The sequence below is a fragment of the Alosa alosa genome, chromosome 14 (genome assembly GCF_017589495.1).
Source record: "Alosa alosa isolate M-15738 ecotype Scorff River chromosome 14, AALO_Geno_1.1, whole genome shotgun sequence".
In the NCBI taxonomy this organism is placed as follows: domain Eukaryota; kingdom Metazoa; phylum Chordata; class Actinopteri; order Clupeiformes; family Clupeidae; genus Alosa; species Alosa alosa.
Genome location: NC_063202.1, coordinates 21,741,869 through 21,812,015, shown reverse-complemented (window position 1 = coordinate 21,812,015; position 70,147 = coordinate 21,741,869). Strand labels below are relative to the sequence as shown.

The 70,147-nt window shown below is 40.8% G+C and overlaps 2 protein-coding genes across 2 annotated transcripts; both read right to left on the bottom strand.

Moving 5' to 3' along the window:
- Positions 1-31,584: 31,584 nt before the first annotated feature.
- Positions 31,585-32,875, bottom strand: LOC125306947. Its single transcript, XM_048262602.1, has 2 exons — positions 32,699-32,875; positions 31,585-32,656 (listed from the first exon to the last, which is right to left on the bottom strand). The coding sequence occupies exons 1-2, from the start codon at positions 32,873-32,875 to the stop codon at positions 31,667-31,669; spliced, it is 1,167 nt and encodes a 388-aa protein (XP_048118559.1). The 3' UTR covers positions 31,585-31,666.
- A 2,918-nt stretch (positions 32,876-35,793) lies between these two features.
- On the bottom strand, positions 35,794-38,522 carry LOC125306946. The gene is made up of 4 exons (XM_048262601.1): positions 38,513-38,522; positions 38,033-38,145; positions 36,231-36,457; positions 35,794-36,124 (listed from the first exon to the last, which is right to left on the bottom strand). The coding sequence occupies exons 1-4, from the start codon at positions 38,520-38,522 to the stop codon at positions 35,794-35,796; spliced, it is 681 nt and encodes a 226-aa protein (XP_048118558.1).
- Between the last annotated feature and the right edge of the window lie 31,625 nt (positions 38,523-70,147).

Sequence of the window (70,147 nt, the reverse complement as noted above, 5' to 3'; positions counted from 1 at the left end):
TCGCACTCAGAGTGGAAACATCAAGAAGAATACAGCAGGTACATGACTGTGGTTTAACACACACATGCAAACAAACCCTCATGCAAACAAAACCTCAACTGAAAGTCTTGTACTGTAGATGTGTGAAAGGAAGTTGCAGACCTTAAATAAAGGCATTCAAAACTCAACATGAAGACATGTTTTAATCATTCATGCTAATACCAGAATTAATTATTATTATTATTATTATTATAATTATTATTATAATTATTATTATTATAATTATTATTATTATTAAGGATTGTAGCAAACGATTGTAAAGGAGATCAACTTATTTTAAGACTTGATCAAGGAATCCAATACATTTTTCAGACATGGTATATTACCTAAGTGTGGCCCTGAATCAAATCTTAATGATCTTAGCTTTTCGCTGTATCCTCCAGAAGGTGTGTGTGTGTGCATGTGTGTGTCTCTGTGTGTGTGTGTGTGTGTGGTTACAGAAAGTTCCACACCCTCTTTCCATTGAAATAACAACTGGAAGGCAATATTCATTCACAATTTATTTTAGCATTTATGATAACCATTAATTTACCACACCTCTTTTTCACCACATTTTTTTCACACACCTGAAAAAAAGTAAGACTGATATGACAAAAGTATAAATCCACAAGAGTGGTAACAGAATAAAAACAGAAGTATCAGAAAAAATGAGAAAATGAATACATAAATGCCAAGCAAGGGATGCAATCATACTCAAGGTGTAGCAAGTAATTTCAAACTCTGTGCTTGACTTCGTGCTTATTCAGTAGAGCATTTAGTGCTCTCCCCAATCCCAGACGTTCACATTGCATGTTTGTTTGTAATGGATGCAACCGCGAGATAGGCTATGCGTTTGACGGCAATGAGTTGTTAACAGACATGAACCAAGACATATAGCCCAGCAGCAATCTAGGGACTGTTCGTTATTTATTGAAGGGGGCACCGGAGGAATTTTGAGTGCTTCAGTTGCAAGTTGCATGACCCTCTCTTGCCTGCTAGAAATTGTTCAATGACCCTCCGACAGAATTGTTAAAAAAGACATGACCCTCCCCTGCCAATTGTCGCTGTCTTCCGCCCGCGCCACAGCCACACACTGTGATAACGTTCTTAAATCAATCTTTCCCGTGAGCTTGCATGCTACCAGTCCTTCCTTTTCAAATGTGTTGCGCCTGTTTGCACAATTTCACAAATAATCATATGTGATTAATAATATGACAAATAATCCCTGTGCACGGGGACCGAAACAATGCATGCCAACTTTTTCTGTGTTTATCACGTATTTTAACTCTCCCCGCTGTCTTGTCATTTTAATGTTTTCCCGTAGAATATCCCATATTTTAATACTCTCATAACAGCCCTGCCATCGGGCCTGTCTCTGTGTTGCCCTGTTGCTACCCCTTGCCCTTCCGACGAAACAGATGTCTTCAAATCATCGTTTTCCTTGCTTGAAGGCGAACTTAGAGTGATGTTAACCTATTTAAAAGAGAATTCCGGTGTGATATTGACCTAAAGTGTATTGAAACATGATACCGAGTGTGAACGTATGTCTCATAGCCCATCTCGGCTTGTCCCCTGCACTCCAAAATCTGGCACTAGTTAGCCGATGCTACCAACAGCTTTTTCAATAGTGGTGCTTCGGCATCGGGCTAGCCATGCAAATAAATCACTGTTTTACACCCATTTATGAGGCTCAATGTATCTCCACACTTCATTGGTGGACTTCCGAGGGCCCTGACATTTAAAACGAGACATTGAAAAGCTCTAAAATAGTAGCGACTGTCGCTTTAAGACAGTCGCTTTAATTCACGTTTATTTCTCAATGATCTTCTGCCTGCTCCGCTATGGCTAGTACCTACGGCTGGGCCCTCTCACAGTTTTTAAATGGTCAGTAGTGGGAACTACTGTTGCCTTCATGATTTCCTTTTAAAACTTTCTTATAAGAAGGAGATATCAATTATCAACAATCACAAGCCAGCTGGAACCTGCGGCTCTCTCTCCCTCTCGTGAGTGCAGACGCGTTCCCAATTAAATGGATTGCATAATGTTCACGTTAGATCTGCTGCAAAGGAGATAACTAAGAGTTAACTTAGTTTAACATGATGTGTTATGTTAGCAAGCAGCCTGATAACTAAATGAAATGCTCGGCGGGCCGGATGAAAGTGCTTGGCGGGCCGGATCCGGCCCGCAGGCCGCAGTTTGCCCACCCCTGAGCTAGACACATCAAATTTGGTAGGTGTGTGTATCTCCCCAAGATGAACAACTTTCGTATGTACAATGCATTAGCCACGCCCAACAGGAAGTGAGGTATTTGGGATTTTGTGCGGACTAAAATGTGATGAATTGTGATGCCAAAAGAGGTGCTTCCCATCGGTGACAACGCATGAAATTTGGCACACACGTCAAGAGGTACCGTGAATACACAGGGGAAAAGCCTTGGCACTGGGCTTGGCCCAGGAACTCCATAGCGTCCCCTTATGTCACTGTGACTTGTGGTTGGCATATAGTTTTAGGTACACACACCAAATTTGGTGGGTGAATGTAACTCCCAAAAACAATCAACTTTTGTATTAACATGCCATTAGCCACGCCCATAGGAAGTGAGGTAATTGTGATTTTGTGCATTGTGGACATGATCAATTTTAACATACTCCTCCTAGACGATTGCTCCGATTTATGTGAAAGTTGGTATACATGATGTCAGTTTGCTTCTGATTCTAAATTGTGAAGCTTTTTTTGATATGTTGTAATTTGACGAAGCGGCGCGACTATGAATTTTAATACCCTTCCACATAAACAATAAATGTGTCTTAATTCACCATGCATGGCTTGAAATGTTTTCAATTTCACAGGTCTTTGAATATCATGGTAGTGATGATATTCACATGCCCATAATGCATATTTGGCATAGCGCCACCACCTGGCAACAGAAAGAATGGCAATTACACTGATGTCATTCCCATCTCAACATCAAAAAGTCTCGTAATTCAAAGAATGTACCAAGGAGATCATTTAAACTCATTTATCTTGTAAAGATTGTTAGCCTTCAACAATAAGTATAAAAAACAAAATGTTTCCATTCAGCGAATTACATATATTTTCTTGTTCTTACCATCAAAATGTGTTTTTCTGTGTTCATCAAAGCACACTTTTGTTTAATTCTGGAAAATTAATTTTAGATTTTTTTTCTTTGAATAGGTGGATGAGTATTTCATTAGGCTTTTCATGTAGCATCTCAACATTGAACATAAAACAGTTTTAAACGTATTTTTGCTGTAAATTAAGCAACGTGGCGGTAATGACATATTGTTCTGGTAATGACAGTGTTTTGGTAATGACATAAATGAAAAGTGCACTGATACATAAAGCAAATTTAAAGGTTTAAATTATGACTTCTGGTGAGTGTTATTGAAAGTAATGGTCAGATGTGAGGAGATATATATAGATATGTTTATTTCAATCATGAAGAAACCCATACAATATTTTCTAAAGAATCAATTGTCACAATGGGATAAAACAGCATTAAAATATCCTTCATAAACTTTTCATAACTATTACCATTAGGTGAAAGATTATATGTTTAGGTTAAAAACTAACAACTCCATAACAGTGGTATTGGTTTAACAATGCATAATGAAATGTGTTTGCTTTCAAAACATGTATTTGAACATTCAAAATGTGAATTTGAGATGATAAAGGGAGATGGATGGGATGTGGAGAGAAAAAGATACTGGGCCCTAGTTTAAATGACAGGCATAGTGTAGTCACTCAAGTGTCCTGAAGATTAACTCCAGCCATGCCATTGTGTGTCATGTGGGAGTATTGTGGTGACCCAATGTTTTTGCTTAGGATCTTGCTCATGGTGTTAAAATAAGCTAATTTAATTTAATAAAGAATTTAGACTTTGCACTTTTCCTGCAATTTAAATTAGAGCCCACTGACAGAAAAAGAGGTAGCAAAAAAGTTGAGGGAGAAAGCACACAGATCTAACATGGATATCCAGAACTAAATATCTCTGAGGACCGCCTTCTTGACAGATCTCTTATTAATGGGAGAACAATTTCTCCCAGACATCTACTGGCAGCATCATGTGCCTTTTCGTCACCGGCTGAGGTGGTGGGATAAGACCCAGAAAATCATGCGGCTGATACCACAGAATATCATCCCTCATAGGCCAAAAGAAGCGGTTCTGGCCTACACGACTCAACGTTTTAACAAGAATGCAATTCTCTGCATCCACATCTTGAACTATTCCTGGATATACCTCCCTGTCATATTTCACAGCACACCAACAACCTTTCAGTTAGTCTGTGATTTCAGTGACCCTAGAAAAACCTGTTTGTGCATCCATCAGAGGCACATCTATGTTTGAAGCTCCGTGGATGTAGTGGGCCCTTTGCACATTGTCACCAACTGTGCGTGGACCATAGCATTTGCATTCATCTGGAGCTGAGCAGAAACAGCTAAGTATTTGCCACTTGAATTGTGCTGGAGTGTTGGTGAAAATCTGTTTCAGAGGGGGAAGACAGTTAGTGTTAAATTTCTGATTATCCACATTATATTTAAATAATTTTACCTGAAATTTACCTGATGAATCTTCATGGTCCCACGGACAGTGTCCAGTTGTTGGGGAATTAAGTCATCATTGGCTGCAATATCATCTTCTTTGATATAGAAGAGTTTGTTTTTATCCTTGCTAGTACAAGCTAGCAATGCCAGATCACGTTAGCTAATTTAGCTAACGTTAACGGCATAAACGTCGACCAAGATCCCTATCAAGAAGAAAACTACATTAGCCTGCTTTGTGTTTGTGGGATTATTGACAAGCGTTGGCTAGCACTAACGTTAGACAAACTATGATGGAAGAAAGTGTGTTCTTTATTAAGCAACATTTGCCTAAAGTTCACCGATGTTCTTTAATATTATGTGTGGTGTAGGCTACCTCACAGAAAGGAGGATGGTGCTAGGCTAGTCACACTTCACATTCATTAGGCATGCTAATGACATTGTAGCTGTTTTTTTCTTTAATCGTGGAGACATCTTTTAAAATGAGTCTACAGGACAAATTACATGCATTTTATGAAGTAGAACGTTTTTTTTCCACCATTGATATTAGAGGGGGAATTAAACCTGGTGTTCTACTAAGTTAGTGCTATGAAGCTTAGGCTACATGATTAATATTATTACTTGGCTTATGCGATAGATTTAGATTTTTTTAATTATTCGTGTTTCACAGAGCATTCAAGTTCATTTCATGGTAGTGTTTGTAATTTACCTAGTTTTAATCTGTAGCCTAACTATGTTTTTACAGGTGTTCCTGGAGAGTTTTGAAACCGAGATGTCTGAACACCTCAAATAATCAGCAGTAAAGGTAAATATTCTTCATCCAGGACCTTGCCCCATTACTCTTAAAGCATAACTCAAGCCAAAATGCAACTTAGGGTCTTTTTGTGAATGTACCTGAGTCAAACTTTCGTTTGAAAGCATAATTAAGTCAGAAGCACCACCATTAAGCTTGACTGTATTGTCGTTTCTGGGTACATAACTGCAAACTTTCAAGGCACTTATTGTAGTCAGGAAGTACATTTGAAGTTAATTTAAAATATTACAGAAGCATGCCAAATGAATAGAAATGAGGATGATAAGAGTGTATTCAAAATACACTACTACACTATTATTAGTTATACTGTAATGCCTTTTAAGTACATTTCCAATACACTTGGGATGTTACAAAATTGTACTGCGACTGTGTTCCGAATGCTCATAAAATCTCTTTTTGTATAATGTACTTAAGAACACTTAAAGTTTGAAAAAAGTTGTTCCATTTTAGCACACTAATTACACTCAAAGTATAGTCAAGTTGGTATGAAGTTGAACTTAATACATAATTCAATACACTTATTTACACTTGGATTTGACGAAAAAAGTACAAACTGTACTTAGTACACTTTCAAAAAGTATACTTTTAATAGTTTTTTTTTTACCTGGGGCATTATACTTGCAACATGCAGCTATGGTATTTGATGGTTAATGAAGGCAACATGCAGCTATGGTACTAAATGGATAATGAAGTCTTACTTACGGGTTTACGACCAGCCATTTGTTTATACCAGTATAGGATGTCGTTTTTGTGTTTCTCTGGGTAGAAACACTCCAAGGTAATAGTTCTCCGGCGATTGCAGTGGTAACTTCAGTGATCTTATGTGAATCTGCAATTACTCCCATACCTAAGGAATTTCGGATTTTCGGAACAATTGAAACGAGTTACCCAAAGTCAAATACTTATAACTTGTCATTTATACCATGTCTAATCTATGCAACATATAGTAAATATTTTGAATTGTGAAACAGCCTCAGATAGACATATCTGCAGTTGTAGCCAAGTATTCCAGTTGCTCGAATTCTTTTTTTAGCTCAGCATTCATGTTAGCATATTCGGTATCAATGTAATTCGAAAACATCTTTCTACAGGGCGGACCGATGCCTCCTTTTCTTGGGATTTTGTCTATCAACGCCCTGAAGGAGTCTGACTCCACTGTTGATATCGGAAGCATGTTTTCCACAACGTATCTCCCTATCAAGCCATAGAGCTCTGTCTGAGATAGTTTCTGGGGAGCAGAGGCACTAGAGTCAAGTTTTTGATGCTTGCATGGGGAGGGTCCTTCCTTGTTAGCGGATCCTTTGTCAACACTAGCCCCCCTACTAGCTGTGTATTCTTGGGCCACTAATTTGGTTGAAGCGTGAGCCGTCGACAGGTGCTTCATTAAGTTGGAGTTGCTAACACAAGACGTGGACAAATGTTTCGTTCTGAAACATAATGTGCACTCGACGTGCACATTTTTACCTTTAACCTCAGTGAGTTTGAAATAGTGCCGATATTTCCATCTGGAAAAGGCTGTTTTGCTGCTGGAGTCCTCCTCACTCTCCATCTCTCTCTGTGTGCTGTAAGCACTAAACACCCGCCACTGTGAATGCGGAAACACCCACCTACCCAATTTCTCTGATTGGCTGAGCCAATAATTGCTGAGAGGTTATCTCATCCTCCCTTCTCTCATGACAACACGCGCACGAGTCCTATCATGAAGTTAAAAAAAAAAGTTCATTGTGCGACTTGAGTAACGTGCAGTAATGGGGTGTCGGCAATGATAACGGCGTGATAGTGACAGTCAAAGTAATTAGTTAGATTACTCGTTACTGAAAAAAATAACGCTGTTTATTTCAACGCCGTTATTCCCATCACTGGACGTGACACATGAAACCTAACCCTAATCCTAATCTCTAACCCTAATCCTAACCCCAACCCTAACCCTAACCATAACTCTCTAATTGGATGACCATCTCTTCTGATTGTGAAGAGTTGTTGATCCTCAGTTTGTTTGTAAGCCAATTCAAGTCATCGAGCAGTTTAGGTTGTATGTTACTGTAGCTAATGTTAGGCCTACTGGCTTTGACAGCTAGTATGTTAATTAGTCAAATGCAGTGATTGCAAACGATGACTGCCTAACCATGACAAATGTCTGATTGTGAATGTTCCATGGGACAAGTTCCGAAGATACAATGTTACCGTTGTTTTCACGGCAATGCATATGATGGCACAGCATAAGTCACCGTGGTAACAATCAGTGAGTGGCAAAAACATGTATTGTGTAGCACAAATTTAGGGCCAGTGTTCAATTACAATCTTGTGCAACCAAACAAAAATCGAAATGGGAAAGAACTGTTGTTCAATACACTGTATAGATTCAACATGATTACGGGACTTTCTAGAGCAGGGGTCTCAAACTCAAATGAGCTGGGGGCCACTTCTGCCAACGTCATCTGATTGGAGGGCCGGTTATTTCTGAAAAAGCAATGTTCTTTTTTTCAAATACCACACAAAACTGCAAACAGAAAGTGCAAGTGTTTTTATCTAGTTTTAGACACATGTGCTAGCAACCTTAGCTTATAAATAAAATAATGATAAAATAAATATTAATACAAATTATAAAACAAACAAAAAGCATAAAAACGGGTATGTGTGTGTTTCACACCAAATAAAAATATTTTCCTCTCATAACTTTTTTAAACCTGGCAAACTAGGCGTCAGGGTTAAGAAAGCAACACCACTGGATATATATCAAAATTTCAAAAGGCCATGGCTTGAAAGTGGTCAGAGATAAAGTCCTACTGTAAATATAAAAATCTTTGAGTATAAACAAAAGTTTATGAAGGGGGTAAATGTACCCATCACTGGATGGCAAGCACCTCAAATTATGCACCTTTCAGTAAATACTGGATGAACATATTTGAGCAGGTTTACTTTCCTTTTTTTCATATTACCCACATAACAAATGAACAGGAAAACACCTAAGATGTATATGGTTTAGTGATGTATTACTAAACCACAAGGCCTACAATAAAGTATTCTGGTCAAATCAGTTCCTATCGCGGGTAATCTGAGCAGAAGTTCGCATCATATTGCGGGTGACTTTGTAGTTCTTTAGAGCCCTGTTTTTACTAGCCCTGCTGTCTGTACCACGTCCATTACGGACACGATTACCACTGCAACCTCCAAGCTATGTTGGGCAGAGGCATGGTATGCTTAGTGGACACTGTCGTATACACGCAAAGACGCACCTCCATTCACAGACGCACTGTGACTGTCAATAGACGATCGATTATAATCTACAAAAGGATATTCTCCTTCAGAATCAGAATAGGTGAATAACATAGCCTACCTAAGACTTCATCACACGTGAACGTTTTTCAACATTAGGTGTAGGCCTATTTCTGCTTCAATTTGTGCAAAACTATGGCCTGCATTGCTTCCGCGTCATTATAAATGCACGTCTTTGTGTTTCTCGCGTGTAATACAAGTATTTCTGGAAACTTTGCGCAGCGATTTTGGGTTTTAATCAAGCTCTGGATGTCTAGCACATAGTGGAGTAAGATAGGCTACAATTGAGATGTCACCATACTTGGATCTATCGTCTACTTTAATCAGTATCGTTGTTTGTCGCAATTAAAAATAGCCTCAAGGGCCGGATTACATTATTATTTTGACATATGTCGCGGGCCGGAATTGGGCAGGACGCGGGCCGGATTTGGCCTGCGGGCCGGGTGTTTGAGACCCCTGCTCTAGAGACTGCCACCAATGCATTCGCTCTATATCAAGTTATTTTTATAGTAAGTACGTATATATTTGGCCAGGTTGTTTCATATGATTGTTACAGAGACCTGGGTTCTATCTAACTTTCTCTCTCAATTTATTTTTTACATGGCATATTCTGCTGAGAGGTTGGTTATTAGAAACATACTGAATTAGTGTTTTTATTCCAGCTATCAAAAGTGGCAAGTAACATAGACGCCCAGCAAAGGACTCAACCTTCACAGCCACAACCAATGTACATGTATCAGTAGTCAGGCAATAAGGATAATGTATAAATGCAGATTATTTACCTGTAAAGAAGATGATGCCGAAGATTAAGCACAAACATCGCTTTAGGAAAACAAGATGTGAATTGTTAGAAGATTTCAAATGTCAACGAGTTACAGTATAGCCGAACACATGCAGCTCTTTTAAATTTGCATTGTAGGCTAATGTTATCATTGCCTGTCCATTCCACGGACACCAACCTAGTCAGATACTGACTCAAATAGCTCAATTGGGTTTTAGTCAGTGGAGGTTCAGGTACTGGTAACAATGCGGCCAATCTACTCAACCACATGTCTATATAAAATTAATCTTCGCTCATACGTGCTGGAACTACACCATGTTTCACAGCAGTGCGCTGCAGTTAAAAACAAAGGATCAGCCGCTTGGAGGTATTGGACACTTGCTATGCAAACAAGTTCTATGGCAATTTACCTTTATTATCAGAATATGTATTAAAAGACTATCTTAGATCTGTTACAGAGAGAACAAACTGAAATCAGAGTTCCAACATAAACAACAACAAGAAATATAGCTGCAAGCTGCGACCATGCTAATTGTGCAATAACCTATATTTGAATGCCTTGTCAGTAGACATGGCTCGATCGAAGATGATCTTTGCCGGTTTGTAGACAAATCCACTTGTACCATATCGAGGGGGAAGGATGCAAGCCATGAGTGGTATTTACAGAAGTTGTGTAAAATACAACATTACTCCGCAACTGTAGGGGGAGCTCCTAAAAAAGCTGAACCTGCATTGGATTGCTTGAAAATGTTGCATGAATACTGATTTTGGGCCTCACTTAATTTGTCTGTCTTGTATGTCTTGGTGTCACAGGTACACTGGCAGCCACGCCACTCCGCCTCGCATCATTTGTATTGTGTGTCAATGTACAGTAGCCTATGTGTGTTGCACTCTGTGGATGAAAAATGCGCTATATAAATAAATACTTACTTAATGATATTGCGATATGACCTAAAAGTGCTAAATTGAATACTGTATAACAAGGCCACCTATACAGCCAATACCAGTAGGTTTTGGGGCCTGAGGAGTGTGGTTACATTACTGGTATGTGATGTTATTGGTGATTAACAGGGTAAAAAGCAGTATTGCAGCAGTTTATATACACTGCCGTGTATTTACTTATTCAATTTGTTTGGCTGTTTGTGGCTATTTTGAACATTTTAGGACATGTTTTCAAATGAAGCTAAGAATATGTGGCATGTGGCAGTTTTAATGCCGACCATGGATGGAACTTCACAAAACTTGGTGTCTATCAAAAGAATGTTGTGGTGATTGTTCAAAGATTGGATTGAATTACATCAGAGGATATTTTTGAAATCAGAAGATATATTTGAAAGGGGGGAATTTGTCTGCATGGTCTGTAGAGAAATTTTCGTGAGAATCGGATAAATGACCTCAGACAAATTCATTTAATTTTAATGTTTTAGACCACAATATGTCTGTTGGGAAACATGCAAAAGACTTCAGAGATTAGGAAGATTTTGGAGTTTTGGAGATACCTGCGGAAATGTAAACTTAAGTTTTACAGCGCCAACTTTGAGGCCAGTGTGTGTCATTTCATGAGCCTGAGTAACTGGTGAAGTTTCCAACACTCTTGCCAATTTCGGTGGTTTGTTGGCCTGATTGTGTTCTGCCTAATCACTTGTAGCCCTTTCTAGCAATTGACAAGAACAAAAACAATATAGTCCCAGCAACTTCTCTGCTTGGACCCTTAAAAAAGGCAATGGAAATCTAAAATGAGTCAAAGTAGTGTTGATGAAGTGGGTCAGAATCAGGTGACAGTGTTGTTCAAACAGGCTACTCATAGTTCAGTGTTATATCTCAATATGATGCTTATTAACAGGGACACATAATCAATGGTATCAATTCATAAGATTATGCAAAAACTCATATGTTCAAATGTGTCTTTTTATTTGCACAGAAAGACATCACAAAAAATACCCTGGACTCCTAATGATATTAACCATGCAGATTCACTTGATTCACATTGATATTTCAATGTAATTTGATATTGATATTTCTTCCTACCATTTCATACATGTACAATAACATAAGTACAATAGTCATTGAAACCATGTCAATCTTGATAACATCTTTAACATCTGGTTAGCACGCAGAGCTTCTCAATTAGAATTGTGAGTGGGTGTGGAAAAGGTTAATTGACTTACGACTTCCAGCATGGGTGTAACTAGCAGTGAAATTAAACTCTTGCCAAATCATTTCAGAAGTGCAGGAATCTTGTAAACAAAGGTTTTAAATGCAGTTGTTTACTCAATTTTAAAGAAATACACATCCATACTGGATTAGCGATTGTATTTGCATGCCTGGATTTTAGAGAAATTAGAAATGGGCTTCAACGGCCTCTTGGCCAGACGGACCTTTAGAGCAAATCCCAAATTTGCCAAAGGTTCGTATAGGTATTCCCAGGCTATACTGAATCATACGTGTACAAGGAAAACACATATTATCAAATGTGCTGCCCAAGGTCATCACCTGACAGAATAGTTAACTACAGTGTACACAGTGTCCTGTTGCAGCTCTCTCTTCTTCCTCCCTCTTGTCCTTGTGTCAGAGAAAGTCAACGCTGCATAGTTCATCACGTCCACATTTATATTCTGGTCTCCACAAGGGTCAGAAGGAGCTCCTGTTGATTAACAAAGAGGGAAATTGAACAAATTTAGAAATTGATAAATTAATGAAAAACAGTAAATAATTAAACTAAGAACAAGATGTTTTTTGTCTATTGTTATTTGATTGATTGGTTAATTGGTTGATTTTAGGAGGATAAAATGAAGATCCATTGAATAACATTCAGAAGAGCATTTGTTTCTAACATGATCCCTAATGGCAGCTAAAAAGAACCAACAGTAACAAAGACAAAGAATCCTCTACAACTAATGGCAGAAAAATGCAGAAGCAACCTTACCATAGCAAACAAGCATGAAACTGTAATCCACATCTTACTATCTCCCTGTATTCCAGCTATGATTGTGTTTGTGTGTGTGTGTGTGTCTCTCTCTCTCTCTGTTTGTGTGTGTGTGTGTGTTTGATATACAAAGACAGGACACCTCTCTGTTTTTTAACTAGTTATTTGTTAACTAGTCATCTTACCTCATAGCCCCAACCTGATACGAAGTGAATGGCTGTTCCATAATAGGTCTATTGATGCCATTTTAGTATCTATTCTTTTTTTGCCAGATGTATAGCAACTTACCTTTAGAGTGATGACATATAGTTTTCTTGCAATTGATGTAGATTAGTATACCGATTACAATTACACACAGCCCCACTGCAACACTCAGACCATACACAAGGGGATCCACTGGCTCCCCTACAACACAAGAGGAAGAACCTCTTCACTTAGATATTTAAGATATATATATAAAAAAAGAATAACTGATTGACAGTTCAGTGCAGTTGAGTTCTTGATCTTCCCAGCTTAAGTACAGTAAAGTGACTATGAAACCTTTAGTTTATACTGAGGAATTAAGATATTTAGAAAACATAATGGACCTTTAAGGCTGGTTATGATAGGAGCAAAATATAACATATTAGCAACTTAAAATCAATATATAATAATATGCATTTGGTTTTGATGTGCACTCAGACTTTACTGAGAGAATGTCAGAATGAATGTATGTCATCAATTGATAATGAAGTCTGATTTTTAAGACTCTTACATTTCCAAACAGTATCTAGTATATAATGACAAATTAAGATCTAGGTCTAGATCACATAATATACTGTTTAAACTGGTCATGTTTGAGGCCATATACAGCAGCATACTTGCAACATGCAGCTATGGTATTTGATGGATAATGAAGGCAACATGCAGCTATGGTATTTGATGGATAATGAAGTCCGCATCATTCACTCCACATAGGTACAAGGCTTCATCAGATGTTGTTGTGTTGGATATGATCAAATGAAGTCCAAAATTCTCCATTGTTACATTGAAACGGGAATCTTTAAACTCATCGTAAAATTTGGGCTTTGCATGGTTTTGCCACATTGCCACAGGAGAGGGTTTACGACCAGCCATTTGTTTATACCAGTATAAGATATCGTTTTTATGTTTCTCTGGGAAGAAGCACTTCAAGGTAATATGTTTTCCGGCAATTGCAACTTGAGTGATCTTATGTAAATCTGCAATTTCTCCCATACCTGAGGAATTTGAGATTAAAGTTCAAATGTCAAATACTCATTATACAGTATAACATGCCATAATAAGTCATGCATAGTAAAACACAAAAGGTTTACTTACATGCTTTCTCACAAAGGTTAACAATCACAAATAAAGTGATAATCCTTATACACAGGACCGCCATGCTCAGCTGAATGTGTTGAAGTGAACAAATGAGAGCTACAATTAAAGCACAAAGTATACTAGACAGGAAAAGCTCTTCTAACGATGGGTGTGTTTTAAATTGCATGGGCCAATGCAGTGCATCAGGGCACTCAGAAACCCAACCCTTTCTTTAGAATTTTCCACTCTCTAGCTAACAGTGAACTCTTTAAAATGTGTGTGAGAAGTATATGTATAGCGGCCAACCAGAAACTTAAAGACAATCCAAATACATTATCCTATTTAGGAGCACGCTAGACCTCCTGTTTATTGAGATCATGTTTAGTAAACATTGTTTACAGCAATGAACAGCACAGTAAAGGAAACTAGATGTACCGCATAGCGGTACAAAATATGACCGCCGCTCAGTCCTGTACATCCGTTCCGCGAAAATAAATCACACTTCAATACTACATAACTACATAAGATTTTATTCATCTTTAGTTCATGTAATACTTTATTGTCAATGCACAAATTAAGTAACAGTAGTCTGAAACGTTATTGTTAATGCACAAATTAAGTAACAGTAGCCTAGTCTGAAACGAAATGCTGTTTTACATCTAACCAGTGGTGCAAATAACTGACATGTCCAAATGCGCCTTGATGAAATGCGTCGCTAGACTGTTCATACACATTTTAACGGGCCAAAGTTGAAGAGCTTTTGTCCGTTATTGTTAGTGCAAATATAGGCTGATTCATGTTCCCTTGCATTGTTTAACTGAGGTCCATGGCTAGTCTGGCTTTCATCAGACCAAGCTCAATCTTTTAAGAAATCAAACAATAAATAGCGGGCAGATCAGGCTGGGTTCACCCAGCCTAGTCCATAGGCACCCGATATTGTTTAATTTTCGATTGAGATATACACGCTCTGGCTATTCTAAATGCAAAAAAATGCATCAGGGAGTTATGACAAAAGCGGTAACTAACAAACTAGATACTAATAGAAAGTTGTTAGCTTCCCTAAGCTACAGGTAGGATTATAAGGTAGGCCTATTGACAACATAAATTGTCAATAGGCTATGCTGGCGACACAAATAAAATCTCCTTTGGAAACCAATGGCTTACGCCTTACAGTATCAAGCGGACTTAAACTGTCATATCGTGGCGAAAAGTTGTAATAACATTCACGCAGCTCCATGAGTCAAGGAAAGCGCGAATGAAGTAGCCACTTCTAAATGGGACCCACTACACAGTAGCTTAAGGTGTTTTGCTAAAGCAGCCATAATGAAATGAAGGTGTCATTGTTTGGATACTTCACACACGTGCTTTTTAATTTCACAGACTACAACTACCAAGCTGTAATCAAAGCACATCGATTCCCCTCTCACACCCTGCACGCGCCTTAAAACAAAATAAACAGGCGTCTCAGTCTCACGCATGTATAGGCAAAACTGTATCAGACCGGTGTAACGTTGGTAAATCTTCCATTGCACAGAATGATTTTGTAGCACGTGCAATAAATGACAGTCGAAAGATACAAACAGTGCTGCTATACATTTGCTTGGTATAACCGCATTTATAGTTTTCTACAAATGCAATAAATCAAATGCCTCCATCACTCAACCAACGCTAACAGTAACATTACCTAGGTCCTTATTGATATTACAAGATTAACGTACCTGCAGTAAAAAACAAGCATGTCCGATAAACATCCTCAGATTTATTTTCGGCTTCAAGAAGAAATGGGAAATATAGCTGCAAGCAGCAATGAGGGGGCCAAGCAGTATAGGCCGGAGTAGCCACGGCGACAAGATAGAACTCAGCAGACACTCGCGATCAACACTTTCAACAAGTGTCACATCAAACATAACTGATTTTGTAGGGCTGAAACAGGGCTGAGTACTGCCACCGCCTCCGCCAGCCAGCCCCCCCCACCTAATCACCCCTGCCCGTCCCACCCCGTCCCGCCCCGCCCTACCACGCACGCATTAGAATGACTGGATGGAATATGTTGTCATCTGTTTCACATCCAAAAATAAAAGATCGATAAAACACATCGCAACTACAGATCAAAATGCAACATTGCTAATTGCAGCACCCCCTACAGGTCAAAGGTCACCAAATTTCTTGAGCGTCCTCCTAATGGGGTCATGAACATATGTAGTAAGTTTGGTGATGATACATGGCAGGGTTGCTGAGATATGAGCTCACTTCCTGTTTGGCCGCTTCGCCGATGAAGTTTCGATTGGCTGTTACAGCCGAATGCTACTGTCAATCGTTCCAAAAAGCGATGCACTGATAAGGCATGGTCTGAAGATGTTCTCTGCCAATTTTGGTGAGGATCCGCTGAAATTTGTGACCTGCGAAAATTAGATGCGTGTTTTGATTAAATCCAATATGGCGGCCGAATCAATTACGATGACATCACAAAGTTGGCCTGGGTCGGCCCTAAGGACCTCCAACAGTATTACCAGACACCACTAGTGCGTTTTAATTCTAAGCACAACAGCAGCTACAGGCCAAAAGGCATGTTTCTTAATTACAGCGCCCCCTAGAGGTCAAAGGTCACCAGATTTCTTGAGCGTCCCCCTGATTGGGTCCTGAGTCCATGCACCAAGTTTGGGTTGCTGAGATATGAGCTCACTTCCTGTTTGGCGGCTTTGCCACATATTTCGATTGGCTGTTACGAGCGAACGGTTTGAGTTCCGAAGACGAAAACGAATAACTTTTGTGAGGCTTGGTCTGAAGATCAAGTGTGTCAGATTTGGTGTCGATCGGACAAAATTTGTGACCTTTGAAGACTTTTTAGTGTTTTTGATGAAATCCAAAATGGCGGAAAATCCATCATGGCGGAAATTGACGTCATAGGGTGCGTTGAACTCGGCTTGGTCCAAGGATTCTAACAATACCTAATTTTTGAAAATCGGATCAACGGATCAAAAGTTACGTGCGTGAACGCACATCCAACTTTGGCCTGTTGGTGGCGCTAGAGCGCTCAAGGTGCCGGTATGAAACTTGGTGAAATTAATCATGAGACTGTCCCCAATCAGTGTGCCAAATTTCAGAACTTTTCACCAGACGGTTCTATGGGCTGCCATTGACTTCAATGACGGAAGCGTAATAATAATAATAATAATAATAAATATAGCTGCAAGCAGCAATGAGGGGGCCAAGCAGTGAGATCAGCAGGCCAGATTTGCCATGTAAGTCAATGCCGTTGCATCAGACATATAGCCTTAAGCAGTCACAGCAAGTTCCATGCCATACAACCCAAGATTGGCTGAGTTACAAGGTCAAGTTTCACATCAAAACATAACTGATTTTGTGGGGCTGAACCAGGGCTGAGTGTCGCCGCCCCCTCCCCCAGCCAGCCCACCGCCGCAACTGCCCCTGCCCATCCCACCCCGCCCCACCCTTGCACGCACGCATTAGAATTAACTGGATGGAACTCGCTGTCATCAGTTTCACATCAAAAATAAAAGATTGACTGAGATATGATCACACTTGCTGTGATTTAAACATAGAGGTCAACAATTGACGTCATAGGGTGTGTTGAACTCGGCTTGGCCCAAGGATTCCAATGATACCTCATTTTGCCATTCGGGTCAACAGGTCAAAAGTTACGTCCGTAAACACAAGTTCAACTTTGGCCTGTTGGTGGCGCTAGAGCGCTTGAGGTGCCGGCATGAAACTTGGTGAAATGAATTATTGGACTGTCCCCAATTAGTGTGCAAAATTGTATAACTTTTTACCAGATGGTTCTATGGGCTGCCATTGACTTCCATTGCAAAATAATGAGCATCAGCAATTACTGGCCAAAATGCATTTTTGTCAATTACGGTGCCCCCTAGAGGTCAAATGTCACCAAATTTCTTGAGCGTCCTCCCGATGGGGTCTGAGGTACATGTACTAAATTTGGTTTTGATACATGAAAGAGTTGCTGAGATATGAAATCACTTCCTGTTTGGCGGCTTCACCGCAAATTTCGATTGCCTGGTACAGGTCAATGCTTCTGTCAATTGTTCCAGAAAGCAATGCACTCATCAGGCATGGTCTGAAGATGTTCTCTACCAATTTTGGTGAAGAACAGATGAAATTTGTGACCTGCGAAAACCTTTACGTGTTTTTGATTAAATCCAATATGGCGGCCGAATCAATTACGATGACATCACAAGTTGGCTTGGGTCGGCCTAAGGACCTCCAACAGTATTAACAGACACCACTAGTGCATTTTAATTCTAAACACAACTGCAGCTACAGGCCAAAAGGCATGTTTCTTAATTACAGCGCCCCCTAGAGGTCAAAGGTCACCAGATTTTTTGAGCGTCCCCCTGATTGGGTCCGGAGTACATGTACTAAGTTTGGTTATGACAGATGAATGGGTTGCTGAGATATGAGCTCACTTCCTGTTTGGCGGCTTTGCCGCAAACTTCGATTGGCTGTTACGCGCGAACGGTTTTAGTTCCGAAGACAAAAAACAATGCATTAATGAGGAATGGTCTGAAGATCATGTGTGTCAAGTTTGGTGACGATCGGACAAAATTTGTGACCTGTGAAAAATTAGTTTCACTTTCACTAAAATCCAATATGGCGGAAAATCCATCATGGCGGAAAATGACGTCATTGAGTGCGTTGAACTCGACTTGGTCCAAGGATTTCAACGATACCACATTTTTGACAATCGGCCATACGGGTCAAAAGTTACGTGCGTGAACGCACATCCAACTTTGGCCTGTTGGTGGCGCTAGAGTGCTTGAGTTGCCATCATGAAACTTGGTGACATTAATGAAGGTACTGTCCCTAATAAGTGTGCCAAATTTCACAACTTTTTACCAGACGGTTCTATGGGCTGCCATTGACTTCCATGGCGGAAGAAAGTATAATAATAAGAAATCATAGAATCACAATGGGTGCCTTCGCAGCTTCGCTGCTTGGCCCCCAATTACACTTCATGTGAACATCGTCCTATCCTTATTAGATGTTCGCTGCGGTAAATTACAGTCCTTGTATGAAGCGTCCATTGTTTTTTCCAACCCACTTTTAACTTCCAACAAAATTACGTCTCACTGCAACGATGCTCATCTAGTGGACAAACGACTACTTCTCGGGGGTCTAGTCCAATACTGAAATGCAGCCATGATGATGATGATGAATATTTATTTTGGCTTTCTTTTAATCCTACTGATTTTCATTTTTTACCTAGGGGGGCAAATCACATATGAGTGATTATGAGCCAGGTTGATGTGGGCCCTATGTTGAGACCAACATACCATAAAAGATTCACTTGAGAGAACTGTGTCTGCCCTACCCTCCTTTGGGGTCTAGTCCAGCGGGGGCTGCAGATGAAAACTAAAAATGACGGTTCCATGCTATCCATGTGGGGGTACATGCTCACCAAGTTTTGAATGAAATCTATTTATTTTGCAGGACCTGCGGTCCACCATCTTTCAGTGTCCCTGAGTGGAATGCCCCCAGCGTTGTCTTCAAAAAAAAAAAACTTTGGTCATGTGAAGACATATTGGTGTACACTTGGAGTTTTCGAAATAACATCAACAAAATAGAGTATAAGTATATATACTCTTGATCCTGTGAGGGAAATTTGGTCTCTGCAGTTATCCCAATTAGTGATGGTGAATTCTTGATAGGGCATCTGCCCTAGTGTTACGTGATCCAGGTCTGTAGCTTATAGTGAAATCGAAGCGAGTGAAAAAGAGGGCCCATCTGGGTTGGCGGGGGTTGAGTCGTTTTGCTTCTTTAAGGTATTGGAGATTCTTGTGGTCAGTAAGGACTGAGAATGGGTGTTTCGATCCCTCAAGCCAGTGTCTCCACTCCTCCAGGGCTAGCTTGATGGCAAGTAATTCATGATTACCGAGGTCATAATTACGTTCCGCTGGGCTAAGCTTCCTAGAGAAGTAGGCACAGGGATGAAGACGAGGAGGATCACCTTGGTACTGAGAAAGGACGGTGCCAACTCCAGTGGTGGATGCATCCACCTCAACGATGAACTTCTCAGGGTCTGGGTGGCGAAGGACTGGTGCAGATGCAAAGGCCCGTTTCAACTTCTGGAAGGCCTCTGAAGCTTCAGGAGTCCAGGATAGGCCTTTGGGTTTGTTCCGGAGTAGAGAGGTGAGGGGTGCTGCGGTCAGACTGAAGCCGTGGATGAAGCGCCTGTAGAAATTTGCAAACCCTAAGAAGCGTTGGAGTCCTTTGACTGTGTGGAGCATCCCAGGAGAGGACCACCTTCACCTTCTCGTCATCCATACTGATTCCGTGGCCGCTGATGTTATAGCCCAGGAATTGCACGGAGGTTTGGTGGAAGAGGCACTTCAGACTTCGCGAAGAGCCGGAACTCCCGCAACTTCATCAGGACCAGGGAGACGTGCTTGACATGATCTGTGGGGTTGGCTGAATATATGAGTATGTCATCAATGAAAACCATGAAACAGATTGAGATATTCTCTGAACACTTCATTGATGAACCCCTGGAAAACTGAGGGTGCATTAGACAAACCGTAGGGAATTACCAGGTATTCGTAGTGACCAGTGGGGGTGACAAAAGCAGTCTTCCATTCATCGCCTGGGCAAATACAGACTAGATTGTAGGCACTTCAGATCCAGTTTGGAGAATACCTTGGCATCACGCAGTTGCTCAAGAGCTGCCGGAACAAGTGGAAGGGGATATCTGAACTTTACTGTGATCTTATTCAGTGCACGGTAATCGATGCAGGGTCTAAGTCCACCATCCTTCTTAGCCACGAAGAAGAAGGAAGAAGCCACTGGTGATTTTGACGGGCGTATGTACCCCAATTGTAGAGCTTCCTCAATGTAGTTCTTCATTGCCTCTTGCTCAGGGACGGAGAGTGGGTAGACCTTTCCTCGTGGTAGGGGCTGACCAGGTTCCAGGTCGATTGCACAATCCCAGGGTCGGTGTGGAGGAAGGTGAGCTGCACGGCGTGGACAAGTTGTTTTAATTTGAAAACATCAACCAAGGCAGGAGAATTTAAACAAGATCTTGAAGTGAAGTTAACGCTCAGAAGATCTTAGCTTGACAAACAAGGCAGTCCTACATAAAGGCTCCAATCTTACAAGAGGATATCGTCCAACAGAAAAGGTCCAATAGAAAATGTCCAACATAAAAGTTCTATAACCTGGGACGTAGCAGGAAATTCCAGAAACGAGGAGCTGGGCTTGGAAACAAGGAGCAGTCCATGAGCTGGAGTAAGTGTCTCCATTGAAGAGGCCAGACAGAGAAAGCAGAGTGACATGGGTTTATATAGGCAGTAGGAGATTGGCTACAGGTGCTTGGGAGTGGCAAACGGGAGATTGGATGATTGGGTAATCAGTAGACAGGGGAATTAGATTAGGAGATCGTTGGAGCAGAGTGACGAGGAGGAGAGACTGGTGGAGAACCTGGTGGTGTCGTGACAACAGCACACAGTGAACACACAGTGAGGTGCACACACTAACCCGGAGCAGTGAGCTGCCTGCTACAGCGGCACTCGGGGAGCAGTGAGGGGTTAGGTGCCTTGTTCAAGGGCACTTTAGTCGTGGATGTGGACAAAGGAGAGCAGTGCTCAACCACTTTCCCCACCCACATTTTTCCTACTGGTCGGGGATCGAACGGGCAAGTCTTCAGTTGCAAGCCTGAAGCCCTAACCAGTAGGCCACGGCTGCCCCCTATATTATAATTAATATATGAGGCAAAATTACATCTTTGTTGATTAAATGTTAAAAAACAAAACAATAGAATGCCATAGTTTGCTTTACGCACAGTATAATACCTTTTCCTCTCAGTTCTCTTCTCAGTTTTGTAAAGTTTCCTCTATAAGTGTGGTTAACAGTGTTGTGTGTCTTCCTCATTTTCCTCAAAGGACAATTGCCTGTGTGTAGCTAGACATGCCACAACACACACTGTGTTTTTGGTGGCAGTCTGTGAGAAGTATTAGAGGTTATGTAAAACATGGTAATGAATCAAGAATAAAAACTGAATGGCTTTCAGCCTGAATGGCTTTCAACCTGTCAAATGGAAAGCAGGGATTTGAGCTAAAATGGAGTTTGTTAGCACCCTGGATAGCTCCAGCATTTCAGCACCCTGGCCAGAGCCACATCGACGACTCCTCTCCCTGCCTATCAACAGGCACACGTTTCCTTAACTATCAGACACTTCTACATGGCCACATGATACAGGTATAGGTTCATGTTTGGGGTTGTGCTGTGTTTTGCATAATGTTGTAATGCACTAATATACATTGTTCATAGGGTCTTAAAATGGAACCTTTTTCATGGGTTGTCATACATTGTAGGGTGAGTTTGATTTACTAGACTTATTAGGCTTGTTATGAATTGTGTACATATGACCATTTTTATTTAAAGGGCACAAACACACACACACACACACACACACATATCCATAACAAAATGTGCCACACTTCTAAGATTATTATTATCTATTCTGAGTCTATTAATTACGACGCTGTGTGTTTTTAAATTACACTAGTGCAGTGCCCGTTCAAACAACTGTAGCCCAATTACATGCCTGCAGGTAGGCCTGCTTTAAAAATAGGATGATAGGGGAAAACATAATTCCAGGTAAGCGTTCAATAATGAATACAGATAATATAATAATAAAATAAATGTGAAGTGAGCAGAATTTAAGCATGGCTGCATGTGACATTTTTTACAAATCAAAATGACATAATCCTAACAGCTGTTTTGAGTCAAGGCTATATGCTTAGCCTATTGAATAACTTGATGATAGAGAAAACAAACCATTTTGTCGAATGATGCATCATCATCATATGAAATTTGCAACGGTGTGACTCAAAAACAGTGTATGTTGGCCTATAAGTGACATCACACTCTGTCTGCCAGTCGTTGCTTGTGGCTGGTTATGCTTTGCATGTGTGGCATTCTGAGAAGACCCTGAGACATTCTTTAATTCGGGACCATTATCGCTCGTTTCAATTTAGGACCCTGCAGTTGGAATTGTCGTTTGCTTATTCAAAGTCTAAAGACAGTCCAAAGTAGGCCTAGCCTGGGCTATTCGAAGTGTCGGTTTATTGCACATCATTTTTACGTAATTTTGAAGAGCCACTGCATAGGCTACCTGTGTGTGTTGGTGTGTTGTTGCAAAATCCGCGGAGTCATTTTATGCAAGCAAACCGCATACAGGGGGTCTTTATTGTTGAGGTCAGACATGTTAACACATCTTTTACCCGTGTAACCTACACTGATCCAGTTTTGCCAAAGCCCTGCTTCTATCCTCACTGGTAACTTAGTCCTACAGTGCTGTGTGGGAGGGGGAGTGGCTAGCCAATGTGTGCTTCTTTTACCGATATAGGCTATTTAACAATATCTTTTGCATTTCTTATTTAAACAACGTCAAATTTGGCACTGCACTTACTCATGCCCGTAGCAAGACACCTGTTGAAAATCAGTCTGACAAACGGTCAGCGAGATATGCGTGCCACAGACACACAAACAGACATACAGACACACAGACGCTTCTTGCTTTATAGATAGATGATATTGTGCTTATACCCACCTTTTCTCTTCTACCATACCATTTGGCTTATGACACACACACACACCACAATTCTCCTCTGCCTGTCCTTCTGCCAGGGACTCCTATCCAGGCCTGCTCAGACATTGGCTGAATATGCTTTATGTTCTCATATGTTGATCATCCTACAGATTTGGAGCCTAAACTTGTTCAATACAAATCATTTTATAATTATGTTTTTTAAACAAAGTTCAGGAGGAGCCCAAAGGGATGAATGACAGCCATCACTAAGGGATTCTAAGGGATTTAAACTCTCCTTACTTGTCTCCTGCCATTTCAGCCATGTGTGCTGTCAGTACTACAGGACCATGGCCAGCTACCAAGCCAGACATGCTTATTGTCAGTACTCTAAGTCAAGCACTGTGGACTAGTGAAAATTACTGAAAATCTGAATAGAGCTCGGGATTGTGTTGTAAAACTGCTAAGAATTGTGGGAATCACAGTATCGACGGCTGTACATAGAAATCCAATGGGGTTGGCAAGACTTCAAAATAGACCTCTTTTTTTCGTTTCTGACAGGTTCATCATGTAATCACAAATGCTGGCCAAAATGGAAAGGATCTTGTTGTGTCTGCACTTGGAACCACACCACTAGGTGTCAGTGTAATGTAGCATTATGGGGTTCTGAGATGGCCTGGAGAAATGTGTGTGAGTTCAGATGTAGAGTGTATGTGCTACCATATTGAATGCTATATAAATGAGTTATAGTGAATACGTCGGCCTCCTGTGCTTTCATTACTTCCAACATAACAAATCTCTATGGATATATAACCATGTTTGCTTTACCCAGTGGATGTAAAACAACTTAATACGAGTGTTTGCACGGGCAGTAGTAAGTTACAGCTTAGTAACATCAGTAGGCAAACTCATGTTAACTCAGTGTTACACAGTCCACAGAACAGAAGCCAATCTACAGCATTTAATGGTCTTTATTTTATTAAAGTAACACTCTGTTGCCTTCTTGTACATCTTGTTGTTGTGAAGAAGCTCACATTTGCTTATATCACGGTCCTTTTGTTTTCTTTTCTCCTCTTGACGCTAACTACTTTCTCATTATAATCGCTAAACTGCTAAAATGGCCGTTCCTACACAAACATGACATAGTCATCCGAACTCTATTCAAATTGAAATCTAATGCCCATCTCATTACAACAGGTGAAAGGTATCTTGTTGTAGTGCAGACTACTTTTTTGGTGAAGTAGATGTATGGAGGCCTTCTTATATGGCATACATTTGACTACATTATCCACCTTATTCATGAAACCCTACTTCTGTCCAGTTTTCATCTTCCGTCCATTCTGTTTACATTATAACTTAGTGCAGTCTCAGCAGGCTTACTAGAATATGCTTCAAGTTATATTTCGAAATGTTGACAATTCTGCACTCAATATGGATATTCTATATAATATATGAGTGCCAGAGAAATATAAAAGTTTGTTTTTTACATGGCTTAGGCTTATACGTCAAGCTCTGTCTACCGCCACATTAAAATCAATAAAACACAGTTACGGCCGGAAATAAAAAAAAAAAACGTAAATGGCTTCTAAACTGAGCCAGTTCAGATGAGGAGGGACTCCTGGAGGTTACGGGTCCAAGTGCCCACGGGGACCCAGGTTCGAATCCAACCTGTGGTCATTTCCGATCCAGCCCCATCTCTCTTTCTAATTACTTCCTGTCACTGTCCAAATAAAGGCAAAAAGGCTCTAGGTCTGTAGAGAATGGCAACCTTGCTCCATCCACATTTTAGCTCTCCTTATTGAAAATAGTGCAGTATCTCTTCTCCAACGACAGTGCATAGAAAATATTCAGACCCCTTTCTTTTTTCACATTTTGTTACCCTAAGATTGAACTGCTGGTCTTCCCACCCAAGCAAATCATACATCACAACATCAACATTGTCTGAGAACACATCTTCTCCTAACACTTCTAACAACCCAACACCCATAATATGCTCTTATATTCACTTCTCTTTATTCTCTCTTACTCTCATCCTGTGGTAGTAGTGTGTATTGTTGTGTGTCACCTTAGGTCTCAATGTAGCTTTAATGTCATTCCTTAATGTTGTATGTAACTTTGGATAAACGTGTCTGCTAAATGAATAAATACAAATGAAGAGGTCAGATGCAGAACCCTCTAAATCCGTCTGACCACTTTTATCATAAGTGGGCATTTTTTTAGGCTCCTATAGGTTTTTGCCTACAAATCGATATTTCAGACCTGGAAGAGAGTATTTAGCGGGTTTTGAAGCAAAATTATTTGATTAACTTATACTGGAGAGCATTCACTCACCATTGTTATCTCATTTGTGATGGAGGTGGCGTTTAGAGGCTTTTGCATCTGAACTCTTCAAATATAAATGTTGAAACATAATGCTAAAATCGTTTAAAATTCATAATCCACACTCAATCAACAATATCCTGTAATGAGATAGCTTTCAGGTTGCTTTTCCTGTTTTGGAGGTGAAGGATTTGAAGGGATTGGGGGGGAGTCTTTACACTATTACAGCTAAAAGATGTGCAAGATTATCTATCTTCACTGTCTCTTCCGTTCCGTTTGTGCTTAACTCTTAGCCCCTGAGTAAACATCCTGCATACCACAAAGGACATGCTCTCTGGGGTAATTAAGATGGCAATATCTACACTTTACAACCCTTGTAAATATATCAAATAATGTTGTACTTTTTGCAAAAACGAATGGATGTTATTAATAAAATAATAATAGAAAAAAAAACAACAACAATGAGCTTTCTTATAAAATACAACTTTATTATATTTTTGTCTGTATAAGTAAAAATATTTTCTTGATGTGTAGAGGATGTGTGTTGGAGAAGATCCTGAAGACAATGTGCTGTGTATGTAGGGGGGCAGTGTGCAGCAAGTATGTAGAGGAGGCTTACTGTAGCAAGCAGTGTGCTGTATGTATGTGAGGTGGTGACAGTGATGATGTAAGTGTGTGTTTTTTGTGTGTGTGTTGGGGATGGGGGTGGGGGCAGAAAGTCTAGGCAATCAAGGACATGAGTAGATGGAGGAGAATATAAAATAATAAATAAAAAGTTCTATGGAGCTGTGCAAAAGTTGGAGAAAGTCAGATATGTGTGTGTGTGTGTGTGTTTTGATGTGTGATGAAATAAGAAAATAAATAGGTCTGTAGCATAGGGAGAGGGATGTAAAAGAGCTAAAAGTCTTGTAGGTGTGTGTATGGAGGGGGGGGGGGTCATGAGTGCTGGGGAGTGAATGAGTGCAAAGTCAGTATAGTGTGAGTTCAGAGTTGGGAAATGTTTGAGAGTGCTGAGGAGTGAATGTGTGCAAAGTCAGTATAGTGTGAGTTCAGAGTTCGGATGGCCTGGGGATAAAAACTTCTCCTGAGTCTCTCAGTTCTGGCTTTGTGACTACATAGGCTTCATCTTCTTGATTTCTTCTTGATTTCAGCGGTAGGAATAGTCCATTGTTAGGATGAGAAGAGTCCTTCAGAATCTTTTGGGCTCTTAGGAGTACTCTTCTGGAATAGATATCTTGTAGAGCAGGGAGTTGAGTTCTTATAGTACGTTCAGCTGAGGGCACTACTCTCTGCAGAGTACTACAATCTCTAACTGTGGAGTTCCCATACCAGGTGATGATGCTACCAGTTAGAACACTCTCAACCGCTGAAGTGTATGGATGTAGAAACTTTGAATTTCCTTAGCTGACGAAGGAAGTAGAGTCGTTGTCTGGACTTCTTCAGAACATATTGAGTGTTAACAGTCCATGTTAAGTCTTCAGTAATGTGGACACCAAGGTATTTAAAACTTGTGACTCTCTCTACAGGTTGCCCGCTGATCATTAGTGGGGTGTAACTGTAGTTCTGCTGCTGCCTTCTGTAATCCACTACCATTTCCTTGGTTTTATTGATATTCAGTGTCAAGCTGTTAGATTGACATCACTGTGCCACCTCATCAACCTGATCCAAGTAGAGCTGTTCATTGTTGTTACTAATCAGGCCCAAGATCACTGTGTCATCTGCAAACTTGATGATGGAGGTATGACTACTGTTGGCTTTGCAGTCATGTGTGTAGATGTTGTACAGCAGTGGACTCAAAACACAGCCTTGGGGAGCACCAGTGCTGATGGTTAATGAGTCAGATGTCAGACCCCCCACTCTAACCACTTGTGAACGGTTGGTGAGGAAGTCAAATATCCAGTGACACAGGGTGGTGTTCAGTTCTAAGGCCTTCATCTTTGTGATTGTTGGATTCACGATCGTTTTGCGTTGTGTTTTAGTTCGGATGTCTGTACTGAAGATGGTCAATAAAGCTTGACGGCTGGATCAGGATCGGTGATTAAAAGAATTTATTGTAGATGGTACAACACTCACTAACCGAGCACAGGCTAAGTCTCAAACAGTAAAACTGCACAGAGTCTAACAGGTGTGGTAGTTAGTAGAAGCGGGCTGCTGCTGAGCGTCTTGGCATAAGATGCTCCCCGAGTCGCTTCCTCGATCCGTCTCGAAGTCCAAGCCTGAGACAAAGCCTGTTATACTAAAATCATGTCAACGTAAATCATGCCAACGTGGAAGGTACCAGCCATAGAATAGGAAAAGTACTAGCCCTGAAAACAGAATAACAAGGTGATATCTCATTCTGCCCATGCTATCACTACGGCCATGAACATGGCAGTCTGACCTGTTGATGGTAAATCCTATGTGCAGCCACACAGGCGCCTAAGGATTAGAACTAGGGAGTGAAACAATGGCATGTACTTCTCCACGTCTCTAACACAGATGAACACATCAGAATACATACAGAAATACCCCAGATTCCTACAGTCCCCCCTCTTGATCAATTAAAAAACACAGATTTTTATAGATCATACAAAACAAAGAAAAGGAGTCTGATGTGGTCTAAAGAACAGAGGACAAACCAAGACAAGATTACTTCTCTAGCACTTTGAAAAGGAAGAAGTGCCGGTGTCTTAAAAGAAAAACATAATAACTGATTTCGTTCCGAGGATTGTCTCACACATAAAAAAAAAATTAAAAAGGAAAGGAATCAAACCCACATCCTCGGTACATCCCGAGGCTGGGCAGGAGGTACTCTAACAGGGGCCAATCTTGGATTGGTAGTGGTGGCACGCTTAATGATACACAACACCACTTGGATTGCTAAGTAGATGACAAAGATGGGAATGAGCAGGGGCATAATGAACTGGACAATCTGAGCAAACAGGGGCCCACCCCAGCTACTCAACCAACCTCCCAGGGACCAGCTACCATTATCCCGCTTTAAGCTGCTGCACGGGCGTAAATATCTTTGATGTAATTGGAGACATTACCCGGTCGAAGTCAGGCACATAAGTACAGCATTCCTGTCCAATCAGAGCACAAGCACCTCCCTTACTGGCCAAAACCACGTCCAGGCAGAGTCTATTCTGAAGGGCAACCTGTCTTACTGCATACAGTTCTCGGTTAATGTCTGAAAGAGCACGTGCAGTGTCATTAGCTACTACATCAACAATGTGTACCAGATCTCTAATCTCATCAAGCGCTACAGTTAGGCCATAAATTGGAATTAAAGCGGCAAAGAATCTCTGTGTCGGGGTTGCAACAGTACTGTGACCCCCAAAAGCGTCACGCTTAGCCCTAGGGTGTATGGATGTTGACTCACCCACCAAATGTTCCCTCCCACAATCCTCACAGCTGGAACAACATAAGATAAATAACAAGAGCCTTGCCAATTAGGGGAAGATAGGAATATGCATACTGTCCACACACAAACATGGAACCACGTACAGGGGCTAGTGCATTAGTGACGACCGTGCTTCCTGGCGGCCCCACCTGGAACACGATCATCGGGGAAGGGGAATAAGGACCACTTCACCTGACTGTTCAATGGAAACCTCAGTCTGTCCAACCTGAACTTCATATGGGCAGATGCTCTGACCTACCACCGACCGTCCACTCTTGTCGGCCACCCAACAGACCACACCACGTGGGGCATAACTCAATTTAAGAGTAGGGGGCCCTCTGGCCCATGGAGGATTGGGAAAGATGTCATCAGGGGAACCATTTGTAGTACTGTTAAAGGCTGCTACATACTCTGGGATGGTAAAGGGGATGGCTATGTAAGGATACACTTCAGAGGCAGATGGCATTAACCCGCATACCCAACACGAATGCTTACGCTTGGCCTGGGCCAACCCATGAGCCGTCTTCAGAAAAGTGTTGTCCTTGTGCACATCATGATGGCTGTCATACAGAGTATCAGTAACAATAACCAGGTGACACAGGATAACAGCACAACCAAACAACATTCTCGGTGACATTTTCCAGTTGATAAAGAAGGCACACAACAACAGTTACACAACACAGAATTCAGTGAGCTGATCGCTGTTAGAGAACGATGGAGTTGAGGATTCCTTTGGGAAACAGAGTCTTTTTGGGGAGAAGTGAAGGAGACCGGCAGGCAACAGTTCAGTTCAAAGGCAAAAGTCTCTGTCCTGGATGATGTCCGTGGCTTCAAGCAACTCCATGGGTACATGTGGAGTGAAAGTAAAGAGCAGTATCAGTTGGAGGATAGTCATGGTTGCAGTGAGAACAATCATATAATGATTAAATGTAATATATAATCAAGCTATAGTATTGATTGTAACATAACAATATAACATGCAAGCAAATAATGATTAAACATTTCACAGATATATGTAATCACTCCTGAATTAGATAATGGCTAATGCCAGTAATAAAAAAACAGGTAAGACTTGTCCAAGTCTATCACCTTTCTGAGCATGAGTTTGTGTCACCAAGAGTCAACTAGCACAACACTCCAAGCAGGCTCGGTTTTACAGGGAAAGATTCTACACTGGTGTCCCTACCCTTTTCATTTTTTTCCTCTGACCTCCCGTGAAAACAAAAAATCCACCGTCAAAATGAAAGTCTTCCGTGAATCTTCCTCCCTGGTCTACACCCTATTTCTAAAAAGAAGACGGGCGGAAAATCAGATATAATTCGTACCCTGCTCGGCGTGTCATGTTTCCGGCGGATCAACTAGTTTGCAGTGGCTCGCGTGTATCCATTTGGTTTTGCCCTGGACCTTTACTGCCGACTGTGTTATCAACAAGATCTGATGACCCATCGCATGCTCCGGCTTCTAGCGCTAACCTTTGGGGCTTGTGAATCATCACCCACTGACCTGGCACTAGAGAGTGCCCACCTTCCGGGGGGTCTCCCCAGGCCTCTTTCACTTGGTTAGCCGCTGTCTGGACCGCTTCTGTCAATTGCACACAGTAGTTCAGCATTGCATCTGATGTCAGGTGGATGTCGGCTTTCCTCAGATCAATCGTGCCTGGTGCGGAGAAAGGCCTGCCAGTCACGATCTCAAATGGGCTGAGTCCTGTGTCCCTGTTGCTTGTAGCACGATGCTACACAGGACTGTTGGTAAAGCGTCAACCCAAGGAATACCTTCTTGATGTTTCTTGGCCAGTCGTTCCTTCAGCGTCCGGTTGGCTCTCTCCACCTGCCCAGAGGATTCTGGGTGGTAAGGGCAGTTCAGGGACCATTGCACATTCAGCATGCGGGCCACCTCGGCGCAGACTGCTCCAGTGAAGTGTGTTCCGTTGTCTGAGCAGATCTGTTCCGGCAATCCGTATCGTGGAATGATGTCTTTCACGAGGACTTTGGCAGTGTGTAGTGCAGTTCGGATCGTGCAGGGAGCGCTCGATCCACCTAGAGAACTTGCACAGGACAATCAGAACGTCGCGATAGCCTTTGCACTTTGGAAGGGTGATGTAATCTATCTGAAGAACTCTGAAAGGCCCTGGTGGAGCAGGTGTTTTCAATGTTGGCAGCTTGACCTTTCTGTCGTGGTTGTTTTGCCGACAGGTGGCACACCGCTTGACGATGTCCCTGGCCGTTGCTGTGAACTTTGGGGCCCACCAGACCTGTATGAATCTGTTCCTCATTTTTTCCACTCCCACGTGTCCAAGCGAATGAATTTGCGTCGCCAGGTATGGCAGAAGACTTTCTGGAGCCACTGTTCGTGTTCCAAACCTCCACAGGTTGTCGTCATGGAGCTTCGCCGCATTTTCAATCCAAGTCCACTTCTCTTCTCGGCTTGCGCTGTTCTGCATGTCTTTGATGTTGGCCAAACTTTCCCGTTTTCCCTCTTCAGATGTTTCCTTGATCTTCTTGGTCACTCTCATCATGCATTTTTCTTTGTCATTTTCAAAAAATTCCTGTTACCGTTAGATCCGTCCGTGTTTCCATTTCCGTGTCCATTCTCGTTAGTCGTTTCGTTATCCCCTCCCTCTCTTTTCCTTGCGGCTGTTCTTGACGCCGCATCCGCCAATGCATTGCCTCTTGCCTCAAGGGTGTCTTGCCTTGTGTGTGCTTTCACTTTTACGACTGCCAGGTCTTTTGGTAGTTGCCTTCAAGCAAAGCAGTAACGTAACGATGTAGGATCTTCAATGCGTCAAAAGGGTGCAGGTCTCTCATCTCCTTGAGTTCTTTTTTCTTCGTCCAGGTATGCCGTCCGGCATCCCAAGGGTGTTGTATGGCGGCGGACCACTTCTGGATTTTGTCGCCCTTTGCTGGTTGGTAGAACACAGACACACCATCAGCGTTGGCTACTGTGCGTACTGGGCATATGAGGGCCTCATCAGCTGATTCATCCCAGACATCCCATCCCTCTGCTGGTGGTCTGCGCCTCTTGGTCTTGGGCTTAATTACGGGAGCAGCCGCTCCCTGGCTTGCATCAGATGTGGATGGGGCGTCAGTCACGGGGACAGCAGTTGCGTCATCATTCGCCGGTGCTTGGTTGGCTTGTTCGGGCGACAGGTATTGGGGATTGGTTGCAGGTGGCGCTGGTAACAGCATGGATGGTGTTGGAGTGGGAGCTGTAGCAGTGGCCAGTGGGTGAAATTGGCCCTGCTGGGGTTGAGCAGGTTGTTGGTAGTGGGTCACATATGAAGTGTAGAGGCCTGGCCCTGTTGCTAGGCCCATGCTGGCTTGAGCATCAGCTGTAGATTGTTGGAAGCAGGGGCCTCTCCCTGTCGGCTGTTGGTACCCGCCAGGTGGGGTGCTGTTCATTGGCTCAAACAGACCTCCAATAGCCGGATAGTGTGTGATGAAACTGCCTCCCAGCTCAATAGTGTCAGAGATGTCCACTGCACTTCCAGAAGCCTCCACCATGGCAGGTGGCGCTGCTGGCAAGCCGTGCAGTGTCGGATAGAGGCGGGTGCTGTGCTGCCCTCCACGCCCCCCTCCCCCATGATGGGGCGGTGGTAGTGGGAGGAGTTGGCTCCTCCCCTCAGAGTGGCGCGCTGGGACTGCTCCTCTTCGCCTCATTCCAGTGTGTTCTAGCAACATGTCTGCTTCTGCCAACTGTTCCTCCAAGTCACGTTTCTCCATCTCACTTCTCCAAGTCTTGTCTCGAATTTCTGTCTCCAATTCTTGCATCTTCCTTCTCAATGACTCTTCCACAATTGCGGCCGTCTGCAACCTCTTGCCAGCTTTCCCTGCCTGAGATTTCAATTCTTCTGCCAGACATGTAGTACGGTGTTTTTCGGCATCCACCTCCTGCGAGCAGGATGCCCGTGATAGCCCCATAAAGGATCGCGTCTTAGCTGGCTCATTAACAAAAAGGCATAGGGTTCACGATGTCTGTTGTGCTTTTTCCAACTCAAATACACCTCACGAACCTTCTTAGGTGGCCAGCGCCCCTGGACAATAGATGCTGGATCAATTTCAAAATCTGTTCTCAATTTTTCCTCAAATTTGCCCAATTGAAATTTCTTCGCCATCCCATCTGACACATAATCTTGTATTTCAGCAAATGTCTCCTCCTGCTGAGGCTTCACTTTCTCCTCATCATGGTCAGCTGCTTGCTTATCTTCTTTTTGCTTATTGCGCCCGCGAACCATCTCTGATTTCTTACTCTCTTGCACAGTGTCTTGTTCCAAATTATTATTGGGGCCCGAAGCCCTACGAATTGGACTATGTGTTCGTACAAGGACGAGGTCCTTTATTTTAAACTTTTTACTTAAATTTGTCAGTAGTGTGTGATGTTTTAGTGCCAACTTTTGCGATTCTGCTTTGGCCAGAGGAAAAAAACCTCTCTCTCTGTCCTTCTCCTTTTTTTCCACACACTCACACACACACGCTCGCTGCTCCCGCCAGGGAAAAGGAAACACTCTCTCCTTATCTCTCCTGCTCCGGAACCTGGCAAATTATTTTACTCACAGCATGAAGCCACAACAATAACTTTCACCAGTGTCAGTTCCACTTAACTCAGACTATTTCCTTTCTCCCCAAAACCGGCTGGACAACGACAAAGAATTAACGTCTCACTCACACCTTTAACGATCTCTCGTTAAATTCACAGTTGACCAAGTCAACAAAAACATAGGTTGGAAACCCTATACCACTTTTCACCTACTGCACAACCAAAACACCCCCCTCTGGTGATTTTGTCTCCTCTCCGTATCACTGTAACGCTAAGTTTAGTCCTAGGCCATTAAACTAAACAAAGACCTTGAGAAACAACCACACAGTTCACTTCAGCAACAATAATGATTGTAGCGACAGTAACTCCTTCTATTTTCTCTTCGGCACCCGCACAGCATTTATCACAAAACCCACACAGCTTTTATCACAAAACTCACACAGCTCAGCATGTAGTGGCAGTACAGAAAAAGAAAAGCTTTAATCCCCCAAGCTTGTCCGTAGTTAATCGATTACTTCTTTTAATTCGTTCACGAATCTATTCCAATTACCCAAAATATGTGTACACTTCAACCGTTTACTTTTTTCCGGAAAACTTCTTATATCAAATGACATCTAGCGCTAATCAATCATTGATATAGGTACGTTACTTGTCAAAACACTTAATGACACAAACTTCAATACTCTCATTAATGTGCAGCTTCAAATCAAAAAATTCTAATTTACTCCCTAAATTATGTTTATTTTTTTTAACTTTACTCTTGGTTCTTTTCACGCACAGAGGAGAAAAAAACTCTTTGCTTTCACCTGGTCAGAGTTTCTTCACTGCGGCGGGTGCACACGCGCACAGCGTCCTCCCTCTTGGTAGGCTTCCAGCTGGGGTTGGTCACGTCAGCCCGGGGCCCCAAAGTAGACTCTTCTTACAGATGTGAAGTTTCAAAATCTGCCCTCGGCGCCTGTTTGAACCGAAGACTCAGCCTGACCTCGCCCGAATGGATGTTCTCGTCTTCCCCTCCCTCTTGCGTTAGGTCCACGGAAACCAAATGTTGGATTCACGATCGTTTTGCGTTGTGTTTTAGTTCGGATGTCTGTACTGAAGATGGTCAATAAAGCTTGACGGCTGGATCAGGATCGGTGATTAAAAGAATTTATTGTAGATGGTACAACACTCACTAACCGAGCACAGGCTAAGTCTCAAACAGTAAAACTGCACAGAGTCTAACAGGTGTGGTAGTTAGTAGAAGCGGGCTGCTGCTGAGCGTCTTGGCATAAGATGCTCCCCGAGTCGCTTCCTCGATCCGTCTCGAAGTCCAAGCCTGAGACAAAGCCTGTTATACTAAAATCATGTCAACGTAAATCATGCCAACGTGGAAGGTACCAGCCATAGAATAGGAAAAGTACTAGCCCTGAAAACAGAATAACAAGGTGATATCTCATTCTGCCCATGCTATCACTCACGCCATGAACATGGCAGTCTGACCTGTTGATGGTAAATCCTATGTGCAGCCACACAGGCGCCTAAGGATTAGAACTAGGGAGTGAAACAATGGCATGTACTTCTCCACGTCTCTAACACAGATGAACACATCAGAATACATACAGAAATACCCCAGATTCCTACATGACCAAGGTGAGAGGTACTATCGTGTTGAATGCTGAACTAAAGTCAATGAACAGCATCCTCACATAATTCCCATTCCCCTCCTCCAGGTGAGTTAAGGTGGTGTGCATGAGGTTTGAGATGGCATCCTCTGTAGACCTGATGGCTCTGTAAGCAAATTGGAGGGGGTCGAAGGAGGCAGGGAGGGATGAGCAGATAATGTTTTTCACAAGCTTCTCAAAACACTTCATCACTGTAGACGTCAGGGCTACTGGGCGGTAGTCATTCAGACATGATGGACTTTTGTTTTACGGTACTGGAACAATAACAGACTGCAATAAAAGACAAATGCATAAGCCCAGTATAGCTCCCAAACTGACCACGGTATTAAATAATGCCAAGGATCCTGAAAAAAACATAAACATAGCAGACATGTGCAGTGTGGTTACGCCTGAGTATCTGCCAAAGAAATTAGTCCTGACACATTGAGTGAACATTTACTAACTGTTGTAAAGTTAGAAAATTCAACATATGACAAAAATGTGATGCAGATTTGATTTGAGAACATGTGCAGGTGCACAATCTTAAATTTCCTGTGTTCCAGTCAAATACATCTACCGTCTGGACTTCATGACACCATGCAGTGTAAATAAGTTCAGCTCTATTCTTATAATCATTACTTTAGATCATTAAATCAAATCAATTACTTACTAATTTCCAGTACTGCTCCATTTCCAAAAATGACTTGACCACATATGTCCACAACACAGTAATAGACTCCACTGTCAGAGAGAGTGAGACTGCTCTTGGGGAGCCTGTAGACACAGTGATCCTCACACTCGCGGCTCCTGTTTGTGGGAGAGTAAATAAGACCTGGCTGGGATTCTCCTGGAGATCTTCTGAACCAGAGCACTCTGTACTCCTCTGTTTGTTTCTCAGTACTGACTGTGCACTGCAGAGTCACCGAATCTCCTTGATAAACTGGGTCTGGTATTGGGGCTTGGACCACTCTTTCAGTAGCAGACCACTGCTCTCTTAAAACAGAGACAGTGGAGTAAGACCCTCCATGGTGTTTACCAATGAACTGATAAACACCTTTTAAATAGCTGGGCATGGATATGTCATATTTCATAATTTTACTTACCTTCAATTGACAAAAATGTTCCATTTCCAAATATGATGTCATATGATAATCTCATTCCACAGAAGTACATTCCCTCATCTGAGCGACTAGCATTTTCAATTATTAGATGGAAGCGTAACCCTCCTTTGTCAAGTTTGAAACGTCCATTTTCAAAACCTTCAGAATATACCTTTGTACCGTGCATTTGTGACTGTACCACGATAGAGGGTCTGTGTCTTACTGTCTGTTTGAACAAGTAAAAGCGATTTGATTTAAGATGCGCTGAGAAGGAGCACTCCAGGGTAACATTTTCATCAATGTGAGCTCTGGGTATGGGTCCAGACTGCTGAGGAATCTCAGTCTGTACCATGTCTAAAAAAAAAAAATATATATATATATATATAAAAATAAATGCAATGCATTATCAATAAATGCAATAATGCATTTTATATTAACCATATTAAAGTCCTTAGAATAAGAGGGAAGGGAAATTAACAAATACAACACATTTGTGGATATTACTTACTGTTATTAGATATTAGGCATATTCAATCTACGTAATAATCAGGTAATAACGTTCGCAGCGGCCATTTTGTTGATATAGAAAATGCATAGGTGGGTCTATTTAATGCAGCTGTCAATTGACAAGCGCGACAGCGCCGGTATGATCGCTGTAGGCTATTTATTTATTTGTACAAAATTTAACGTGATGGTAGGCCTATGTCGTGCAATAGGCTACAGCGGTTCTAACAACAGCAATACAGGCCGTTCTAACAACAGCAAAGAGCCCTAGAGTCACCCACTGTCAGAAACATATCTGTCACCTTTTTTCGCGCAGTCTTCCTGTTTTAATATTTCCCCGTAAAATATCCCATATTTTATTATTTCATAACATTAGCCCCATCGGACTTGTCCGTCTCTGTACTGTTGTCCTGTTGCTACCCCCTGCCCTTCCAGCGAAAATATGTTTTTAAAGCGTTGTTTTGCTTGCCTGAAAGCGACCTTAGAGTGATCAGAACAGTGTGGGAGAGAGCACGATTTGACGCCAATCGTTTAAGCAAAGTCTAGACCTAGCTTCACCCTCGTTTAATTAGTGCAGCAGTTTTGTAGTACGAATTCTTGCTCTCATCAGAGGGATAGCAACAGAAAGACGAATGTTGAAATTTCCCTGTATTTTGGGTGAATAACCCGGAAAATCTCCCTTTTTTTCAATGCTCAATGAAAACGAGGAGAGAATGAAACTGAGTTGAGTCAGCGCAGGAGAAACTTGTGGCTAAGATAAATAGCCTAGGCCAGTGGTTCTCAACCTTTTTTGAGCAAACGCCCCCATGACCTTACTTTCATCCTCTGGTGCCCCCCCCACACACACACAACAATAAAAAAAAAAAAAAAAACTACACCCCCGGTAGGCTATAGGCCACTCACACTCATGCTATATTGCTTAAATAAAAAAACGAGCCCATTTCTGTGCTGTTTTGGTTTCTTCTGGAATTATAAGAAAATGTCCCTATGAGCCTATTTTATTATTAAGCAGATTTAGCCCACTGTTAGAAGCAATAGGAGACTGGTTGGGTAAAAAAAAAAAAAACACTACCACATCAGCATTGGTTGTAATGATTTTTTTTTTAAATCAATAGGAACATTAAATGTAGGCAACAAGACGTGTCATTTTATCATGAACAAAAATCAAGTGCACATCACGTGAACAACATATGCACATCGCAACAATCCAACCAATCACAAAACAGATTCTGCGCATGAGGCCTGTTTAGGCCTATATTTCGTATTTGATTAGCAACGGTATTTTCGTGGAGACTACGGTCAGAACAGCTGCAGAACAACAGCGAGCGGGGCTGGGGACTTGACTCCGGGCGTGTGCAGGCCCGAACTGCACTGTATGACCACTGACCATAGATAAACAGTAAAATGTAGCTTGGATGGTAGAGGGGTTAGAAACCCATGAATGAAAATAGCGTATTTATTTCAGGTAGCCTATTTTTGCACCAAAAATATGTGAAAACCATGGAAGTTTAAAATGTAAAAGAAAAAAAAAAAAAACTCTCACGTTCCCAGCGCCCCCCTAAGTTGTATGAACGCCCCCGTTGAGAAACCCTAGCCTAGGCTAAACTTACAGCCAACTCCTCACATCCATCGCCATTATTATTTGTATTATTAATACTAGGCTATTATGTTGTCCTCTGTGGGCTTAAGTTAAATAACTTTTAGACAGTGCAGACAGCTGCCCCTATGCAATGCGGAGACATCGGCAGTAGCCTAATGTATGCGATATCGTAATTACCTTTGGACATATTGCATTTGCATAGATAGCATTGCATAGGCAATGTTAGCCAACGTTTACAGTAGCGTATAGGCTAATTGATGGTGCGCCCTTCTCAGCTCGTTTTAGGCTATTGCACGGCAAGTGGCAAATAGTAGGAACAAACTCAGCTGAGAAAGATATCAGTAGATAATTCTGATTTGTATAGTGTTTTGTTCACTTGGATTTTGGAAATGTTAAAGAGAAATATGTTAGCCTTTTCTGCCTCCAGACCATATAGTTGCATCATAGATCCTCCTGTAGAAGTTATCAGACAAGAACGATCACTGGCTAACCCACTTTAAACTACTTTAGCAAAGTGCTGCAGGTTGTGAGCAACAGGCAAACGCAAGATACAATTGCAGTCCAATGAGATGCAGCTTTATTTTCTGCGATCATGGCAATGTTAGACGATGTCGTTGGTGGAACAAATAATAAGTTCGCCTTCAGCTGCGACGTGTGCCGATGTATGAACAAGACAGTTAGGCTATAAATATCGGGGTAAGTTATAGCTGACAATAATGACGGATCTTTATTTAATGCTATTGAGTCTATTAGATATGGATCCATAACGATTAAGTTTATCTACTCTTGATATTGACGAGATAAACCCGTTAGGCTACTACTCTGGGGTGCGTTTCCCGTACAACTACGGAGGTTAGCTTTTTACTAACGTGGTACGATGCATCGTTCAACTAACCAACATGTAAGTTACGACTGTTTCCCAGAACCGTCGTACTTACATAGTACTTTGTTAGTTTGAACCATGTTGGTTTCAACCAACATAGTTCAGACTACAATGGTTGCAGATGTGTTCGAGAATGTCGGGCTCTGTCGGTTAGAGCCGAACGATGAAGTCATTAAAGTAATGAAATTTGACATTGCATGACGTTTCCTGGGCCCAGCAGTTATAATATCAATAATAATAATAATAATAATAATAATGATAATACTTATTACAACAATAGGCAGTAATTTCAATAGGCCCTAGGCTATGTATGCTTTTAAAAAATATATATATATTAGGCTATTTATAATAATAATAGGCATAAAAATGATAATTTTAATAATAACGTCACAGTCTATTGAATGTAGCCTACTAATTAGCCTAATCCGTGAAGCATAAATCGCCAACCGAGCAAATGTGAACAAATAAGTTACACATTTAATGAAACACACCGAATAGCCTATAGGCTAAATAGGCCTACTGGCCAATATTATCATTTGTTGTAATGTGACAAGGTGGCGTGAAAGGATAGACCTCTCTGCATTTCGGATCTTGTAGTCGTAGGTTCGAGCCTAGATAATGATCAATTAACAATGGTGTTGGAATCATGGATAGGCTCAATCACTAAATATTCCTATGATCGTTTAGAACCTGTAGTCCTAGTTTTAACTACTGATTGGAGACCATATGCTTACTAGCTTAGACTTAGGATAAATGTATATTATGTTCTATGAAAATTGGCATGGTTAGATTAGATTAAACTTTGTCATTGTGCAGAGCACAAGTACAAATACAACCAAATACAGTTTGCATCTAACCAGAAGTGCCAAAAAGGCAGAAAAGTGCAATGTGATATATAAAGTATAGACAGGTGGTGCATGGACAGGACAATAAATATAGTGCAGTGTAGACAGTAGTATACAGTTGGTTTGCAGAAGGTGGTTTAGGGTCATATAAATGGAATATAAATATGTGCAGTATCTTAGCAGTTACCTTACAGTAAGAGCAGAATAAATATGGATATGTAATATGAACAATGTTGAACAACATGTTGTTATGTAAGTGCTTTGGGTTTCACTCTGTTTTAAAAGCGCTATATAAATGAATACTTTACTTTATGATTGCCCTTCATTTCACTGGAAGTTTTTCATGCCTTTATGCAGCATTTTTCCAATGTTGCCCTTGTTATGTGTTTTCACTGTGACACTGAAAATATTTTAAATGCACAGATACAGTTTTTTTACCATTACTTTTCATCCATTGTAATTATGAAGTTGTGTGTTGAATCACAACCACAAAATGACAGTTCACATAGCACAAATGTTTCAATGCTCAAATGGTTGAAGGATCTGCGCCAGCTGTACCAACATACACTCACACACACACTCAAACTCACACACACACAGTGTTACGGTAGGTGCTGCTCATGTTGTTGCTTTCTGCTGCTGAGATAGTAGCAAAGTCTATACTGTTGTTTTCAAATGCATGTCTATATTCCCTGAGTGCACTGACATTTCAAGACCTGCTTTATTCCATCAACCCCCTATGATAATACAAGCATGTCAACTGCTCCATCTTGGAGCCCAACAGCGAGGCAGAGGCGCGGTACAACAATGCCCATAGCCGGACCCGCGTTGTTGTGGAGAGGGCCCTGGGCATGTGGAAAGGTGTGTGAGCAAATCCGCTGGTGGCCTGAAGCTCCATCCTGCAAAGGCGTGCAGTGTCGTTTTGGTGGCGGCGCTTCTGCAACATGGCCCTTCAGGATCACATCCCACTGCCGGCTGATGAGGAGCTGTTAGTGGAGGAGGTGGAAGAGGTCATTCCAGTGGCTGCTGCACACCTTCCTGCTGGCCTGGAAGCACACTGGGAATTAGTTGCACATATGTTTGGCCCCTAAACACCCAAACCCCACAATTCCCTGCCACATTCCCTGTTTTTTCCCCTTTTGTTTATGTTTTTTACATTTCTTTTAGTTTGGTGGGGGTAAGGGGGTAAATGTACTTAACTTTCCCACCATCACTTTCTCCCCATAATCCCTCCCACACACACACACACACACACACACACACACACACACACACACATGTTCCCTATGAGCCATGACATCAAAATACATACACAGATTGAAAGGTCACAAAGCAAAGGCAACTTACCATTTTTCCGCCTCCCATGACAGGCCTACCCATACCTGGGCCATGAAGGACAAGTTAAATCAGTGAAAATCATGTCACATTTTGACACTGACCACAGCAATCTGCATGCTCACTTAAGTCCCAGAGGTCTTAAAGTTCTCCAAGCGAGAGGCTACTCAACTTCACAGCAGCATTCTCCAATGTCATTGTACCAACATAAATTCAGCTATGTGTTCAAATATCAAGATCATATAATAACTAAGAGTAGCCTAACTTACACACCCGCTAAACATAGCTTGTGATCAGACAAGATCCAACACAAACCCCACTCCACAGGCATACTCACCTCACACCCATCGACTCAGTCTTGAACCCCTGACCTCTATCATGTAAAGCACACACGCTACAGTCTGCCACAGCACTGTCACTTCACCACATCATAATGGGCTGTAGAGTCCATATACCGTTAGCTACAGTATGTGTATGATTAGCAGTTGCTTCATCCAAACACACTTAACATACGACTACAATGTAACATTATCCTTTTATAACAATTACAATGCTAGCCTCACATAACAATATCGAACAGGTCGAGAGGTGTAGCTGTAACTACACAACTTTACGATAGTGGTTGCGAACGTTAGTTGCTACTATGGTTTTGGGAAACACTGACGCAGTATCACGATGCATCGTACTATGTAAGTTCCACCACCATAGTTCACACTATTGTTTTGGGGAACAGTTGTGTCGTACTTACATAGTTGCAACCATGTTAGCTGCTACCGTAGTTAGCAACGATGCTTAGCAAATCGCTACAGGCGATTGTCACATAGAATAGCCTATAGAACTGGAATGTCATATCAACAATATGGCCGCGGCGTGTTTGCGAATAAGCCCTATCACTACATGCAAACATTACTACATTACTTACTGTTATTGGATATTACTACATGCAAAATTACATTCAAGGAAGTTACTTACAAAATTTGCAAAATACCAAAATATCATCATTTTGGGCTGTAAGCTTAGGTCTGTCATTGTTCTTCCCCTCTTGTCACAATGTCAAATGAGCATTTGAACTGTGACACATGTAACTTTAAGTGAGAGATGAATGTCATTGGCTTAAAGAAAAGATAAATGTCATTGGCTAGAAGAAACCATATAAAGCACACATCGGAAAAAAAAAGTTCCACTCAAGCTGTAACCTTGTTACGGAAAATGTGTATATAAAAGAGTTCACATGGTAATGTTTCACTTCAGTCTGAAGCAAAGAGTGCAGCAATGAACAAACAAATAAATATGGAAAATAGTATACAGTCAAATATTTTACACACCTTTGACGGGTTTATGTTGTTCTTTTAGAAGTAGGCCTAAATTGTAAGAATTGTGTCAATTTCATGATAACTTTTGTGTGTGTGTTTGATACATCAATATTATTAATTACTGCTGTAACATTCTCTTTCAGGATGAATAAAGTAATATATCTATGAAACTACTGATTTGTTGTGATACAGTAGAGTTTCATAATATTTTTTTTTTTTTTTTTACCTCTTAATGCAATTTGTTGATGTGATACAGATAAAAAGCTAACTGGGCCTTTATATTTAGGGCCTTGATGTTCAGGAGACAAACAATGGACTATGCATGCGTGTTTTAGGCATAGTGCAGGCCCTATTCTCTCACTGAAAGTGCACAGAAATTGTGCATTTACTTAACAATACTGTTAATGTCTAGGTCTGACCTGGCGCATATAAAAGTAAAATTACAAAAAGTATTATTCCAGTTGGCAAATCCTACCTGTACCTGCCTGTAACCTGTAACTTGAAACGCAACATTTTTCAATTGAAAAAATAAAGGCAGGTGCCATAATTCAAAATGCAGTATATCACTTTGACCAGGATATCGTTTTAAAGCTCATGGTGTCCTCCGTCCACTGATACCTCAATTTTTTATATTTTAGATCGCTGTGAGTCATTTTGCCAGATCAGGTCACATATTAAAAAGTTTTATTTTATGAAAAATTGCATTCATGGCTGCAAAATACCTTTCTATCAATTAGCATTTACAAAGTAGTTAGTTAGTTCTGACAACATAGTCTCACTCCCAACTCATTACACAACATACCCCCTCCCCTCACACACACACAGATACACCCCCCCTACACATTCACCAACACCCCACATTTCATCACCCCGGCCCCCCACACACACACCATTTCATTATCTTCCTTTTCATCATTCCCCTCCCACACACCCCATTACACCATACCCCCCACACACACCATACCCCCCACATACACCAACTCCCCCCATACACACCATTTTAGCCCCCAACATAAAAAAAAAACTGGAAAAAAATCAATTTGTAATCATTTTAATGACCAGGGCCCAGTTTCCCGATAACGACGGAGAAACACTCTTAAGAGGGTTTTCTACGATTCATCTTACGATCGTTCGTTTGGTTTTTCCGACTGTTTCCCGAACATGCTCGTAGCGTGAATGCGCGTGCACTGCTCTTAAGACGCTCTTAAGGGGAACTGTCCACGTTAATAGTTCTGAAATATCCTCTGATTTGATGGTGATGTCAGGTGACTACACGTCACAGCTATAGGCCTACCGTTTAAGCTTCGGATCTACACATTAATTCACATCAATACGAAAATAGAAACACTTTGACATCTGCATGTAAGCATCCCAAGTAGGTTATATACCACACACAGACATAAATAATTGTAATTATTTAAGATTAGATTGTTGCACCATGCAATAGGCTACTTTTTCGCTGTGTCACTTAAGAACACGTTTGAAGATAAGAAAGAAGTCGAGTAAAGTGAGGAAATGTGTAGGCTTAGATTTTGATGCAGTAGGCCTAGACTAAACCACATGTTCCTTTCTCTGCTTGTACCCTTATAGGCCTAATAAAATATAGCCTTCACTTAGCAAAGATAATGGCAACTATTCTGGCAACGTCTCATTTCATAACTTGATTGCATTTTTGTCCGCTTTTCATCACATTATTATGACCATTAAATGTAGGCTATGCTGTTTTGCACGCTAAAATCTAATTCATCACAGGTAAACACAATAAAGAATGGGAACGTAAGTTGGATTATGTATTCTAAGTTGTAATTCCTCTGTATGTCCTGTTGGTGACCTTAGTGAGAAGTACTGTTAAGACGCTCTTAGTCGGTAACGACAACTCTGGAGCACTCAGAGATCTACAGTGTTTTTTCAACGCAGCTCTTAAGCTACGATGGTTTCGGGAAACAGTTGGCAAATCTTAAGACGTTCGTAAGAGGGACTTTACGACGCTCTTAGGCTTAAGATGCTTTCGGGGAACTGGGCCCAGGTTGCATCTCTACAGTTTATATTTATTGCATTAAACACATTTTAATTCATAACTGAGGCTAAACCTGGCAAAACTTGTGAAAATCTTAAGAAAAATTGCAATGTACACACAATCCCTGGGGTTCTCTACCCTCAACAGACAAATTTGGGATATAACCATAGCTGCCAACTCTCACGCATTGGCCGTGAGACACACGCATTAGTTTCACACACTCACACGCCACACCCCCGATTTCTCACGCTGAAGTGTCAACCCGGTCGGTCAGATGCCTGAAAAATTAGTTTAGTCTTACTATAGATCTACCTGTTGAGCCACGGTTATGCTTTCAGAGACGGTGAGAGGGTTCAAGAGCACCCCCTGTCTGTGGAATTTTCTAAATTTTCTCTCATTTGCGATGCTACTTCAGAAGCCATCCCATTCGTGATCTCCCCGCATTTCCCGGCTTCAGGTATGCTTTGAGTATTATTGAGTGTTTTTCACGCTGAAGTGTCAACCTGGTAGGTCAAATACCTGGCAGATGAGGTTCAACTAAACTAAACCTATACATATGATATTACACATCATGTGAACAAACGGAATCTAAGCTTTCCAATGATATTAGCGCCAAGTTGCTGTGATAAATGGTTCGCGAGAAAATTATCACTGAACCGACATGCAATTTAGGCTAATCATATTTGCATTTTGCACACAGTGCACACCCATTACTCTCGGTTTAATATCTCACTAACTCTTCACACAACAAGTGGCAAACCCAATATCACAATAAACCACAAACCGTACTGAATACGAGGATATAAAGCATTCCTCTGTGCAATAAGTGGTTCCTGAGTAGCCTAATCCGGTTTTGAAATTGCAACACATTTCTACATAGCCTCATTGGGACGAAATTATAATGTATTCTAATGTAAACTATTTGTCAGTAGGCCTACATACATTTTTGTAAATTGCTCAGCCATAGATTATCCCACTATCATGGTTCTTATATTGTCAGGTTCCAGCTAATCCCACTTACACAGATAAATTAATATATTTATATTGGCATGCTTCCTAGTGACATTAATGCAATATGAAGAAAATCAAATAACGAGACACAAATATTGATATAAAGCCTGACATAAGCCATATGCAAACATTCACATCATGCAGATATGGGTACATCCTGAAAAAGGAATAGCATGTAGTAGTCTATAGGCTTACAATGACCAATATATCATTCTGAATCTGATTGAATTTAGTATTGACCATCCCCAAAATGCACCAGAATACAGGAAATCACATCAAACAAATTAAAAAAAATGCTGGGGGAAGACCCCCAAACCCCCCTTCCACCTATGCAACAATTAGTGGGGAGCCCTTAGTACATGTGGGCTCAGGGGCCCAAAAGTTCATAATCCGTCCATGCCTGGTCCCTACACCTGAGAATCACTGATGTATGTTTTTTTTACTGTACGGTATAATGCTGAATGAGCCAAACAAAAATTTCTGCAGCAAAATTTTGGTTGGCCCCACCAAATCTCACTCCAAGGTTTTTTGAAAAGTTGGCAGCCCTGATATAACAGTTCTGGTTGCAGTCCATTTCAAGTACAAACTTATTTAGAACAAACAGGCTCAGTGTGCCTTGCTTCTTATCAGCATAGGCCTTATTCAGGGCCAATTCCAGCTACCAAAGCACCACAGGAAAACCTGACGGCCACTAAACACCACTAAACGGAGATTCATTCTTTTCAAAGCACACAGTACAGTTGTACAGTTTTAACAGTTTCACAGATGTTATCACGGTTCGCCAGAAATGTTTCCGCGGGCCGCCATTGGCCCCCAGGCCGCACTTTGAGAACCTATGCTTTAAATGGTAAAATGGTAAATGGACTGCATTTATATAGCGCTTTTTTCGACTCCTGCAAGCACCCTAAGTGCTTTACGTTGTCATGCCTCACATTCACCCATTCACACACCGATGGCGGAGGCTGCCATGCAAGGCACCAACCTGCTCATCGGGAGCACTGGGGTTTAGAGTCTTGCTCAAGGACACTTGGACAGGGTCAGGAGTAGTTGTGCTCGAACTGACAACCTTCCAGTTGCTGGACAACTCCTCTACCTCCTGAGTTGAGCTGGTTCTTATAATTCGTTTTATGTGTAGGCTACATGACAATTTACTTGAACTTACATATGGATACTTTGGGTATCCAACAAGTTCATGGGCTCCTTAGATGTAGATTCCTTAGTATCAGTGACTGAATGACCTGGACGGGAGAGCATTAGGGGCAGCCGAGTTTCACAGGTGGGGTATGGAAGCAGTTTGTCGGGGTCAGCCCTATGTTCCCACAGCCCTATGTTCCTTCATTTCTAGGTTAGGGTTAGGTTAGGGTCTGGAAGATAGGGCTGTGTGAACATAGGCATGCTCCCAGTTTGTCTATGGAGTTTGAATGGGAGTACATGACTGCCTTCTCTTGCACAGTCACTACATACACGCTATGTCCCAACAAAATACTGATGTATGTACAAGTTGCTTCAAAGAAGTACTCGATCATTTTTTTAATGACCAAGGGATTTAGCTCATATTTTTTGCTTAGCTTAGCATACAAAGCTAGTTAGCATGCTAGCGGGATTCCCATTCTCAGCCTTTTACCGTCTGATATTTAGCAGTAGCTACATTAGCTAGCCAAAATGGCAGAAGTGAACACATATTTGTAATACTTGAAAGCTGTTGTTAATGAAACACGACAGACGTATATTCATAAAATTAACAAGTTGACTTATTACAAAAATGTTTAATGAACTTATTTGAATCCTCGGTTGGCCAGCTGAAGCAAATCGCTAGCAGCAAACTTACAATGCAGAAACCACTGATATGCCACAGTGGCTGCTCCTGTTCATATCGGTGTAAATAGCAATGGTAACTTGAGTGATCTTATGTAAATCTCCCATTTCTCCCATACCTGAGGAATTTCAGATAGTTATGTTATGAGTTTTCCAAAGTTGAGTAGACAATATATTGGGTACATTGTATCACTTGTCACTATTTTAACATAAACATCATATCAACCCTATAGTCTTTGTTTTGAATCGTGAAAAAACATTACACAGTAGGTAGGATACACGTAATGTACAGTAGAACACAAAAGCTTTACTTACATGATTTCCCACAAAGGTTAACAATCACCAATAAAGTGATAATCCTCATATGCAGGATGCTCAGCTGAATGTGTATTAAACAAATGAGAGCTACAATCAAAGCACAAAGTATACACAGGAAAAGCTCTTCTAATGATCAGTGGTGTAACTATAGTAGGTGCAGCAAGTGCAGTCGCACCAGGGCCCGTGAACTCCCGGGGCCCGTCGCTACCCCCGCAATGCAATTGCTGGAAAATTCTATACAGGTTCTTTCTGACTACCGGCGTGCCTTTGACCAGGCCAAAGCTACAGCGTAGACGCTCGCAAATAAATGGGGGGGTTAGAGTACATTTGAAAATGTTAGAGCACGGAGAGTGAAGCGTCACTTTGACGAACTATCGGAAGATAAGCGCTTAACTGATGCAGAGAGATACTTCAAAGTGCAGGTATTTAATGCAACTCTGGACATCATAATCAGTCAGCTCTCCCAAAGATTTGCAAGTATGCGGAAAACTTGTCATATGTTTGTCTTTACGTCCTATGACCCTTTAACTCGCAGGTGATGATAAACTGCTTGAAAAGGCAAGACGTTTGTCAGACCATTATAGCAGGGACATTGCACCGACATTCCTAACACAACTCCTCTCATTCAGGTCTTGCTTTAAAGCAGAGATTTCACAGAAGTCATCTATTTTTCAACTTGCCAAAATGCTGGTGGTAGATTATGACAGTGTAACATCCACATTCGAGGAAGTGTGTACTGCTCTCATGTTGTTTCTGACATTGCCTGTGACTGTGGCAGCAGCTGAGTGATCTTTTTCCAAACTCAAACTTATTAAGACCTACCTAAGGAGCAGCATGGGGCAGGTGAGGCTCAGTGGGTTAGCTATCCTGTCCATTGAAAATACGAGAGCCAGAGCATTAAATATTGGGAACATCGTTAACGATTTTGCACAACGAAAGGCTCGTAAGATGGCCTTCTTCTAATGGCCTAATTCACGCATATTGGGGATTGTATGCATATGAATGATTTTATTTGGTTTCTGCACGGTTAAATAAGTTAGGCTACATTAAGTTTTGTTTCTGCGCAGTGCGAGTTTATAAGCAAGCAACGCTTGCAGTTTCAGCAGAGGGTTGAAGAAGCGCATTGAGTGTTCCCATAATTCCATGCGAGTTGATGTTAATGCAGTAATATTAGATTACCATGGCCTGCAGGCTATTTTTAATGTTTTCACATGTAATGCATCCTATGTAGTCGTGTGTTTTTTATTTGAAATTGTAATATGTAACTACTAAACTACTTCGGTGCCTCAGGCCCTTTGTATAAACAATTGAAGTCACCCTTAATGTGTATTGCATGTATCAGAGCTAATTCATTCTGGGCCAAAGTATGTCGGTATGGGCCTGCATAGTGCTCTCGCACCTGGGCCCACCATTGGTTTGTTACGCCACTGGGACTAATGTAGTGCATCAATGAGCATAGAAACCCAACCCTTCTTCTGTGATTTTCCACTCTCTAGCTTACAGTAAACTCTGAAAGCAGCAGAAATATGGGTCAGGAAAGGCCTTACAGCGTGTAGCTGTGGTGGCCAACATGAAACAGCTCGAGTGCATTTTCAATAAAATGCTAAATGAACAGCAAAGGTTGTTGGACATGATGCAAACCAAAGTCACTAAAATCTCAGTTAGTTTTTGTGGATCAATTGCAACCTATGTTGTTGAGGGGCATTTAGCTTTGTAAAAACTGTTACATATATTTTATAATGTTAATAAACTTAGCACAAAAAGTAAGGACATTTGTGTTTGGTACATTACTTCTCTGTGGTAACAATGCCTTTTGGAAAGCATGTTTAGTTCCCTTTCATATGGTGCCCCATTGGTAAGGAACATGCACTTGTGGGATGAGCAGCAGAGCTGAGTATGTGGGTTGCACCCATGAAATTTGCCAAATCTTCTCTGCCAATGCCAAACAGCTTATTTTTCCATGGACTCATTTGGTGTTTGGTGGATTGGATAATTGAAGTTTGAAGAACTGGCAGGCCATTTCATCTCCACTCCCACATTCTGGAGGTAGTCTCTGATAAACCCCGCCCAGTGGGGCTGAGTATTGCCATCTTGGAGGATATAGTTCGGTCCCAGACTGTGGAGATATGGGTTTGCCACTGGTTGCAGAATCTCATCTGTATATCTCTCTGCATTGAGATTGCCTCCAATGATGACAAGTCTCGTTTTTCCAGTGAGGGAGATGCCGCCCCACACCGTCACACTGCCTCCACCAAAAGATGTTACTCTATCGGTGCAGCAATCAGCAAAGAGTTCTCCGCGTCTTCTCAACACTTAGACTCATCACTGAACATAATGTTCCTCCACATGTTCAGATTCCAGTGCATATGTTGCTGACACCAGCGCAAACAGGCCTGACGGTGAAGGCAGTCATGGCAGACACTTACAGACTGTACAGTAGCTGAACTTACAGAAGTAGGGCCCATGCTCACAGGTACTGCCAATTGGCAGCACTTGGTGGTACCAGAAGCTCAAAACAAGTGTCAATAGCAACAGCAAAATAACCTGTTTGGCAATGGCAGAGAAAATTTGCCAATTTTTGTATGTGTGCAACCCACATACTCAGCGCTGCTGCTCATCCCACAAATGCATGTTCCTTACAAATGGGGCACCATTTGAAAGGGGACTAAACAGGCTTTCCAACTTTCCGAGATTTATTGCCAGCATTGTTACCACAGAGGAATAATCATAACACAAATGTCCTTACTTTTTGTGCTAAGTTTAGTTAGAAATATAAGTGCATTGTTTTTTGGCTCTTTCTGTCAAGATGTATTTCAGTGTATACTAATATATAAAAAATATACTGAAGGAGAGTAGAGGCATGTTAATTTGTAGCCTACATGACATTTGCTCATTTGATGATGAACTGTTCATCTTCTGTACATGACGGTACTGCCTTTCAACTCCAACTAATCTTTAACTTACATATGGCACCTTTGGAATGTGTCTGCTATAGACTTCACTTATACTTATTAATGTGGTTGTTGTGTGTTCATATATATTAGCCTTTTTCCCATTATGTTTGCAGTAGGCCTATCACCTAAACCACACTCACTCACCTGTTGATTATCCCAACTGTTTCTCCCCATGGTGAATGTAGCTTGGAGGGAGACTCCTATCTTCTTCACTCTGCTCATATGGAGCAGCAATAACAATGTTTGCCTTGTTAGTCTACTGACTGACATATAGACAATGTAATGAGATAGTTCTGGGCAATTTGCTTACAATACATCACGCAGCATTTTAATCCACTTCAAAACACAATTCTTTCGACCTGTCAAACGCACCAAATGGATATAAAGCACTGAAGACTTGAGAACAATGAATGTGCCGCTTCCGCCACATTAGAGAACACACGGAAAATTACTCTTCCACCACATTAGAGAACACACAGAACATGACACTTCCGTCACGTTAGAGAACACAAAGAACATGACGCTTCTGCCACATAAGAGAACACACAGAACATGATGCTTCTGCCACATAAGAGAACACACAGAACATGATGCTTCTGCCACATAAGAGAACACACAGAACATGATGCTTCCGCCACATTAGAGAAAACACAGAATATGACGCTTCTACCACATTAACAAGGGCATTATCTGATTTCAAAGACTCCTGGAGGTTTTATTTATTTTTTTTATGTCATGTTCACAGTAATGACTTGCATAGTAAATTACAAAATTCAAAAACCCACACACAGAGTAGCAGCACCGTACCACATTTGGGTCTCAGTGCTCATGGGGACCCAATTTCGATTTTGGCCTGCGGTTGCGTCCTGCCCAATATCTCTCTCCCATTCGCTTCCTGTCTCTCTCCACTGTCTTTGTCCCTGTCTTTCCTATGGAAATAAGGGCAAAATGCCCAAAAAATATACTTTAAAATAAATAATAATAAAAAAACATCTATGTCCTATGAGAAGTATTAGGAATGATGTAGATCATTAACAAATATGGATAAAGTCTAGACTAATCTTGTCAGACAATGAGAAGCAGGGATCTTAGAGACAGCACTTGATGGTGTGATTTGGTATATTTGAATCTGTTAGCACCCTAGATAGTTCAACACTCTGGAGTTACACTGGCTCCTCCCTCCTTGCAATCAACAGGCTAATGTTTCCTACACAACCTCATGGTACGATTATAGGCTCATGTTTGGGGTTGGGTGTGTTGCTGTTCTACTCATGTGCTTTATGGAGGAGACATATATATATACATATTTTTTCTTCATGTGTCATGTATTGGGTATAGTTGGATTTACAAGACCATTTATAGGGGTTTGTTATAGATGCTTTACATACTACCATTTTGAATAAGGTGACAATAAATATGACCTTTACATACAAATACAAGATGACCTCGGAAAAATGCAGAAGTTTAAGTAAAAACCAGAGGATGTATTTGGGTGATAATAGCAGTTATAGCAGATAGAAAAATATGTGCATGATAAGTGTGAGGTGGGTATGTTAGGGTTGTGAAATAAGTGCATGGTAAGTGTGGGTTGGGTATGTTAGGGTTGTGAAATAAGTGCATGGTAAGTGTGGGTTGGGTTAGAGGTGTTAGAAGAGGAGGTACCCTAATGTTTCAGTGGTATATGGCTGACCTATCCTGGAAAATCCAGACCCTGATAATCTAGAAAGATTAAGGGTCTGGCAAAGAGCAATGTAATGGCCCAACTCGAGGAGCAGTGTCACGGACTGTTACTTGAATTGACCCAAAAGCAGGACAACACACCAAGAGTAGATTTACTGATTTTAGTTACAGAGTGCAGCGCAGGAATATTACAACAATGACACAGAAGGAACATAACGAAACTAGGGGTTTATATACACAGGGATTTAACAAGGCTCAGGTGGACAAGGAACAAGGTAAAACAAGACAGGTGGAAACCATAATTAACAGACTAATGCGGATCAGGTGAGGGGCGGAGACACGGGCACAGGGAACAGAAACACATGGCAAAACAAACAAAGAAACACATGGAACAGGACACAGGAAGTAAACAAGAGATGAAGACATGAAGGAAAACACTAAACGGGGAAAACAAAACACGACAGGACCCTTACAGGCAGCAACAAGCATGCATTTAAAAATCTCACTGCACGCAATTGGATAACACTAGACCATGTTTACTCTGAATGATTTCGGACTTTGACGCAATCGGATAACACTACGACCAATGTGTACTGTCCTCCAACGTTGCAGCGCTGTCTTCATCAGTTTAGCTGGTTCCCCGGAATGCAAGGGGAAAAAGTAACGTACATCATTGCTGTGAATTCCATTGTGCTCTCACGAGAACTCCAGGGTATGGCTGACCATAATCATCTTCAAATTTGAAGTGTCATAGCAATTGGTCTCAATCCTTAAATCAATGTGATATTTCAGTTTTTTCCTTTTTAATACATTTGCAAACATTTATTAAGTCCTGTTTTTACTTTGTCATTAAGGTGTATTGAGTGTAGATTGATTAGGGAAATATATTGTAAATTATTTTACTCCAGGAAAAAATCTAAAATTGCTACATCTGAATGCACTACTCTCAGACAGCAAAGCAAGAAAACACAAAATACATGACCCAGTTAAAAGTCAGAAACAAGATACAAACCCAAGTGCATCCAGTCTACAAAAAAGTGACACTTGGTGCCACATATGGCAGAAGGCATACAAACCCAAGTGAACACCTTTGACTATCAGAGGCCACATAGAGACAGGAAGGGGAAGTGGTCAGGCTAGTCTCAGAATTAAGACACTTTGTCCCTGAAAGAGCTCTGCTCAAAACGACAACTAAATAAAAGAGACCTAGAAATCCAATTTCATTTATTTGACTGCTTGTTTTGCCCCTGACATGCTGTGCACCATATGAAACAAATAAAGGAAAACATTTTTGAAAGTAAGTGGTTAAGCCGTGGGCTTTTTCTTTATAACTAACCAGTGAACGGCCTGAAAACTGATGAGCAAGAGACCAGCAGAAAGCCCAATGGAGTCAGATAGCTGCCTTTATTATGCGAGCGTATAAAGAATGAAAACGAGCGCAGGAATCGAGAGAGTTAATGCAGAAATTGAGGGGTGAAACAATCTTGTGGTGAATAAAAGTTTTATCACAACTGTAACAATTATGATTGAGAGCACAGAAATGACGTTTGCATCAGGCTGCTAAATGGCTGTCTTATGCTCGCGCTCGTTTTCAAAACTTTTTTCTAAACGTAGAGCGTAGAAGTTTTGAAAGTGAGAGCGAGCAGAAGACAGAGCCGGTGAGTGGCCCAATGCGAAAGTCATTTTTGTGCTCTCAATCATAATTGTTACAGTTGTGTTTTATTAAGAGTTTTATTCACCACAAGATCATGTTTCACCCCTTTAGTTTCTATATTTACGCTCTCGATTTCTGAATCTGTGCTCATTTTCATCCTTTATGCACACGCATAATAAAGGCAGCTATCTGACTCCATATTATAATGGAAGCTAATTGTTGCAGCAGACGCTACACGAATGGAATGCTTACGTGCCCAGTGTAGCCTCCCTGTTAGAGGTTGTCATCTTCAGCTTAGGCAGAAAATTTGACTTGGTTGGTTGTAAATGATGAGCCAGATAAAACAGAAATGTCAAAGTGTAAAATAATTTAATAAAAGCTCGGATCCTGTGATATGGATATTTCCTAAAGTTTTCTTTCTAGATAAGCTACAGCAGGCACAACAGCAAACATACAGTGAAACTGAAGATAATCTTATTCAGTAATACAATACTGTATGCTATTATGACAACATGCACGCCCTTAGAGATATCGGTTACACTTTACTTGACAGTATCAACATAACAGTGACATGACACTGTCATGAATGTGTCATAAACAAGTCATAAATGTTTATGACATAACGTTTCTGTTATTAAGTGACATTCGGTTTTTGTCATAACAAGTTAGGGTTAGGATTAGGGTTTATGTGTCATGACAGTGTCATATTTTCCTGACAGTGTCATGTCGATACTGTCAAGTAAAGTGTTACCGAGATATCTACAGTGAAATCTGACCCAGAGCTTATTCTGCATTTCTTAATGTCTGACATCAGAGTACACTTTCCCGTGGCAGATCCCTCTTCTTCTTTCCTCTTTTCATCTTGTTATCAGAGAAGTGCAGGGCAGCATAATTAAACTGGTTTCAAACCTACATTACTGGCAGAGATTTTTATATCAGTCTAGGAGATCATGTATCTGAAAAACATGACTTGCCTTTTGGTGTGGCCCAGGGGAGCTGCCTTGGTCCCCTGCTATTTTCTCTATATATGCTTCCATTGGGAAACGTCATAAGTCAGCATAATGTAAACTTCCACAGCTACGCAGATGATACCCAATTGTATATTTCTGTGGAGCCAACTAACCCAGATGGCCTTTGCTCCCTCACTGCATGCCTAACCTCCATTAATCAGTGGATAAGCAAAAACGTTTTGAAACTAAATGATGACAAAACTACGACGGAGTATTAGGGCCACACATGAAGAGGAAAAAATATTTTTGCCATGGCGAGATTAAACTCGACATGTTGACTTTAAAATCGACATGTCGACATTAAACTCGACATTTCGAGAATAAAGTTGAAATTTAATGTCGACTTTAATCTTGACGTGTCGACTTTAAAGTCGACATGCTGACATTAAACTCGCAATAGGCCCTACTGCCTACACAGTTTAAGCTATGTAGCCTACACTAATACACAATATGTTACATGAAAAATGGGCTTCAAATAGGTGTTATTTCAGATAGATTGCAGATATTCAGATAGATTGCGTCTTGTCTGTTAACTATCATTGCCGTCATCGTGAAGTGCTGTCTCGCGATTATGGAAACTATGCCGTTTAGGCTAAATAGCTAGAAAAATATATGTATCCAATGATGTTTCTATACAAAATGTTATTTCACTCTGTTTTACGTGGTTAAGGCCACTGCACATCCAAATAACTGCCCTTCATGACCCACGGGCGTCACTCTCCATAGGATAACATGGCAAAACTAATTTTTCTAAAACTGCTTTTCCATGTCTCACCTGCAATACGTAGCCTATAGGAGGCTAGAAACACAGGTAGAGCCTAAGCATATATACTATTTTGATCTCGTGAGAGAATATGTGTGCATGCACTTTATTTATACACTTTGTGTGCATATGTGTGCAAGTAGGCTACTAGCCTACATGGGGTGGTCGGGAGGACAGCTTCATTCGTCCCTCCATAGACATTCAGCAATGGGCTGTTTTGCATCCATTACAAACAAGCAACGTGAAAGTCTAGGATTGGAGAGCGCCTAGTATGCCTCTAGTGCATAGCATGAAGTTGAACATTTAGATGCAACAACTAAATGTTTAGAACAACACTTTAATAATAGGCCTACAATAAATAAATAAACCGCTATGACGTTTAGGCTACTTTTGACCATCGCATTTATCGCCTGTAACTCCGTGATAAGGACCTAACAGCAAAGTATTTGGCTGAGCAACGTAGGTTAATATGTGCTATGTTTTGTCCACATGATATAGGCCTAGGCCTATGTCTAATCATTGTTGCACTCGAACACTCTGAATCATTGTTGCACTTGTTGCATTGTTTCATTCGTCCTCCCTTTCAATCGTCCCGAGCGGTCGTTCTCTCTCCAAACTAACTTTATTCTCAAAATGTTGAGTTTAATGTCGACACGTCGAGATTAAAGTCGACATGATAATTCAACTTTATTCTCGAAATGTTGAGTTTAATGTCGACATGGCGACATTAAAGTCGATACGTCAAGATTAAAGTCGATATTACATTTCAACTTTATTCTCGAAATGTCGAGTTTAATGTGGACATGGCGACTTTAAAGTCGACATGTCGAGTTTAATCTCGTCATGGCAAAAATATTTTTTTCCTTCATGTGTGGCCCTAATACTCCGTCGTACAAAACAGAGGTACTTCTGGTTGGACCAAAACTTAAGCGAGATATTATTCTTAGTAATCTGGGGAACTTGGCACACCAGGTCAAACCAAAAATAACAAGCCTCGGTGTCATCTTAGATGCAGAGTTAAGTTTTAAGCACCATATCAGTAAAGTTACTCAGACAGCCTATTTCCACTTGAGAAACATTGCCAAAGTGCGGCCCTTTTTAACTCAACAAGATGCAGAAAAACGAATTCACGCCTTTATCACTAGCAGGTTAGACTACTGTAATGCACTTTTCACTGGTCTTCCCAAAAAACATCTAAAGAAATTGGCACTCATACAGAACTCTGCGGCTAGACTTTTAACTAAGACTAAGAAGAGAGAACACATCACCCCTGTGTTGGCTGAACTGCACTGGCTCCCTATTTCCTATAGAATTGATTTTAAGGTTATGTTAATTACTTACAAAGCTCTGAATGGCATAGCACCTTCATATATCTCTGAGCTTTTAATATCTTATCAACCACAAAGGAAACTTAGATCATCCAATTCTAATCTTTTAATCATTACTCCAAAGTACTCCACAAACAAAGTGGAGAAGCTGCGTTTATCCATTATGCCCCCAAACTATGGAACACCCTGCCTCTGTACATCAAGCAGGCGAAGTTCAGTAAATATTTTAAAAAAGATCTGAAAACATACCTGTACAGGAAAGCTTTTAGTTAACTCATCTTATCCTGTAGACTACATTTTCAGATTATTCTACATCTGCTACTATTGAGGGCTTAGCCAGCCAGAAGCAGATGGGCTCCCCTATTAAGTCAGGTTCTGCTCAAGGTTTCTTCCTGGAATATGGGAGTTTTTCCTTGCCACAGTTGCCATATGGCGTGCTTGTGGGGGGTAAGAGGGTTAAGGCTGCCAGTCTTATGACATGTCATTTTCTATATTTTTGATATGTTGCTGAGTAGATCATAAACAGCAAAGAAAAGTGATTGATAATGACTGACTGACTATTATTGTGTTACATGCTTCAAATGTAAAGCACTTTTAGCTGCATTCTGTGTATGAAAGGTGCTATACAAATAAAGCTTATTATTATTATATTATTATTATTATCATAATTAAGCAGTTTGTCAGCATCCTGTGGAAACAGCTGCTAATTGTTAGCCCTTTATGCGCATGTACTGTACAAGGTTTTCATTTTGACTTGAAAATAAAACAAAATGAACATACTCATAACATATAATGTACATGAGTTTTGTATAGATTTGGTTTTGTACCTGGCCACATGATGGGTCTCTGGAGGACCTGGCTGTGTGTCCCTGCTGAAATTCCACTAGATAGACAATAAACAAACAGGTACACAGGAGTTATTGGATCCTTTCAATATAAACAATAAAATTAAAATATGATACAAAATAGTTCATAGGTCAATTAGATTTTTCAGATCACATACCGTTGCCATGTTTGTGTTTCCTGTACTGGTAAATTAAATAGACCAAATAAGATATGAGCACAAAACAAAGCCCCAAGACAACAACCAGACCAAAAACAACAGTCCATAAAAAATCCATAGATTTCTCTGAAAAGAAAAACACACACCGTGAGCTAAATCTGCATTTCTTTGACATATCCCAAAACAACATTTATTTGTTAGTAGGTTAGTCAACTGTTACAGGGAGGCTACACCGGCCACGCAACTGAAGCACTCTGTTTGCATAGCGTAAAAATAGTTTTAGAAGATTGGTCTGTTTTCGAACGTACCTGTCACTATCACAGTTCCATTGATTATAGTGAAAGCTAATGGACCTTATGCACGAAAGGCTTTTTAAGTAGCTCATTTGTTATCAGTGGAGCCAGGTGTGTTTGAACCTGCGGCTATTGTTAATGTAATTTGTGTCTACATGGACCCGGTTGGTTGTCGCGCCTAGTAAATCATCACGTTACGATGTAAAAGAATTTATGCGAGTGTTAAAATTATTATTATAATATTTTCATTGAACCTGTAAAGAGCATAATAGCAGCCGTTATAACAGCCGTTATAACACAGCTAACGCTCCACTGGAATCAAATGAGCTACCTGAAGAGCCTTTCGTGCATAAGGTCCATTGTTGCAGCAGACGGTAGGCAAACAAAACACTTCAATTACGTGCCCGGTGTAGCCTCCCTGTTAGTGTGTGTTCCGATATTGTTCCAATTGTTACTCATCTGTAATAATCATGTTTTGGAGAAAAAAGAACAGAAAGACCTGTGTTCGAATCAGTCTGATTTCAGCTGTTTATTTGTCCACAGTTAGCCACTGCATGAAAGAATGCTGTATCATCATTAAAACTGCAGTTATTCTGTCCTGTAAAGTAGAGTTCATAAAATTAAAGTGAGTGAAATGTCTCATATATTCTGAATACTAAATTGTTGGAGTGTATAGTCATAACATGTCTTACCTGTGAGTGCCAAGAATGTTCCATTTCCAAATTTAATGTCACCATACATTAACGCACTGCAGTAATATGTTGCTACATCAGATGATGTAATGTTTCTGATGGTCAGAATAAATGTCCCTTTAGAACTCTCTATTGTAATACGTCCACTTTGAGAATCATTTAGAAATGGAGTGTTCCATGCCATGGTGTCCCTCAACACTTTAACCATTAGATGAGGCTTTTGTCCCAGTTCTTGCCTGTACCAGTTCAGTGGTTCATGTTCGAAGGCCACAGGGAAAAAGCAATCTAAAGTCACTGTGACTCCAGCAGAAGCGTTTGTTACTCCATTTAATTGAATGCCTCCTTGAGATTCATCTAGAAAAATATGATGGTAAAGCATACATGTACATGTTATAGTGAAATACAACCTTATAAGATATCACATCATCAAAATAGCAATGTATTAATAAAAACAAAACAAGCAACCGCAAAAAAATATATAAAGAAATATATAAATTATATATAATATATATAACCACAGAAAATTATATATATATATATATATTGTTATTTCACTTACACATGTTCAGAAGAAGGACTGCAAATATGCAAAGCATTATTCCCATGGTGTACATTTCTTGCAGTGAATATTATGTCAAGTCCAAATATGCAGCTAAAGACTTGAAATGTTGGGCTACAAACAAATATGACTTCCTGTTGAATTTTCCATCCAATGACTTGAGGAACAGACACATGATGTCATTGGGGCCTAGGTTCAACCTCCAACTCGTAGCCAGCTCAACTCAATGTCAATCAGATGAGCAATCCTGATTTGAAGTGATTTCATGACAGCTGTGATCACAAAATTCCTGATTCTGTGTGTTGCTGTCACTCTATTTACAAGCAATGTGATGGAAGGTGCAACATCACAGTAATGGAGGTAGCTTTGGACACCTTGTTAGGCGTCGGAAAAAACAGTAGGAGATATTGTTTAAGGCAATTTTGTTCGTATACTGTATACTGTTATTTTTATTTTCTTGCAGTGAATATTATGCCAAATCCTCAAAGACAACATACACACACACAGAGACACACATGAATGGCTTTGTTTCAAGTGGAGTCAAAGTGAAATGAAAGACTTGAAATGTTGGGCTACAAACAAATATGACTTCCAGCTGAATTTTCCATCCAATGACTTGAAGAACAGACACATGATGTCATTGTGGCCTAGGTTCAACCTCCAACACATAGCCATGTGAGTAGGCATCTAGTTTCTGGTGAAGAATGTTGTTCATTCAATTAGATGAGCAATCCCGATTTGGAGTGATTTGATGACAGCTGTCATCACAGAATTCCTGATTCTGTGTGCTGCTGCTGTCACTCTATGCACAAGCAATGTGATGGAAGGTGCAACACCACAGTAATGGAGGTAGCTTTGGACACCTTGTTAGGCATCGGAAAAAAACAGTAGGAGAGGAGAGACTGTCTAAGGCAATTTTGTTCCTATACTTTACTTGGGAACATTTCCAGGACCTTTCACTTTCACTTTACTGCTTTTAGATACAGTTCTAAAAAATAATCTTGTCAATGAGACCTATTGAACCAACAGCTGACCTAACATGTGAAATTCAATTTGTAAAAACACAGTTCCACAGATCTTGACAAAGCCATATTCTGTGTCGGTACACTGATTTGGTATGAAACACAAATTGTTGTCCACATTGTGAGGACCCCAATCCAGGGAAAGGGTTAAAAGAAATGGGTGTTAGATAACGTTAGAAGGACAGTTCATCTGTCCAAACTCAGAGAATGTAAAAGTCTTTGTTCAGATTCAGATTGCTTTCAGCTTTACAAATTTGACTGTAATGTGAGCCTTTCCGAAATCCTGGAGGAGGTCTTCTGGCATTCTTTCATGATATGAATTTAACGGATTATTAATGATCAAGTTTCCCTTTGACACAGTTAGGGGTCATCATTCATCATTATTCATCAGTGGCAGGCTCAGACTTCTTGAAGGGGAGGGGTGAAAAAACAAAAATGGCTACTATGTATCAAGCATGGACAGATTATGAGCCACTGGGCCCCTGGGCACAGATATGAATAGGGTTCACCTCATAAAGTTTGAAAAATAACCCCTTAAATTATGACTTCTGGCGAATTTTGTGGAAAGAAATGGACAGATTGAGATACACAATATGACACAACCATCAACAGATTTAAGGCATCTTGGCGTAATGATACCAATTATAAAGCGTGATTATCACACACAGTATGACCTGTGTTATTTCACTGAGGGACCCCATTGAGATATCAGGGGTGAATAACATAACCCATGGTATATGATTGAGGGGCCCAATTATCACACCCATGTTATTTGATTTAGAGATTCTATTCAGATATGAGGGGTGGAGAACAAGGTAGTGACTTCACACCAAGACTTGGGTTTCAGTGCACTCTGAGCACTTGTGCCCCTGGGCCTGGGCCTGGTAAGCCCATTCAGTAATCCATCCCTGACGGTAAGGTACTACAGCTCCTTTTACTGGGATTTGTTCCTAGCACTTCATATTGACGCTGTGCCATCTGAGAAGGCACTTCATGATTATGTTTTCTTAAATCAGAAAGGCACCTGTAGGAAACATCAGGTTTATCCCATTGTAAAGGTACCTACAGTATTTATCACGTTTTCCACTGCACTGGCATCCATTAGGAAACTTTCCTAAACTAATGCAAATGTGTGTGTGTGTGTGTATGTGGGGCATTGGGACATTGAGAGCCACGAGGCCATGTAGCAGAGAAAGTGTAGTAGGAAATAGAGTTTGTTTCGCCCAATGGACTCACTCACAGATAAAAAACAAAACAAAAAAAAACAAAACAATGATACTTCTAAAGTAACCCAGTTGGCTGAGAACACCACAACCCTAATAACATCTCTAGCAGTGATGTAGCTACTCTAAAAACACCAACCACTAAAACAAAGGTCACATTTGGTAAGTATACCACAATACCACAACCTTAATATAGGCTAGCATGGCTGACACCAGCTTCTAAAGTGTAAATTGAGATTGAATGGGTCTGGGGACCTCACATTCACTACTGTTATCCAAGAGGGAATAACTAGCAGTAAAATTAAACTATTGGTACATTAAACTCTCACCAACTATTTTTAAAAAAATACAGCAAACACAACTTTCTTACAGCTCTGCACTTCTCTGTCTGTCATCTGTCTGTCACCATATAAAGCCTATCCCGTGCCAGAAAAGTGGTTGTGATTGATTTCCGATTTCCGATTATGATTTCTGGTGATTCTGAAATCAAATTCAGTGGGAGGGTCTCCAGATAGCGATTATTAAATAGCTAATTTACTATTAACTAATTGTTGTAGCACTTGGTACATATACTAATACCCCCACACACACACAACATACACCCCTCCCAGTATACTTTTTAATTACTACTATTAAAGTTGAGAAGGGGTCTGGGAACTACACATTCATTTTCTCGTGTTTGAAACGTGGTTTACGAATGCCCAGAGCCATTTATTGGGCGCTACGAATGTCTATCAAATGCGTCTGTACGTAGTTCATAACCGCTTTGGTGTGTCGTCATCGTCTTGCTGTGTCCCCTCCGTTCTGTGATTGGTTCCTTCGTTGAGGTGAAAATGAAGTCCATGGAATCCAGGCTGCCTAGCAGCGTGAATAAAATTGCGTGCGTAAGGCAGCATGGGAAAATCCAGGCTACATTATGTGTGGTGTGTTCACATATGTCTGTATGTTCAGATGAGTATTATGTCTAACCCTGTGTGAGAGAGAGAGTGTCTGTGTTTCTGTGAGTGTGTGTGTGTGTGTTTATCTTCGCATGCATACAGGTAGTGTCCGTGTGCAGTTGTAACAGTAACCAGTCAGTGCAGTGCAGTACAGTAAGTGGATCCCCTCGTGCTGGAGACAGACACTAACACCCCCAGGTTTAGTCTGGTTCCTGGTGAGTGTGAATGAGTGAGTGAGTGAGTATAGTACTGTATATATACTCCTTTGATCCCCTGAGGGAAACTTGGTCTCTGCATTTATCCCAATCCGCGAATTAGTGAACACACACAGCACACAGTGAACACACATTGAGGTGAAGCACACACTAACCCGGAGCAGTGAGCTGCCTGCTACAGCGGTAGTGAGGGGTTAGGTGCCTTGCTCAAGGCACCATCAAACTGGTTTTATATGCTGTGTTGGTCATCAAGATGTTGTTGTCAGATGACTGATAGTGGTCATCAGTCAAGATAGTAAATGTGCAATTTGTCATCTATAAATTGCCAGATCTATGTCTGTGTTGTCTTCGCATATCTCTCAAACTGTTCATCATCTGAGTGAATTCACACATGACGGGGCTATTGGTGAAAACCATAAGTGAGTGCAGCGTTGAGTGAGGTTTGGATATGAAATTCAAAACAATTTGTAAAATAAACTGCATTAAATGCAAATAAGTGAAAGGAATGATCAACATATTTTACCATTATTGCACGATTGTAACAATTTCCTTTCATGATTGTGAAGGCCACGTATTTGACTTTGACTTTATTCAGACACTACAGTTGACGGCACACAGATTTTCATGTGATTTACACTAGACAAAGGGAATATCAATTTAACATATGCAATATACATCAATACATACAAATAATTTACATATGAAGTAAAATAATGTTAAAGAAAAAAAAAAGCACATCCCAACCTTCTTTAGTGCTGGACAAAGTATATGAGCGTATAACAATAAAGAAGGAATGTCTGCACATTGGAGTTTAGCTCCCAATTTTTTAATTAAAACCGAAACGTTGCTGGTTTTAATTAAATTTGGAGGCTAAACTCTGGTGTGTGTGTTTTGTTTAATCATTTTTGTTTAGAAAATACAGCATACAAATAATATGAAATATAATTGTCTTAATGTCTGACATCAGAGTATACACTTTCCCGTGGCAGATCCCTCTTCTGCTTTCCTCTTTTCATCTTCTTATCAGAGAAATGCAGGGCAGCATAATTAATCAGTTCTTCAGCGTCTTGGGCAACCAATAATTAAATATTAGCTGTACACAAGTAACTGGTAATGAAGACAATTATGCATACTCTTTAACATATGACTATCATTGTGGAGGTCATGTACAGTACCTGAGTAGTTTGTGGCTCTCGCAAAGTCCGGTCTGAATGGACTGGATGAGAACCTATGTCTTAATCAAACAAAGCAAACAAAAAACAAGTAAACATACAGATACATTAATACATACTAAGTATTAAAACTTGTCCATCAGATTAATTAAAAAAACAAGCAACAGAATGTAGTTTATACGTGTACCTCTGTTATGTTTGTGTTTCCTGTACTGATCAATTAAATGGACCAGAAAACATATGAGCAGAAAACACAGCCCCAAAACAGCAATCAGCCCATAAACAACAGGACTCAATGATTTCTCTGAAAAACAAAACAACATGCTATATATAATATGCTATATATAACATGCAATATATATATATATATATATATATATATATATATATATATATTTCATAGTCTTACAGTCTAGTGTTACAGTTCTGATGTAAAAGTGATATGTACACATGACAAAATATGTATTTATGTCAGTGTGGAATAATCTTTGATAAACCATAATTGGTTTAACATTTATAATATCTAGAATACATAATGGAATAGTCATTTGTGATGAGACAAAATATGCTCTATGGTGTTTTAAGCCCCCACCGTCAACTTCAAGGCAGCGTTGCGACTGTCGACTTCAAGGCACCTAACCTTAACCCTAACCCTTGCCTAACCCCAGTGCCTTCCATGCAGTGCTGCCTGGAAGACAACGTTGGGGGCTTAAAACACCAAAAGGCGAAAAATACCTTTATTCAAATCAGACGTGTTTCCATTGCTTATTTGTCCACACCAACTGTTGGTGACTGCACAAAAGAATGCTGCATGCTCATAGGACTTTCTGGGTCCTATGAATCAGGGGAGGTCATTATTTCAAGGTGAAATGTACTCTTCACATAAGCTGAGGGGTCAGGATGTATCTCTGTAGCCCACATGCCTTACCTGTGATTGCCAAGAATGTTCCATTTCCAAATTTAATTTCCTCAAAAACTGTGTATGAGCAGTAATATGTTGCTTCATCAGATGATGTGATGTTTCTGATGGTCAGATTAAATGATCCCTCAGATTGCTGTGTTGTCATACGTCCTCTTTTAAAGTCTTCAGTAAACGGATGATTCCATGCCTCATTGCCTCTCCGATGTCTAACTATTGCATGAGACTTTAGTCCTAGTATTTGCCGGTACCAGTGTTTTGTTTCTTCACAGTATTTCAAAGAGTAAAAACATGCCAAAGTCACTGTATCTCCAGCATCAGCTTCTATAAATTCACTTAATTGGACAACTTCAGATAATGCGTCTAGAGAAGTGAAACAGTAACCACACAGTAATGTGATGGTTAAAAGTGCACATATACATTTTCCATTTACACTATTCCATTAAAACCAAAAATAAATTACAAATAATATGAACAGTAATAAAAATCCTGTCAATTTGAAATGAATACAAATACAGATAGTAAAACAAAATAGATAGTAATTTGAATTTACACATTTTTAGATGAGCGAATCCAAAAATCCAAAACATGTCCCTTTCAATAAATGTTGAAGATCACGAGACCAGTTATATTTAATGTTAACATCCACAGCCAGACTCTCAGTTTCAAATGACCCCAGACTTGAGAGACTTAAATAGTTGAGCAAAAAAAGAAATATTACTTCCTGTTAAATTTTCCAACCAATCAGTGAAGGGACAAACGTGTGATGTCAGTGATTAAGCAGTAGATCAAGCCTCCCAGTCATCCACATACAGGGTCACAAAAGATGACTTGTACCCAGTGACATGCTGCTGTTAACAGCTCCTGCTTCCTGACTTCATTTCACACACTTCACTTTACAGTTCAAAACCACATTGATGCATACACGGCACTCAGGGGGGTGGAAAAAAAACAGGCAGGGTAAGTTCAAAATAAACCGAAACAGCTCTTCTTGGAAATTTTCAAGGTGTCAATCACAACTTGTAGTTTATTCTATGAGTTCTGTGTTTAATCTAAGTGACTATTTGACATAAATCTTATCAAATATCTTTGGGAAATCGTTGTATCTGGTGGATGGCGTGGGTGTGGGAAAGTGAAAAGAAGGGAAAAAAGTATTGTTTCTCCTTAGGAGGAGGGACTTACTGTAGGGAGTGTCTGACAATACCCACACTACTAATACTAGTGTACTGTAGCTAAAGTGAGGGACTATTCACTTTAAGCGGGTGAAATTAATGAGGGTTACAGAAGGATTCACTTTTTACTAACCATGACAGTATCCCAAAAATAACTGCTGGGATTCCCATGTGCAGAAACAGCGCTGCTGAATGACAAGGCATTTAGTTTTAAATGTAAATGTCTTATTTATGTGAATGTAACCATTGTCCCACTCCTACTCTAAAATGAGTGCAGTATTTACTAGAAATGTACTATTAAAACTAGCGGACAATTTAGTAAAACAAACACAATATACTTAATTGGGCAGACAATGCAGTAAAATCGGAGACCAATATAGTAAAACAACATAGTACAATATAGTATAACAAAAAGGGGACTGGCCTCCTACATGACAACTGTAGAGACCAACCACAACTTGGTGGTGTAGTAACCAGACTGTCCTCAAAGGAGGCGGGGGCGGGCAAAACAATTACTTTTACACACACTGTGGGGATCTACCCCTAAAACAACAATATAAATTACTAGAATTGCAGAGCGGGCCTTATTTATGAAAATAAGATAGAGCTTTCTATTGTATCATTCTTTAATTTAAGATCGTTTGGTGTCTGTGTGTGCTGTGCTCACTGATCCTAGTTAGAGTGTGTGTGTGTGTGTGTGTGTGTGTGTGTGTGTAGAAATCTAGACGCGCCCCTAGCGGCAGCAAATTACATTTGCTTCCAGGGCTAGTCTAGCAACTCTGCGTTGGCTTGTGAGCTCCAGAAATCGAAACTTAATCAGGCCAATGAAATCGTGTATAGAGTCGTTAGGTGGGCTTAACATAATGATTGATGGCAGAGTTGCAATGGTTTGGCTTGAATTCCCTGCTACTTGAAAACAAATAAGATGGATGTTGCTGCTGGCGAACAGTGTGACACGAGTTAAGCTTTTATTAAGTTGGCAAACGTTTGAACTAGCCAACTAGCTCCGCTGGTGGGAAACGCATGGGAATCATAGCGCTGCCGCTGTCCTATTGCATACAGAGGGAATTTGAAAGACAACTGATTATCCCGCCCCTCGGACTGAGCACTGCGAACGGTGAGTGCCCAGACCCTACATTTTAATGTGGGTCTGGCTCGTCAGGCTATTACTAAAGCACATCCACTGTTTAAAGTCACAAACACAACGAACTAAGGTAACTTTTATGCATGCGCGAATCTATACATACCGGTAGATATGGCTGTGTAGTCTGTCATTTATTCCTGCAGGCTGCCCGTTTCAGCTGTCTTTTAAATGGCTTCGCAAGAAGTAGGCCTACATAGACCATAACTTGTAGCCTACTACTGTCATCTTCTTTAAGAACTTTTCCCAATATTTCCAATAGCCTATATCGCTTTTCCTGAAGGGGTGTCTTTATTATTTTAACTCGCGTCTTCAGCTTCTTTACTGTTGACTTTACAGTATTGATGCTTTACTGTATTGATGCTAGCCTTCTCGTGATATTTTAAGTAGGCCTATTTGTAGAAAATATATATTTAATTAATTTTAACTGACCTGCCGGCAAATGACCTGAATATCATTAAAATATTTTGTTTATGACTCATAACCGCGGGTGACCTGCAAGCTTATGAGGGGGGTTGTGGGAGATTCAGGTAGGGTTGTGACTTTTTGGACTCGCCCACTCTGTCAAAGAGACGTGAATCATGTTTTGGCCTACAAACCTTTTAAAATATCGAAAACGGATCATTGATCAGGGAAAAAAAATATCATGGCCAAAAAATTTCTCCTGGGCCTTCCCCTAAGGCTTAAAAAAATCTCTTAGGCCCTCCCCCCCCGGTAAATATCGTACAGTCCCTAATGGAGGCAGTGTGAATACGCTAACCTGTTCTCTTTTAGTCAAATGCACTTGACATTAACCAATGGGAACCTGTCTTTGGTGATGTCATCGTCCAAAAATTTAAATGGACTGGCATATGCACATGCCCCACATACAGTGTGTGGGTTCTGATATTTCTGTTTGGCTGTGGTTACAGAGGTGTAACTTCCTTTTGTGGCCAGCACATGAATCGGGCGGCGAATCAAGGACTTCCCACTGCTCCAGGTGTGTATGTGTGCTCCTAGTGTGGGTGTGCTCGTAGTGAGCTCACTGCTCTGAGTGTGTGTGCCCCCGGATGGGTTAAATGCAGAGAAGAAATTTCTAGTAGGAAACTTCCTACATGACCATACAGTACAACTTAACTTAAAAACAAAATTAGTTTGAGCTGCAGTGATGATTTGAAAGCATTCATTGTCAGAACTAAATGCCTCGCCTGACTTTAATCAAGATGAATGAAATTTCATCCACTATACAACAAAAACGGCATAAGTGAAGAATACTTCCATAATGTTTATTTATTAGAACATTATTCATCATGCAACAGAGCATAATACATTAACACATACAATTAAAAAAAAAACATCAAGGTTAAACTTTCTAACATGCAATTCACAGAGCCTTGTGCACGCTTTTTGTAGGTAGACACTGCATGATTGACACTGACATTGGTTTGTGTCCATCATACATGTTTTTTGTGCTGCAGCACCTACTTCTAGTACATTTAGCTCAGTGCAGACAGAAACAATAACATGTTTCTTCCCTACCTGTTTATCTTTTGCAAACACTAACTTACTGGCCAACCAAAATGGAGGAAAGATAGGACATACAATGTCAACAGTGTGAGCATAATGGAAGTGGTTGCAGAAAGCTTTGCTAACCTGGCAACAGTGAATACTGAGAGGCACTCTAAAATAGGGTGTTTGGAGCTGGAAAAAAGACTTGATTGGACTCTGCATGTGTATGCAGCAGCTGTTAGCATCATGCTCTTTCAGTTCAGCTACAAAGTCAACAAAGCCTATGATTAGAAATCAAGACTACTCATGATGACCTAGATCTCAGGGCCAGTTGTGGAGTGGTCTGAAGAACTGCCCTGTTGCTGCTGCAACCCACTGACTGTTATTGTCATGTATATGGCAATACATTTGAACTTGCAAGTCAGAGAGCTTAATGTTCTCAGATACCCCATCAATGACCTGACTAAACACTGTACATAAAAACAATCTAAGTTATTGTTAGTGCATTCTAGAACATCAGCATAATCTGTTGGTAATCTGAGAAAATAATCTGAAAAGGGGAGTGAATTTAGGACCTAGTTGATCTGATATCAGAGTAGGTGCTTTCCTGCGGTGGCGGTCTCTTCTTTCTGCCAGTCTTGCTCCTCCCCTCAGTGAACTGCAGGGCTGCATAGTTGAGCATCTCTGCATCACAGTCCTAGGAAACACATAGTCACCTGAGTCATCTGAGCAGATAGATTTAAACTATTTGGGGCAAACATTCCATCTCAATGGTAACCCTTTGTCCAGTTCCCAGCGTGTTTGCGGTGAACTGTCATCAAACTGTTTATGAGTGATCGCAAACCTTGCGGAAAATTCAAGGCAAACAGCTGTTTGCAAACGTTCACGAATGTTCAGCTATGTTTGTGAATTTGAACACATCTCAGGACAGGTTTTACTTCTAAATGATTACATTAATAAGAATATAACAAGAATAAAGAATAAGACAATGAACTATATGAGCAAAAAATAGATGATAAATTTAACCTAATTAAAACCATAATATTTTC

Coding starts and splice junctions, on each gene's coding strand:
- LOC125306947 (XM_048262602.1), bottom strand. CDS start 32,875: ATGGGGCTATCACGGGCATCCTGCTCGCAGGAGGTGGATGCCGAAAAA. Junction 32,657..32,698: donor AATTGGAGACAGAAATTCGA/GACAAGACTTGG, acceptor CGTGACTTGGAG/GAACAGTTGGCAGAAGCAGA.
- LOC125306946 (XM_048262601.1), bottom strand. Junction 36,458..38,032: donor GTTCTGCAGCTGTTCTGACC/GTAGTCTCCACG, acceptor TTGTTCAAACAG/ACAGTAAGACACAGACCCTC. Junction 36,125..36,230: donor TTTTTGTCAATTGAAGGTAA/GTAAAATTATGA, acceptor CTCTGTTTTAAG/AGAGCAGTGGTCTGCTACTG.